This window comes from Haliotis cracherodii, unplaced genomic scaffold (assembly GCF_022045235.1).
Source record: "Haliotis cracherodii isolate W230 unplaced genomic scaffold, xgHalCrac1.p SCAF_17, whole genome shotgun sequence".
Lineage (NCBI taxonomy): Eukaryota > Metazoa > Mollusca > Gastropoda > Lepetellida > Haliotidae > Haliotis > Haliotis cracherodii.
Window position 1 is genome coordinate 20351909 of NW_027266272.1, and position 72089 is coordinate 20423997.

At 40.9% G+C, this 72089-nt stretch overlaps 2 protein-coding genes and 1 pseudogene across 2 annotated transcripts; 2 read left to right on the forward strand and 1 right to left on the reverse strand.

Annotated features, from left to right (window-relative positions):
* Positions 1-16296, forward strand: part of LOC139464516 (uncharacterized) — a 19796-nt pseudogene extending 3500 nt beyond the window's left edge.
* LOC139465078 (putative nuclease HARBI1) lies at positions 4351-9397 on the forward strand. The gene is made up of 5 exons (XM_071246775.1): positions 4351-4365; positions 5310-5547; positions 5804-6179; positions 6791-6952; positions 9286-9397. Exons 1-5 carry the CDS (start codon positions 4351-4353, stop codon positions 9395-9397), a joined length of 903 nt encoding a protein of 300 aa, XP_071102876.1.
* A 5841-nt stretch (positions 16297-22137) lies between the features above and the next one.
* On the reverse strand, positions 22138-48092 carry LOC139464511 (retinal homeobox protein Rx1-like). Its single transcript, XM_071246038.1, has 6 exons — positions 47846-48092; positions 39813-39929; positions 31869-32026; positions 31259-31334; positions 29538-29759; positions 22138-22292 (listed from the first exon to the last, which is right to left on the reverse strand). Exons 1-6 carry the CDS (start codon positions 48090-48092, stop codon positions 22138-22140), a joined length of 975 nt encoding a protein of 324 aa, XP_071102139.1.
* Between the last annotated feature and the right edge of the window lie 23997 nt (positions 48093-72089).

The window sequence follows — 72089 nt, forward strand, 5'->3', positions numbered from 1 at the left end:
TTAGTCGCCTTTTACGACAAGCAAAGTCGCCTTTAACGGCAAGCATGGGTTGCTGAAGACCTATTCTACCCCGGAATCTTCACGGGTCAGGAGGGCCTTGAAAGATGTAACCTTGATCAAACAACTTCTGAACAACAGTTGATGACTCGATTTGAGTGAATGTGTGAGGTGGGTCTATCATTCCAGTTATATCACGGGGTGTCAGCTTAATGTGGTAGGAAATCCCGAAGTTATGCAGGTCTTTGACGTTCACCACTTCGGCGAAACCCACGAGCACGGGTATGAGTGAGTGAGTAAGTGAGTTGGGTTTAACGCCGCTTTTAACAGTATTCCAGTGATATCGCGGCATGTCAGCTTAATGTAGGAGGAAAGCCCGAAGTGATACAGGTCTCAGACGTTTACCACTTTGGTGAAACCCACGAGCACGGGTATGGTGCTGACAAACCTAGAAACATAATTTGGGCGGACCGGGATTCGAATCCAGCAATCATAGGTGTCTGGCGTGCCCAAGGGACGCAACTCTGCACAGCGAATTGCGGCGCCTTAGACGACTGGGTCATCCGTGCCATCCGAAAGAGCATGCTCGGTTGCTTGAGAAGTACTGAATTAGTTCGTTGAAAATTGATGTTTCTTAGACCGGAGTCTAATTATTGTTAAGTCTTATTATCATAAAGATCATTATGAATATTAGTGTTTTTATCATCTTGTTAAACGATTCTAACAAGACTTATGTATATATACCCTTGTTTTTCAAATTGCAGATGGAACTCGGATCCCTGCTCCGTCTGCGCAACCTACAGAACTCTGGATAGATTCCGTCACGGAATTTTCATCTGAGTATGATGTTGCGTAAGTGTATCTTCTGATATAATAAGTTCCCTTTATCCAAGGCGAAGGCAACACGTACTCCACCAAATTTCAATAACAATATTATTGAATAATTCCCCCCATTTACATTACATGTCACAAAAAGATATCAACCAACAGTACGCTTAGTTTGTGACTACCTATTTTGAAAACAGGATTTCAATTCCTTTACTTGATAGATAAAAGGTCATAGCACAGGAAGAATATAGCTGTTGAATTCCATAATTGGGATATGTGACTGATACTACAGCTTCTTATTGACACTTATTATACATTATCACCACGTGATTAAACTTTCCCTCTTCATAAGTTTAACATCTATGCCATCCTAAAATAATGAAGATTGTTCGTTTGTTTGTTGTTTAACGCCGCACTCAGCAATATTCCAGTCAATATGACGGCGGTCTGTTAATAATCGAATCTGGACCAGAATATCCAGTGATTGACAGCATGAACATCGATCCTCGCAATTGGGATCGATGACATGTATCAACCAAGTCACCGAGCCTAACCACCCGATCCCGTTAGTCGCCCTTTACGACAAGCATAGTCACCTTTTACGGTAAGCATGGGTTGCTGCAGACCTATTCTACCCCGGATTCACGGGTTCGTAAGTTTTAAGTTTTTGTTCCCAATTTGTTTGGCAAGGTCACTTAGTTTGTATCCATGGTCACACTTCCAGGCCAGTTCATTTTCTAGGATACTGACTGATTGTCATCCATAATGTCATAAAGTTGTTTTAAAATTTGGCGAAGTCATATCAAAAGTTAAAAGAAAACACATGAAAATGTCCTGTAGCCAGCAATATCACTGTGAAGTAAATATGAAGCTCATTCTCAACATAATCGTAATCAAATCGTGAACAATATATACCTATAATTAACATCCTCAAACAATACCAGCTCTTTTCAATTATCAAATAGTGACAATCTCCTCAAATCATGGTAAAGAATTTCATTTTGGGTTAAATACAATAATCAATATTCATCACAGTTATGTATGAAATGTATTTAGTATATATTTTGTATCGGAATTGATCAGGCACTCTTGATTATGCCTGATCAGGGTGTGACAAAGATATATTGCCTTTGTTTGGTAATCACCTTCAACACTATCTTTTTAAAAGATATATTATTTAAAAAGCAATAATATCATGTCCTATAGAAAGAGCCAACAAGTTTTATACCAGATCGGACCCGTGAAGATTACGGGGTAGAATAGGTCTTCAGCAACGCATGCTGCCGTAAAAGGCGACTATGCTTGTCGTAAGGGGCGACTAACGGGATCGGGTGGTCAGGCTCGCTGACTTGGTTGATGCATGTCATCGATCCCAAATGCGTGGATCGATGCTCATGATGTAAATCACTGGATTGTCTGGTCCAGACTCGATTATTTCTTGACCGCCGTCATATAGCTGGAATATTAATTGCTGAGTGTGGAGTTACACAACAAACAAACAAAACAATTATACCAGGTGGATGTTGTACCATGATTCATTTAGTGTTTGTTGTTAGTCCTGCAATTAAATCATGTTATTCTGACTTTGATACGGGATCAACTAAATAATTGGTTGGAATAATTATTTATCAGTTGATTAGATTATAATGTATATCATTACTTAACCCTGTTTCTCTTGAGTTCATAAAAATCTTGCTAGCATTTCCAGTAAATTAATTAAAATGACATAATCGTTTTTAACAGTTGTATTTTTTCACTAAAATGCATATCAGTAAGTTTCCACTACCAGGGAATAATTTGTGTTTTCAACAATTCTAAACCAATAATTTTCTGATATTAACTAAGATCTTTTTATTTCAATCTGTCAAAATATTTAAGTAATTCACTTCCTTCTCTCGAAATTTTCCTCTTCTTTCTAGCCTTGAACGGAGGATTCCATTTCACAAGAATAGGATTCATTACTGCATGGGTCCTCCCGCTTCATTGAAATGCTGAAATATTTAAAGCATAATTTAATGGGAATTTATATGAATTAAAATGAAAGGTTTAGCGGGAACGAAAACCATTGACAATGATTATATTTCTCTGTTTAAAGAATCATTACTGAAAGAGTAATTTGCAATGTTAATAAATAGGCTTATTGCAAAATTTGTGATTTTGAAACTAAAATCATCTAAAAAATCTGTAACAAAATAAATAATATCTAAGAGAGAGGACTACAGTTTCCACCAGATTGTACTTCAATGTAAATAATCGTAGATTTCGATCCCTGTCAAATTTGTTTACAGCGTGTGACGGCACTATGACCTGCTAATCAATGCCCGATGTTGCCAAAATACATAATTCAAAAAATGATTTTGAAGTTACAAGCATTATCCCTGTTTATAGCATACGTAAAATCTTTACTTGCTACGTGTTGTCATTTCCTCGTATTGATCTATGCATATGTGCAAAAGTGCGGAAATTCGTTCTCACCCATGTAGCACGTAGCTTCCCGGGCAACGTTTGACCCCGTCTGACAAATCCGCAAAGCGCACCCGGCCTCAAACTCACGCATGCGCTAGTTTTGATTGACAGACAGGATCGATCTTTTGAAACGTAAAGATTAAGGTGAGGCAAAATAGGATTCAATGTCGCGAACCCAGAAAAAAGATACGTACAAAACTTATTGAATAATCAAATAGTGACACATTTGAACACATCGTTCCACGTTCACAATAAAGAATGATAAAATATTGATCAAATAAGTAGCAGCGGCCACACAGTATACTGACTCCGAGCCGACCAGTCCTTGTTTTAGCCCCTTAATGCCGAGCGCCAGACAGGGTAACAACAAGTACCATCTTTTAACGTCTTTTGGTATGACGCGGTTGGGGATCGAACCCCGGACCTGTCTGGCGCAACAACAAGTACCATTTATTCACGTCTTTTGGTATGTCGCGCCTGGGGATCGAACCCCGGACCTTCCGCTCTCCGGGCGGACGCTCTACCATTAGACCACGGAGGCGGTCTCAGAATAGTGTTGGACGCAGGCAGGAATTCGGTGTTTCCATATAGGTGTCCCCACTTGACAAGTAAAATAGAAACAAATCAGGTCAAAAAAAGGGCCTCCCAAAAAACCCTTGTCGCTCAAATATAAGAACAGCCAATCTTCCGGAAACTGTCTCATCCAGAAACGTCTCGACCCGTGAAGATCCGGGGTAGGTTTTCAGCAACCCATGCTTGCCGTGGAAGACGACTATGCTTGTCGTAAGAGACGACTAACGGGATCGGGTGGTCAGGCTCGCTGACTTGGTTGATGCATGTCGTCGTATCCAAATGTGTGGATCGATGCTCATAATGTCAATCACTGGATTGTCTGGTCCAGACAATCTGGTCCAGTTATTTACACAGACCGCCGTCATATATAGCTGGATTATTTCTAAGCGCGGTGTTGAGCAACAAACAAAAGAAACAGAAACTTCTCGCACGATCAACGTATAGTCAACAAAGTCATCTACATCCCCCGCCCATTTTCAACACGTTATGGTCCCAAACCAGGTAACTGACCCAACATATTTCTCTTAGCCCATGTCGAAATAGCTGCAATGGTTGGTTGGTTGTTTGGTTGGTTTGTTGTTTAACGCCGCACTCAGCAATATTCAAGCTATATGAAGGCGGTCTGTAAATAATCGAGTCTGGACCAGACAATCCAGTGATTGATATCATGAGCATCGATCCACGCAATTGGGATCGATGACATGCATCAAACAAGTCAGCGAGCCTGACCACCCGGTCCCGTTAGTCGCCTTTTACGGCAAGCATGGGTTGCTGAAGACCTATTCTATCCCGGAATCTTCACGGGTCAGCTGGAATGGAAATTCTAAAAAAAACATTTCTAAAACTGAATATCATATGGCACCAGTTCAGTATGTGCTTTATATATAGACATGCAATGTTTGGCAAGGAAATATTTAAGTTTATTTGTTATACTCCATAAGTGAACTCACCCTATATTAAAACTTAAATCCAATTTGTTGCCATGGAAACGTAAAAAATAAACATTTCTAAAATTCCTAAATAGCAAAAGGCACCAGTTCAGCATGAGTCTGATAGACAAGTTTGGTAAGAAAGTATTTAACGGTTTTTGAGTTACGTTCCGGAAACGAACACCACCCTTATAGAGCGTAAGTCCAACTTGTTACCATGGAAACATAAAAAATTATAAAATTCCTAAATAGCAAAAGGCACAACTTTACCACTTCAGTGATATAAATGCAAAGTTTGATGATTTTGAACAAACATCACTCACAGAGTTACCCCATGTCCAGCATGCTTTCATGAAAATTGGAAAATAAAAAAAATTGGAAAAAATTCCAGCATCAGCTGATAAATTGTAGGGTAAGGGAAAAACCTTTTCAATGTGTATTCAGGCACGGAGCTTATCCAGCGGTTTCGTCCTGACTGCAGGCATATTTTTTGTCACGAATATGTAATAGGGATAGGCTTACCTCCCCTCAAAAAGAAACAATGCTATCACCCCGGAGATGGAAATAGCCGTCATGCTGCGTTACCATGCAACTGGGAAAATGCATCTATGTAATGCCGATGCTCTTGGAATAAGTCTACCATCCATTAGCCGTATTGTCAGTGAAACTATTGATGCATTGTCAACACTGGCTATTGTCCGACAATTTGTCAAAATACCTGTACTACGAACAGACACCCATGAAGATATCCGGAGTAGGACAGGTCTTCAGCAACCCATGCTTGCTGTAAAAGGCGATTATGCTTGTCGTAAAAGGCGACTAATGGGATCGGGTGGTCAGGCTCGCTGACTTGGTTGATGCATGTCATCGATCCCAATTGCGTGGATCGATGCTCATGATATCAATCACTGGATTGTCTGGTCCAGACTCGATTATTTACAGACGCCGTCATATAGCTGGAATATTGCTGCGTGCGGCGTTAAACAACAAACCAGCCAACCAACGAACAGACATTCAACGTAATCAAGCAGCGTTCATGGCAACTGCTGGCTTTCCTGGCGTATTTGGTGTAATTGACGGCACCCATGTCCGCATAATTGCTCCAAGTGTCGATGAGCCGGAGTACGTTTGCAGGAAACATTTCCACAGCATTAATGCGCAGATAGTATTTGACGCTCACTACAACATACTTGACATGGTTGCCAAGTGGCCAAGATCTACGCACGATGCAAGAGTTATAAACGAGAGCGGTGTCCGAGCAGCATTCGAACAACATTTCATCCCTCATGGCTGCCATTTGCTCGGAGACAGCGGCTATCCGTGTCGAAGATGGCTGTTGACACCTTACCTGAGACCCCAACCCGGTCCACAAACTAGATATAACAGGTACGTGAAGTTGTTAACCCCACCGACGAATTACTGTCATTGCTAATAACAATAATATCAAAAGATTCTACTTTATAATCATTCGTTGCATTAAGTTGTTTACAAATCTGTCACTCGTGCACTTGGTATCAGTGTGACTTCCCCGTGATATCAATACGGGAATATTGTGGGGAAAAGAATGAAATGTTAAGATTGTGTTTTTTGGATGAATAATTTATATGTATGCTGACATGTAAAGTATCTAATAAATGAAAATTTAAGAGTTGAATATCGCATTTTTGTATTGTTTAAAAATCTGTAAAAATATCATTAATTATTATTATTAATAATTATTGTAAAAAGTAACACTCATTTAGATCTAGACAGTTTATTATTATGAAATATTAAAAAAAATATGAAAACATTACAAAAAATATTTTTACAATTATGTTTATAAGTCAAGCTAATGAAGGAATTTTGAAAATGAAATATTAAAATAAAAATACAATTATTTAAAAAGTAAATGTAATGTTGTTATAGTATCAATATAATATTGAATGAAAAACAAAATGTATGTTTGTTGTTACCAATACATAATCTGATTCTAAAAATGATGTAATTTGTATTTCTAGAGCTCACAAACGCACCAGGTGTGAGGTAGAAAGGGGAATAGGACAACTTAAAAGAAGGTTTCATATCCTGCACGGCCAGGTCAGACTGAAACCAGTGAAGGTTTTCATGGTGATAATTGTGTGTGCCATCTTACACAATATATATGCCCGTGAAGATCCGGGGTAGAAAAGGTCTTCAGCAACCCATGCTTGCTGTAATAGACGACTAACTGACTTGGTTGAAGCATGTCATCGTATCCCAATTGCGTGGATCGATGCTCATGATGTAAATCACTGGATTGTCTGGTCCAGACTCGATCATATACAGACCGCCGTCATACAGCTGGAATTTTGGCGAATGCGGCGTGAAACAACAAACCCAAAACACAATATATGCAAACAGAGAAACATCCTTTTGCCAGATGGTGCTGGTGATGATGACAGCAACAGTGATGATGATAACAATCCTCCCAACCACTTGCCACAGGCTATGGGAGATGGTTGTTTGTTCAGTGAGAACTTTGCTAACATTTACTATCAAAGTATGTATGCATAATATATTTAGTTTTGTTATATACATCATATATGTAGGATTCATTCTTATTATTCAGAACCAAGTTATTTGCCATTTTTTCAGCTTATGAACTTGATATGAACATGTCAATTGTTAATGCCAAATTATGCAAGCTTAATCATACTTCATTTTGCTTTTGTAACATTTAAAACAAACTGTGGGAAAACAAATGTGTCGTTGCTCTTACATACTTTTAAACCAAATTGTAGAAAAAAAAGAAAACATATATCTGATCTTAAGCTTTCTCCCAAAACAACAATGTTTTACATACATTAAAAAAAAAATAGTAAACATATCATCGTCTGAAACCGAATGGTCTCGGTGCATATCTCAATCGTGTAATTAAAGACATTTCTCCACATTGTACAGGGTGTAGACAGATCTCAACATTGACCTGTCATTGGCTGGACTTTTATGTTCTTGGAATATCGTTCGCCATGAAGTTCAGAAAAGTCATTCTTGCTTATGTTGAAGCTAGTCACAGTTTTAGTACTTTATGAAATATCGATTTTCTCAGAAAACCTTTGTTATGGGCAAGGTGTAAATGGGCCTAGTTGCCCGAACACCTATAACACACTTAATGATCAAACAATCAATAAATAAACATATCCCTTAATCTTGTTGCACTATTTTGCCAAATGACAGATATTCGCACATCTTTAGCCAAGCCAAAAATGGGCACGGTCCTCAAGATGCCCTTTAAATTTTGATGGTTAGAGTAATTTCCCTTTTTCCCGGTTTCTACTAAAATCATGCAGGACATTCCTCGAAATAAAATCCAATATCATTAGTGTGTAAGGTTAACGTAAAATAAAAACAACAATTGGAATGATGATGATGATATTGGTTATTTGATAAGAAAATATTACCTACTAAATGTGCAAGATTATAATTGATTTTGGGTCGAAAACAAAAACTTTGAATTGTATTTGCTCTGACACATGTGTCATATTATATATGAAAAGAAATTCTCAAAATAATCACACGGGTCATGCCAAAAGACAACATACATGTGCTACATTCAAACATAATTTCAGTGTAGTATGAGATCTATATTATTAACTTGCAAGTCAATAAAATTACCATATTATGATGCAAAAGTTTGATTTAGGTTAACTAACATTAAAATCTGTTTTAACTTGATATATTTACATGAAAGATATAGAAATTGTTCATGTTAATACCGTTGTTGAAATTTTTGTTGCCAATCCTTTTACTCATATTTCCTGCTATTACGTAAAAGGCGACTAACAGGATCGGGTGGTCAGGCTCGCTGACTTGGTTGATGCTGGTTTGGATAGTATACATGATGGCAAATAGCCCATATGATAACATTCTAAAACTTGTGAGCAACCAAACATGATCTATAATTTCTTTCTGTAGAACTCTTCAAAGCACAGACACATAAGAATATACTCATGTTGAAATGTTCCATAGCCCAAAGAAATAGTTGGTTGGTTTACGACAAACATAGTCACCTCTTACGGCAAGCATGGGTTGCTGAAGACCTATTCTACCACGGAATCTTCACGGGTTCTCAAAGAAATATAGCCAGGAATAGGTTCTTACATTTTTTAACAGAAATTGATAAAAATATGTGAACTAAATGTGCAATAGTTTTCTTATGAATTAACATCCAAATTATTTTCTAACCTCTAATTATAGACTTTTTGTGAAATAACTGAAATGACAGAACATTGCTAAACAAAACTTGATTATGCGAATTTAAATGAAATATAATTTAAATTCCTGTAAAGGCAGCTGATTTCTTGAATTAATTTAGCACAGAATGTGACTTACCATTCAATTATAAGATTGATCTTTTCTCATCTTGTCTAATTTTAGGGTTAACATTTCTTTCTGAAGTTCAAGGACATCAATCTCTAAAAATGTCCTTTTTCTTAGAAGCTGTTTGTCATCTAAGTCTTCTTTTCTTGTGCAGGGGACAGCTGAGGCTGAAGTACAGGTTGCTTGAGGTTGGGCTTGTACTCCATGTGGCAAAGCGCCACAAGCTTCAGATTCAAAGCCAAGGATTGCTGCTTCCTGACAACTGAAACGAAATTGTTTAATGTTTGAGCGATTAAGAATAACATAAATATCATAAAGGTTTTGTATCACTAAAAGAAAAAAATGTTTACCTGTTTAATATGTCCATGTCCGGGAATAGGGTTTAATCAAAGCTCCCTCAATTCCACTGATGCTCACATTTGTTTGTCCAAGCGCATCATATACTGCCTCTGACACAGGTTTTTGGTTTGGTTTGGTTTGGTTTGGTTTGTTGTTTAACGCAGCACTCAGCAATATTCCAGCTATATGACGGCGGTCTGTAAATAATCGAGTCTGGACAAGACAATCCAGTGATTAACATCATGAGCATCGATCCACGAAACTGGGATACAATGACATGCATCAACCAAGTCAACGAGCCTGACCACCCGATCCAGTTGGTCGCTTTTTACGACAAGCATAGTCGCCTATAACGGCAAGCATGGGTTGCTGAAGACCTATTCTACCACGGAATCGTCGTAAGAAGGCGGAGAAATACTTCCGTAAACATCCTACTGTCCATAACTTGAAAATCGTCAAAATTTCAAATGCTAAGGCGAGACGTCTATTCAAACAAAATAAACGTCAATCCTGGCAGAATTATGTCTCAAAACTTAACTCTCGTACCCCTATGTCCAAGGTATAGAACATGATCAAAAAGATCAAAGGCAAGGGATAAAATTCTACAGTAAACCATCTAAAGGATGGCGATACTTTGCTAACGAATAAATCTGATATTGCCAATAGACTTGGGAAAACGTTATCTCAACATTCGTCTTCATCAAATTACGTTCCTGAATTTCAAAAACATCAGCTCCAAAAGGAAAAGAAAAAAGTTAATTTTACATCTGATAATGGTGAAGATTACTATGAGGTATTTTCACTACATGAGCTATATACTGCCTTAGGGCAAGCTCATGATACAGCAGCAGGCGCTGATAATATTCATTATCAGCTACTGAAAGACTTGCCCGAATCATGCCTTGAAACTTTGTTGACTATGTTCGATGACATTTGGACATCAGGGACGTTTCCACCTTCATGGCATAATGCCATTGTTATACCAATACCCAAACCTGGGCGGGATCATTCTGATCCATCAAATTACCGACCTATCTCTTTAACTAGCTGTGTTTGTAAAACGATGGAACGCATGGTAAATGTTCGATTAGTGTGGTACTTGGAAACAAATAATCTTCTTACCAATATACAATGTGGTTTCCGGAAAAACAGAAGTACTATCGATCATTTAGTGCGTTTAGAATCGTTCATTAAAAATTCCATTGTAAATAGACAACATGCTGTATCGATCTTTTTCGATTTAGAAAAAGCTTACGATACAACATGGAAACATGGTATTTTAAAAGATCTTCATGATTTTGGATTAAGAGGCCGTCTGCCTCATTTTATATCCCAGTTTTTAACAGACAGGCAATTTCAAGTCCGAGTGGGTACAACCCTGTCTGATCATTATTATCAGGATCAGGGTTTCCCCACAAGGCAGTATTTTGTCTGTCACTTTATTCAGTATAAAAATTAACAGTTTGTCAAAAGTTTTAAATGATTCAGTTGATGGATCACTTTTTGTGGATGATTTTAATCTATCTTGTCGGGGTAAAAATATGCACACAATTGAAAGGCAATTACAATTATGTCTAAATAAAATTATCAAGTGGTGTCTAGAAAACGGGTTTAAACTTTCCAAATCAAAAACTAATTGTATACATTTCTGCCGAAAATATAAACCGCATAAGGACCCTGAACTATTTCTGAATGGCAGCCCTATCAAAGTTGTTAAGGAGGCCAAGTTTCCTGCGGACTTATTTTTGATAACCATTTAACTTTCCTCCCACATATTAAATACCTTAAAGCTAAATGCCTGAAGGCACTCGATCTATTGAAAGTTGTTTCTAATTCAGTCCAATCCAGCTTTTAATTGTGTCTTTAATCCTCTTTACCATGATATTTACAATAAAAAGTCATCTCTTGTTCCACCACTCGGAATCAGAATCCAGTCTGCCATGTTTGCTTCCAATATTAAACTGAAAGATATAGCTCCCACTCAACCAGGGGTTGAAAAATTATTAAAAATGTTACTTGACCAAGGGCAAGTATGACCAACATTCTCACTTGCCCTATTTTAAAATGTACTAGCCCCAAATCAAGCTAATAAATTCAGTAAAATGTTACTGCTGCAGGACTGAGAATAAAATTCTGAAATTTGAACATCCATCAATAAAAGTTCTCTTACGATTGCAAGCGTGTATGTTTGGGTACTTGGAACAAATGGTGCACTTCATGACTTTCGCTGTGTCATCATACGCAACCCAAGGAAACTGGTCTTTCCACCCAGCGATGAATGTTCGTTTTCGTTTACATTCGTCATACTTCTTATTCTTTGCCTATATACAACTTTCGGAATTTCCCTCTGCCTTCCTTTAAAGTTCGTCCCCACCGCCAAAGAAACTTAAAATAGACCGCTGAGACATGATCGGCCATGTGCGGTACTGGCAACATAAATTGTTATTGCAGATACCCCTCTTGGTGCTAATGAGGCAAATAGAGGCTACTCTGTCCTTTACTAGCTTACTCATTTGAAACAACAGATTTACTACAGTGATCCCTCGCTATTGCACTCTTCAATATAGCGCTAACTCGGTTATTGTGTTCGGTAACACGTGGTTCTCCAAACTTATATACACTTTTAGTAAACTCAAGTCACTGACACGATGTCATTTCCCCATCGCAAAAACATTACCACCTGCACGCAACACCGGAAATACCAATCAACAAATTCCGCAATTAAATCCTATTATTACTATCTGGTTATAAAAAAAACACGTTTGTACCTTGACATATGTTTGTAGCATATTTTATTAATTTTATTTAAAATTTCATTCAATACAGTTTAGATCAATTTTGCCGAAATCGTGCGTAAACGGGTCGATAGATCGCACAACTCGCCGTTATTTACAGCAACCACGGTCAGCGCCTCGAATAAACTTTAGTTGACAACGAAAAGAAACACATATCAAATAAATGCAATACTTTCACTCGTTAAAAGTCCCGTATGTTGTAGTTCGACAAAAGTATATTTCATCAAAGCTAGGCCTAACGAAGCATCTAAAGTCGGAAAATGTTTCAACCTCGCGTTACAATTTCCTAGAAATTCCATTTCCAAGAAACATGTGCCATATATGGAAGTGTTACTACGATTTAACAATGAAACGAGCCTTGTTCTCGTTGTTGACCTGCCTGACATCGAAATGTATTAATCCCATTGGTTGACTGGCGTAGCTGTATGCAAATTACATTGTCAGTCTGGGACACTAACAAAATATTAGCCAATCAAATACCGTAACATGATCACATGATTACATTCGCGTGAAACTTGACCCAGTTCATTTTGTGTGCTCTACTTGTCCACGGGCATGCTAGAAAACGTATATTACACGCCCGACATCTAAACCTTACTTGGCACGGGCGTCGGGCAATGGTATTTTTCAAGCCCTGTCAACTGTTTTCAACACCTCCTTGGCAAATGGTACGGCCAGAGGTAGACCTTACATTAACAAAATTAAGGAAATCTGATACTAACCAATTAATCTACCAACAAGAATACCATCAACTAAGAAACAATTATGACACTTATAAATCTATATTTACAGATGGATCCAAGGATGGTGGCGCAGTTGCTAGTGTCACTGTCATTGGATCCAGAACAATCTCTTCACGTTTACCTGATAACAGTTCAATATTCACTGCAGAAGCAAACGCCATTTTTACAGCACTTAAATATATCAGTAATCAATCTAAACATAAACAATTCATACTGTTTTCAGATTCTCTTTCATGTCTTCAGGCAATTAAAAATATGTCATCAAAACATCCACTTTTAATCCAAATTCTTGAGTTATTTAATTATCTTGCTACTGGCCAATATGACATCGTCTTTTGTTGGTTACCAAGCCATGTTGGTATCAAAGGTAACACAATGGCCGATGCTGCTGCTAAAGCAGCGCTCAACAAATCTGTGACACCACTTCTGATCCCATACACTGATTTTAAACCCATGATTCGATCTTACATCCGAGATCTTATGCAACAGAAGTGGGACGCCCAAGTAGGTATCAATAAATTACATGAAATTAAACCAAATATCGGATATACCTTCTTGGGCTGTCAGTCCAGATTTGAAGGGGTCATTATGCGACGATGTCGTATTGGCCACAGCAGATATGCTCATGAATATTTAATAAAAGGTGAGGATCCTCCGTTTTGTATCCCCTGTGATGAAAGAATCACAGTCAAGCATGTCCTGCTTGACTGTGTTGATTTATCCATCACAAGGGATAAATATTTCAATGTAAAAACAATTAAGGACCTTTTTGATGATGTTAATCCTCGTTTAATATTATGTTTTTTTAAAGGAAATAGAACTTTTTCATAAATTTTGATGTGTTCAATGTATTGTTTTAAAAATTGGTAGTGCGAAATTCATAACTTAGATTGTTAGTGGCTGTACCCTTGATATGTATCATAAATGTATCATAAATGTATCATAAATGTAACTTCTCGTCACGATATGGCTGAAATATTGCCCATGTGACGTTAAATAATAACTCACTCACTCACACTGCCACGGAATCTTCACGGGTCCATAGCTGGAAGATTGCTGAGTGCGGCGTTAAACAACAAACAAACATATCCTTGTAAATACTCATACAAAAATAATAATTCTTTCAGCCATGGCGCAGCTAGAATAACAGGAGCGCCGGACGTGTACCCCAATTATGGTGATTTGGCGGGAAATTGGGCATCGAAAAACTGGAGCAAGGGTGATGAGTGGATCAAGGTGAAAATATGATACTATTTCGGGTTGTTGTTCAAAACCGCAGCAACAATATTGAAGCTATATGGCCGCGGCCTGTCAATAATAAATAAAATCTCGAAAATACACTCGATGAATGATATTATGGGCAATGATCCATCAGTGTACGATTACATCAATCTTGACAGAGTCTGACCACCAATTTATTTTGTCTCTTACGACACGCATAGTTTGCTGTCGACCAATAGGGACTATTCAGTTATGACACCTTAGTGGGTTACATTATGAACGCCGCTCTCAGCAATATTCCAGCTATATGACGGCGATCTGTAAATTATCGAGTCTGGTCTAGACAATCCAGAGATTGACTTCATGAGCATCGATCTACGCAATTGGGATACGATGACATACATCAACCAAGTCAGCAAGCCTCACCACCCGATCCCGTTAGTCGGCACTTTCCACAAGCATAATCGCCTTTTACCCGTGAAGATCCAGGGTGCCGTAAAAGGCAACTTTGCTTGTCGTAAAAGGCGACTAACGGGATTGGGTGGTCAGGTTCGCTGACTTGGTTGATGCATGTCATCGATCCCAATTGCGTGCATCGATGCTCATGATATTAATCATGGATTGTCTGGTCCAGACTCGATTATTTACAGTCCGCCGTCGTATAGCTGGAATATATGCTTAGTGCGGCGTTAAACAACAAACCAACCAACCAATTCTACGGCAAAGTTGGGTTGCTGAAGACCCACTCTACCCCAGATCCTCAGGGGTCAATTCCAAATAAAGATACCCTAAATGTTCATCTTGTATTCTCCTGTGCACTTCCAGGTAAAGATTGCCCAACTGATGTTCATCCTCCAGATTGACGTTTATGAGACGTATAATGCAGGAGGTATAAAGGAGATTTCAGCGAAGAGACACACCGGAACCTGGGGTGTTATATGGACCACGCCTCAGTTGATTAAGATCACAACAAGCAGGATTAACTCGATAACGCCACAGGTATATATGTTTCCCTAACTTGATTTACATGAAGATCCGGGGTTAGCAACCCATGCTTGCCGTAAAAGGCGACTATGCTTGTCGTAGGAGGCGACTAACGGGATCGGGTGGTCAGGCTCGCTGACTTGGTTTGAAGCATGTCATCGATCCCAATTGCGTGGATTTATGCTCATGATATCAATCACTGGACTGTCTGGTCCAGACTCGATTATTTACAGACCGCCTTCATATAGCTGGAATATTGCTGAGTACTGCGTAAAACAACAAACCAACCAACCAATGATGTACATGCCATGTGCCTGTGCCATACCCAAAATGTTAGGATACTCGTTAACGCCCCAGAAGAATAAAGGAACGTGTGCTTTGAACAGTATTTCATCACTGTTTTTGAGGAATGCCCGAAGTGGTACAGATTCCAGACATTTACTATTTGGATAAAACCTACATGCACGGATATATGTGTGAATATAATCCAGGCGAAACTTGGAGGATTTTAACATACATTGTCATATGCATATGTGTCTTGCACGGTAAGGAACTCAATTGTGCACAACGAATTGTGGCGTTTGTCAATGAAGCCAAACAATGTGGATTTCAAATTCTTTTATGTAATATATTCCTTTCAATGAACTTATTACATAAATGAATTTGAAATCCACATTTTCTGGCTTCATTGCAATGAACTTGACCAGTAACTATCCGGGGTAGAATAGGTCTTCAGCAACCCATGCTTGTCGTAAGAGGTGATCGACTAACGGGATCGGGTGGTCAGACTCGCTTACTTGGTTGATGCATGTCATCGTATCATAATTGCGTGGATCGATGGTGATTAAGTCAATCACTTGATTGTCTGGTCCGGACTGGATTATTTACAGACTGCCATCATATACAGCTGGAATGTTATTGAGTGCGGCGTTAAACAATAAACAAACAATCTAAAAATGATTAATTTTATTGTCTTTACAGATTAATTTTGCGACAGACCAGTTATGGATAACTACTAGTGGTACAGCTGCGCAGTACTGGGTCGAACTGGATGCGGTCAAGGTCATCGGGTGGCCCGCCTAAGACAATTTACCGTGTTAGAAAAGGTGTTCTGTTCTAATAAGCCGCAGAACCCGTGCATTTCATTACTTTATACACTGCAGACGTTATCGTTTTTATTGGTTTCCACAGAGTCATTGGATTCACCATTGTGTCACAGGCTTTTCAACCCGTAAAGATCCGACGTAGAATAGGTCTTCAGCAGCCCATGCTTACCGTAAAAGGCGACTATGCTTGTCGTAAGAGGCGACTGACGTAATCAGGTGGTCTGGATCGCTGACATGGTTGATGCATGTCATCGTATCCCAATTGCGTGGATTGCATGTAATCGTATCCCAATTACGTGGATCGATGCTCATGATGTCAATCACTGGATTGTCTGGTCCACACTCGATTATTTACAGAACGCCGCCATTTTTGCTGAAATATTTGCTAAGTGCGGCGTTAAACAACAACCCAACCAACAAACCAAATTTTTCAACTAATTTTACATAAACTCTGTGATATTCTAGTTATTGTACTGTCCTTTGATGACATGTTATTATAAAGTCTACATATATGTGTTATTAATGTATAACGTCTCGTCACGATATGGCTGAAATATTGCCGATGTGGCGTTAAATTTTAATTCACTCACTCATCAACCAAATTGCGTGGATCGATGCTCATGATGTCAATCACTTGATTGTCTGGTCCAGACTCGATTATTTCAGACCGCCGTCATATTGCTGGAATATTGCGGCGTTAAACAAACATACACTTGCTTTTCTGGTTCCTCGATCACGTGATTTTCTCGTTGATTCACAGACCGTCGTCACATGGCGGTGTATTGCTGTGCTGCGTCATGAAATACATACTTTTTATGCTAATTGTGTGAAGGGCGGGGGCTACCGCTAGGGCAGAGCATGCCTACCCTTTTCGCGAACACCTGGTGTTCCAACTATCCCCTACTTTTGGGGCACAGTGTATATTACAACAAGTAAAATGAAGTATATAAAATAGTCATATCTGCTTTGCTTTGACTTTATAAAGCTATGTATATACATCTTAATAATGTGTTCCTCTATTTGAATCATGTTATAATATCATAACGCATATATTAATAAAACCATCGTCAAAAGATCTGGGTTAGAATTGGTCTTCAGCAGCCCATGTTTATCGTAAGAGGCTTCTTACGGGACTAGGTAGTCAGACTCGCTAACTTGGTTTATACATGCACTCGTATCCCAGTTGCATAGATCGATGTCCATGATGTCAGTCACTGGATAGACTATATTGCTATTGCTGAGGGCGGCCTAAAACAACACATCAATAAACCAATCATTTTTGTTTCCCTTGCCGTGATGATATTGCTGGAATATTGCTGAAAGTGGCATAAAATTATACTGACGCATAATAAGAAAACACTTGTGGAAGATTGGAGCAGTTTACTGGGAACAATCTGCTGTAAACTGTCCATCGTTTAACTTAGTTAACACACAGGTCTAGGCTGGGGAGGTAACAGATTCAGCGCCATCAGTCGACATAGAGGTATGGCTATTCTCCATGCTGTAAATATAAAGCGTCAACGCCAGTGAATAACCATCGATTATCCACCGAAACAGATTCCATAGGGCGTGGAAAGAATAGAGGTGAAAAATATTATGAATGGATCACTGAAAATCAGTGATTACATCAGGGGTTCGTGAAAAAGGTAAGCGCGTCTTACCCTACCCATAGCAACCACCACTCACACAATTTGATCAAAAGTTTTTTTGTTTTTTTAAAAAAAAATTAATATGTTTATTGTTCCCAGAGTTGGAGATTAATACTGTATTCCGTCAAAAACATATTTCGGATAGCATAGAATTTTATCAAAAGTACAGCAGAACCCCCATCCAGACGACTGCGGCCTGTAAACAAGCGAATCTTGACCAGACAATCAAGTGACGAACCTGACAATCTAGCGACACGATAAGGCACCCACTGACCCCGCCGAAACCAGAAACGACATGTAATTTTGAACTACGTCCGTCGTGCACAGGCCCAGTGACTTCCACTGCCTACAAGCAAAGAGAAACACTCAAGATACATGATTGCAGAAGGGGCAGTTCCAACGTCCCGGGAAGTTAACGTCGCATAGACGCTGTCTCAATCACGTAACGAAAAGTTTGAAATAAACTCAGGTTCATATAAAGCGAAACAGAATGAATGAAACACATACGGTCTGCATTAAACACTTGAAACAAAACAATCAGCGTACATTCCTTAGATGACTTTATTAGGTCAGTTTACAATAATGCGTTTACTATGCAATATGACAGAACATTCACAAGGTCCCACTATGATCACACAAATATATCACTTTCACATAAACTGTTTTATTCATACGAAGGTTTGATATAATTTTCTTGGACACGATAATACAGTTATGTTAATATTCTTATTATGATATTTTTTGCTTATTAGCTAGGTAAAGTATTGTGGTAGAAGTCGTTCAAATTGTTCCATTATTCTCCAGCTTCTCAAGTGCTCTTTTGAATTAAAAAAATATCCATTTTATTAGCCATAAACATCATCACTGAGTTTCGATCATGTGGTTACAATCCGTGTAAGGGGTTAATTTTGCATCTCCAATTAGGCCAATAACGCTTTAAATACCACATGTGCATGTAATTTCTACTTTCAAGTCGTGCTGGTAATGAACTTATACTGATAAACCAAAAAATATTACACACGCTAATCTTGGAATCGAACCCATGATCATAGGATTCTGGCTCGACTAAGGGGCGCAACTCATCGAAGCATATTGAGATGCCTTATACAACTAGGTGACCATTGTCTCTCGACTAGATAAGGCTCCCTGGGCTCGTCAGGTAAACGTGCACTCCTTTCATAAATATATTGCCACTTTTGCCTATTGTATTTTAGGTATCTTCCTATCTCGGTATAACATCTTGGGAGGTTTTACGTTTTCCTAGTAAGACCTAGAATGAGATTTACTTTTTCATAGTAAGACGTGATGAGTTGAGAAGTAGATGAAATTTGTACTCGTTTCCAAACGTGTTTCAAACGCCCAATGTTCTAAAATCGAAGACAAGAAATGAAGGTTTTAATAATGGATGACGGGGATCGAACCTGCACATATCGTGTTTAGTTTCGTAACCCACTGTTTCCCACCGAGCCACCGGAGCAAATAATGAAATGTTGTTAAATTTTACTTGTCATGACTTCAGTTTATGCTGCATGCTGCACGTGGTCTTTCTATCGCAGGTATTGATCGAATTCCCTTTACATCGCGACACACTGTATTGTTTCACTAAACGGTATCCCGAAGTTTTATAATATTCTGGTATTTCTTGAGTATATTTCTTTAGACGGTTAACACTAGGGAGTCGGGAAATCGTGTTTACATTTTCAACTTAAACCTCAGAGGCGTGTTTTTTCCTATACATTAGGCTGTAGTTCTTACACACATCACACACTGATAAATAAATTCATAATCAGATTATTGGTGTAGGCCCTGACCCATTTTAATAGATAAATTTCCAGCATCTGCTGCAAAATGTCTATGTTTCTACTTTTCTTGGCTCATTGTGTTTAGTGAGCATGATTGCTTCATGCTTGAAATAACGCAACACGATCAGGTTATAAATCAAACTAGTTTCGACCAAAACAAAATCTTTCCGTTAACATGAACCTGACACCTTGTCAGTTGGAACTTTTTTTTATACTTGTTGAACACATCTTTGCTTAGTGTGATGAAGATTGTTTATACAATAATGAAGACACAGCTATCATAACAACTGAAGAGATCGGCACAGCACCCGAATATTTTACTTCACATTTACGCGTTTTGTTTTTAAAATCGTGTTTTTTCAACACATGTGGACTACATAATCTTTGAGAAGTTTCTCTTTTTCATAGTTCTCAGTATGTATGTCAGTCATAAAATCTTTACACAAAATTTAAAGTAGACCAAAAGACCCTCAAACCATTTCCAATAAAACATGTTTCTTCCATTTTTGTATTGATTTCTTTCACCCGACCGACACTTCTTTTGCTTCTGACATGTTAACAGGAATAAGCTGGATTCAGGACAGATACTTAAAGAAGTGACAGATTAGCTATAGTAATAACTATAGTGTTCTTTAACTTCTTTTGAGTAGTATATATTGGTCACATATATCAGTGGATCATCACTTACACAGTTCAACTTGTATACACAATAAAACCGATACTACATATGCTGTTTAACTACAAGCACGAGATCACGATTCAGAGAATTAGGTTGTGATGATTTGCAATGAAGGGGTTGGGAGGATGTGATTTTTTATATATACTGACTTTATCAACTGTTGTATATATTTCAACGCGCATCACCGTGCATTTTGCACCTGTTTATAAATTGTATCATCAATCGGTCTAAATGGGACATAGCAACGGTCGATTGTTTATCTCTGTCCGTTCGTATTTCACGCGAATGCATTATTGTTTCTGTTTAACCAGTCGTGAAGATGTGGGTAATGCGCCTTAAAATATGCTAGAAAAATCTCTAGAATATTATGTGTTTGTTTAATGGACGGATAAAAGGGGTTGTTGTTTTTGGAATGATTTTATTTTGATTAATTCTTGTATTCATCTTCAGATACATGTTGGTATGTAAAGAATGTCTTTGTTGATGATTTGCCGTATAAAAAAATGCGTGAAGACCTAATTAAATAAACCGGCATGATAATAGGAGGTAGTTTATAAGTCAACCATGCCTGTTTCTTAAAGCCATCAGTTAGCCTTTATTAGTACATGTTTCATCACGAGACTCAGTATGTGAAAACTATCGACTGACGTTCATTTGTATAGTCTAGTTGTAACAAACTGAAAGAAACATGTGAGTATATTTTTTAATATATCATCAATCCTCAATGAGAGTTTCAAAGGTTTGCTTAACAAAAAACCGAATGCATATGCGCCAATTACAAATGCTTATCGATGTCAGTATAATCATAATTCTAAACAGTTTTACCAATCCTCATGGCCGACTTGCACAAAGCGAGTTTAGCACTACAACGTAAAATTACGTTACAGTATGATAGTATATATTTGTCTCAGTGCAAGAATAACTTCGTGTAGGTGGTTTCTGTATAATTGTATTCATGTTATCAAGATATATCGTATGCCGAATCGCCATAAGTGATCAAATCCAGATAACAGTAAAATGTTACATTCATTTAGGTGAGTACTTACTCATTAATACACTGCCTGTTACATGATTTTGTTCATTTTCTATCTCCAGGGGTATATGTGATTATTCGCGAAATATCTATCGCACTAAGAAGGAAATGTGACATATATGAATTTAAAGATGAACTAAGGTAAACATGCTGTTGTTCATTGTTTGTCTCAATCGTGACATTGTGGTTAGTAAAGTGTCTCTGTATAGCTTGGCTAGGCATCAACTGCTATATTGATGAACATCATGAAATTGAACCAGCAGTCAAACTTGAATCAAATGTACTGGGGCTGCTAGTTTACTCTAGCCTAGTCCCGCATTTAGCATATATCACATCACTTACTACACGTGGGTAAATGTGGCATGCACGTTTCAGATTATGAATGGAGTAAAGCTAAATATGTGAGGTATCATGCTGAAAGAAAATACGTAAATAAAAGCGACAAAACCCTTCCCATTAGCAAATTAAATCCTTTGTACGATTCCGACCACATCTTAAGCATGTGTTTATGAGTAACTATCGCGTCGGTGTCACAAGTTGACAAGTTAGAGACAACTGGTAGAGCTAATATATGGCCATATAGCAAAGTATTTTATATAGATTTATAGACAACCCATGTACACAGAGAACGGTACAGGGTGCTTTGACGGAATCTTCACTGGGCAATAGCAAGAGCCTGGGAATGTTCCTTGGCCTTTAGGCGAAGCTGTTCGATGCTTGAGGACCTTGGATTGGCCTCGCCCATACACTTGCCACTGTCCAGATGCACTCCATTGTGGTTTAGTGTGTCGTGGCCAGTAAACTCCCGTCCTTCAATAAAACATAGGGCAGATGTAAATGTACTTCAGACGCTAAGTGGACAACCAATCAATACCAGACCCATTAACACCGACAACGCCACAGAAAAATCTGTCTCGAATATCTGCCGAAACAGATTCCTTAAGGCGTAAACGTCCAAATAGTGATTTAAGTTTTATGAATGGATCACTGAAAATCAGTGATGACACCCGGGTACGCTAGAGTGCAAGCACCATTCACACTTATTGACAAAGTAAGTGCTTGTGAGTAAGAAGGTGTGAAAACTCCATGTAAAAGGTTATAGCATGGGACTGCATCATGTTGACAAGCGACGTCTCACATTTTAGTGTTCATGGCCGGGCGAACACGCCTCAGCACCAAGTATCGACAAAACTGAATGGGATCAGGTTCAGCGATCTTGACGGATGTATACAATGTAGGTCTGATGGCGTGGGTCATTGTTCATGTTTTCAGCCAATAGTCTGCATGTGCAAGATTCTATATATTAATAAGCTTCAAGGATATAACTGGAATATTGCTGAGTGCGGCGTTAAGCAACACTGGGGCATTTGTAAGGACATTTACCATCGGATTGCACGGGTCTACCAGGGCACTTGTAAGGAAACATACAATCTGATTACACGGGTCTACTAGGGCACTTATCAGGACACTTACCATCTGATTGCACGGGTCTACTGGGGCACTTGTCAGGACACTTACCATCTGATTGCACGGGTCTACCGGGGCACTTGTCAGGACACTTACCATCTGATTGCACGGATCTACCGGGGCACTTGTCAGGACACTTACCATCCAGTTGCACGGGTCTACCGGGGCACTTGCAGGGAAATAGATCATTTGATTGCACGGGTTTAGTGGAACACTTGCAGGGAAACATATCATCTGATTGCACGGGTCTACTGGGGCACTTGTCAGCACACTTGCCATCTGATTGCACGGGTCTACCGGGACACTTGCAGGGAAACATATCATCCGATTGCACGGGTCTATCTGGGAACTTGTAAGGACACTTACCATCTGATTGCACGGGTCTACCGGGGCAGTTGTAAGGACACTTACCATCTGATTGCACGGGTCTACCGGGGCACTTATCAGGACACTTACCATCTGATTGCATGGGTCTACTGGGGCACTTGTCAGGACACTTACCATCCGATTGCACAGGTTAACCTGGGCACTTGTCAGGACACTTACCATCTGATTGCATGGGTTAACAAAGGCACTTGTCAGGACACTTACCATCTGATTGCACGGTTTAACCGGGGCACTTGCAGGGAAATATATCATCTGATTGCACGGGTTAACCGGGGCACTTCTCAGGACACTTACCATCTGATTGCACGGGTCTACCGGGGAACTTGTAAGGACACTTACCATCCAATTGCACGGGTCTACCAGGACACTTGTCAGGACACTTACCATCTGATTGCACGGGTTAACCAGGGCACTTGCAGGGAAATATATCATCTGATTGCACGGGTTAACCGGGGCACTTCTCAGGACACTTACCATCTGATTGCACGGGTCTACCGGGGCACTTGTCAGAACACTTACCATCCAATTGCACGGGTCTACCGGGGCACTTGCAGGGAAATATATGATCTGATTGCACGGGTTAACCGGAACACTTGTCAGGACACTTACCATCTGATTGCATGGGTTAACCGAGTCACTTGTCAGGACACTTACCATCTGATTGCACGGGTCTACTAGGGCACTTGTCAGGACACTTACCATCTGATTGCACGGGTTAACCGAGTCACTTATCAGGACACTTACCATCTGATTGCACGGGTCTACCGGGGCACTTATCAGGACACTTACCATCTGATTGCACGGGTCTACCCGGGCACTTATCAGGACACTTACCATCTGATTGCACGGGTCTACCGGGGCACTTGTCAGGACACTTACCATCTGATTGCACAGGTCTACCGGGGCACTTGTCAGGACACTAACCATCTGATTGCACGGGTCTACCGGGGCACTTGTCAGGACACTTACCATCTGATTGCATGGGTCTACCGGGGCACTTGTCAGGACACTTACCATCTGATTGCATGGGTCTACCGGGGCACTTGTCAGGACACTTACCTTCTGATTGCACGGGTCTACCGGGGCACTTGTCAGGACACTTACCATCTGATTGCACGGGTCTACCGGGGCACTTGTCAGGACACTTACCATCTGATTGCACGGGTCTACCGGGGCACTTATCAGGACACTTACCATCTGATTGCACGGGTTTACCGGGGCACTTGTCAGGACACTTACCATCTGATTGCACGGGTTAACCTGGGCACTTATCTGGACACTTACAATCCGATTGCACGGGTCTACCGGGGCAGTTGTAAGGACACTTACCATCTGATTGCATGGGTCTACCGGGGCACTTGTCAGGACACTTACCATCCGATTGCACAGGTTAACCTGGGCACTTGTCAGGACACTTACCATCTGATTGCATGGGTTAACCGAGGCACTTGTCAGGACACTTACCATCTGATTGCACGGTTTAACCGGGGCACTTGCAGGGAAATATATCATCTGATTGCACGGGTTAACTGGGGCACTTCTCAGGACACTTACCATCTGATTGCACGGGTCTACCGGGGAGCTTGTAAGGACACTTACCATCCAATTGCACGGGTCTACCGGGACACTTGTCAGGACACTTACCATCTGATTGCACGGGTTAACCGGGGCACTTGCAGGGAAATATATCATCTGATTGCACGGGTTAACCGGGGCACTTCTCAGGACACTTACCATCTGATTGCACGGGTCTACCGGGGAACTTGTCAGAACACTTACCATCCAATTGCACGGGTCTACCGGGGCACTTGCAGGGAAATATATCATCTGATTGCACGGGTTAACCGAGTCACTTATCAGGACACTTACCATCTGATTGCACGGGTCTACCGGGGCACTTGTCAGGACACTTACCATCTGATTGCACGGGTCTACCGGGGCACTTATCTGGACACTTACCATCAGATTGCACGGGTCTACCGGGGCAGTTGTTAGGACATTTACCATCTGATTGCACGGGTCTACCGGGGCCCTTATCAGGACACTTACCATCTGATTGCACGGGTCTACCGGGGCACTTGTCAGGACACTTACCATCTGATTGCACAGGTTAACCTGGGCACTTGTCAGGACACTTACCATCTGATTGCATGGGTTAACCGAGGCACTTGTCAGGACACTTACCATCTGATTGCACGGGTTAACCGGGGCACTTACAGGGAAATATATCATCTGATTGCACGGGTTAACCGGGGCACTTATCAGGACACTTACCATCTGATTGCACGGGTCTACCGGGGCACTTATCAGGACACTTACCATCTGATTGCACGGGTTTACCGGGGCACTTGTCAGGACACTTACCATCTGATTGCACGGGTTAACCTGGGCACTTATCTGGACACTTACCATCCGATTGCACGGGTCTACCGGGGCAGTTGTAAGGACACTTACCATCTGATTGCATGGGTCTACCGGGGCACTTGTCAGGACACTTACCATCCGATTGCACAGGTTAACCTGGGCACTTGTCAGGACACTTACCATCTGATTGCATGGGTTAACCGAGGCACTTGTCGGGACACTTACCATCTGATTGCACGGTTTAACCGGGGCACTTGCAGGGAAATATATCATCTGATTGCACGGGTTAACTGGGGCACTTCTCAGGACACTTACCATCTGATTGCACGGGTCTACCGGGGAGCTTGTAAGGACACTTACCATCCAATTGCACGGGTCTACCGGGACACTTGTCAGGACACTTACCATCTGATTGCACGGGTTAACCGGGGCACTTGCAGGGAAATATATCATCTGATTGCACGGGTTAACCGGGGCACTTCTCAGGACACTTACCATCTGATTGCACGGGTCTACCGGGGCACTTGTCAGAACACTTACCATCCAATTGCACGGGTCTACCGGGGCACTTGCAGGGAAATATATCATCTGATTGCACGGGTTAACCGAGTCACTTATCAGGACACTTACCATCTGATTGCACGGGTCTACCGGGGCACTTGTCAGGACACTTACCATCTGATTGCACGGGTCTACCGGGGCACTTATCTGGACACTTACCATCAGATTGCACGGGTCTACCGGGGCAGTTGTAAGGACATTTACCATCTGATTGCACGGGTCTACCGGGGCCCTTATCAGGACACTTACCATCTGATTGCACGGGTCTACCGGGGCACTTGTCAGGACACTTACCATCTGATTGCACAGGTTAACCTGGGCACTTGTCAGGACACTTACCATCTGATTGCATGGGTTAACCGAGGCACTTGTCAGGACACTTACCATCTGATTGCAAGGGTTAACCGGGGCACTTACAGGGAAATATATCATCTGATTGCACGGGTTAACCGGGGCACTTATCAGGACACTTACCATCTGATTGCACGGGTCTACCGGGGCACTTGTCAGAACACTTACCATCCAATTGCACGGGTCTACCGGGGCACTTGCAGGGAAATATATCATCTGATTGCACGGGTTAACCGGGACACTTGTCAGGACACTTACCATCTGATTGCATGGGTTAACAGAGTCACTTGTCAGGACACTTCCCATCTGATTGCACGGGTCAACCGGGGCACTTGTCAGGACACTTACCATCTGATTGCACGGGTTAACCGGGGCACTTGTCAGGACACTTACCATCTCATTGCATGGGTCTACCGGGGCACTTGCAGGGAAATATATCATTTGATTGCACGTGTTTAGTGGGACACTTGCAGGGAAACATATCATATGCATCCGATTGCACGGGTCTAGTGGGACACTTGCAGGGGAACATATGATCTGATTGCATGGGTCTAGTGGGACACTTGCAGGGAAACATATCATCTGATTGCACGGGTCTAGTGGGACACTTGCAGGGAAACATATCATCCGATTGCACGGCTCTACCGGGGAACTTATCAGGACACTTACCATCTGATTGCACGGGTCTACCGGGGCACTTGTCAGGACACTTACCATCTGATTGCACAGGTCTACCGGGGCACTTGTCAGGACACTTACCATCTGATTGCACGGGTCTACCGGGGCACTTGTCAGGACACTTACCATCTGATTGCATGGGTCTACCGGGGCACTTGTCAGGACACTTACCATCTGATTGCATGGGTCTACCGGGGCACTTGTCAGGACACTTACCTTCTGATTGCACGGGTCTACCGGGGCACTTGTCAGGACACTTACCATCTGATTGCACGGGTCTACCGGGGCACTTGTCAGGACACTTACCATCTGATTGCACGGGTCTACCGGGGCACTTATCAGGACACTTACCATCTGATTGCACGGGTTTACCGGGGCACTTGTCAGGACACTTACCATCTGATTGCACGGGTTAACCTGGGCACTTATCTGGACACTTACAATCCGATTGCACGGGTCTACCGGGGCAGTTGTAAGGACACTTACCATCTGATTGCATGGGTCTACCGGGGCACTTGTCAGGACACTTACCATCCGATTGCACAGGTTAACCTGGGCACTTGTCAGGACACTTACCATCTGATTGCATGGGTTAACCGAGGCACTTGTCAGGACACTTACCATCTGATTGCACGGTTTAACCGGGGCACTTGCAGGGAAATATATCATCTGATTGCACGGGTTAACTGGGGCACTTCTCAGGACACTTACCATCTGATTGCACGGGTCTACCGGGGAGCTTGTAAGGCCACTTACCATCCAATTGCACGGGTCTACCGGGACACTTGTCAGGACACTTACCATCTGATTGCACGGGTTAACCGGGGCACTTGCAGGGAAATATATCATCTGATTGCACGGGTTAACCGGGGCACTTCTCAGGACACTTACCATCTGATTGCACGGGTCTACCGGGGCACTTGTCAGAACACTTACCATCCAATTGCACGGGTCTACCGGGGCACTTGCAGGGAAATATATCATCTGATTGCACGGGTTAACCGAGTCACTTATCAGGACACTTACCATCTGATTGCACGGGTCTACCGGGGCACTTGTCAGGACACTTACCATCTGATTGCACGGGTCTACCGGGGCACTTATCTGGACACTTACCATCAGATTGCACGGGTCTACCGGGGCAGTTGTAAGGACATTTACCATCTGATTGCACGGGTCTACCGGGGCCCTTATCAGGACACTTACCATCTGATTGCACGGGTCTACCGGGGCACTTGTCAGGACACTTACCATCTGATTGCACAGGTTAACCTGGGCACTTGTCAGGACACTTACCATCTGATTGCATGGGTTAACCGAGGCACTTGTCAGGACACTTACCATCTGATTGCAAGGGTTAACCGGGGCACTTACAGGGAAATATATCATCTGATTGCACGGGTTAACCGGGGCACTTATCAGGACACTTACCATCTGATTGCACGGGTCTACCGGGGCACTTATCAGGACACTTACCATCTGATTGCACGGGTTTACCGGGGCACTTGTCAGGACACTTACCATCTGATTGCACGGGTTAACTGGGGCACTTCTCAGGACACTTACCATCTGATTGCATGGGTTAACCGAGGCACTTGTCAGGACACTTACCATCTGATTGCAAGGGTTAACCGGGGCACTTACAGGGAAATATATCATCTGATTGCACGGGTTAACCGGGGCACTTATCAGGACACTTACCATCTGATTGCACGGGTCTACCGGGGCACTTGTCAGAACACTTACCATCCAATTGCACGGGTCTACCGGGGCACTTGCAGGGAAATATATCATCTGATTGCACGGGTTAACCGGGACACTTGTCAGGACACTTACCATCTGATTGCATGGGTTAACAGAGTCACTTGTCAGGACACTTCCCATCTGATTGCACGGGTCAACCGGGGCACTTGTCAGGACACTTACCATCTGATTGCACGGGTTAACCGGGGCACTTGTCAGGACACTTACCATCTCATTGCATGGGTCTACCGGGGCACTTGCAGGGAAATATATCATTTGATTGCACGTGTTTAGTGGGACACTTGCAGGGAAACATATCATATGCATCCGATTGCACGGGTCTAGTGGGACACTTGCAGGGGAACATATGATCTGATTGCACGGGTCTAGTGGGACACTTGCAGGGAAACATATCATCTGATTGCACGGGTCTAGTGGGACACTTGCAGGGAAACATATCATCCGATTGCACGGCTCTACCGGGGAACTTATAAGGACACTTACCATCCGATTGCACGGGTCTACTGGGGCACTTTCCGGCGTTGGCGAAGAAAGATGACAATGATGTTTGGCTGACTGATGTACTGAAGGGGGGAGTCCAATCAACACTCAGGTTGCCATGGAAATACATGCTGGGAAGAGGAACTCCAGTGATTGGGGGGACGCTGGTGTTTTGGAGGCCATTGGACGGACAGTTCCGGTGGATCTTGGAATTTGGTGGAAGCACTGTGAAAACAATCACTTGTGATGGACATGTCGCCAAGTAAACAGTCTTTACAACACTAGAATAACCTTTATCGTCCTTGTGTTAAAGATGAATATTGCCGTTATATTAGTATACGTATTCATCAACACTTTTTTTATCGGTTTGATCCCGCGGAGTTATAAAGTTGGGGAATACATGGTACGAAGTTCAAAAGGATTCGGGGGCACGGGTGGCCCAGTCGTCTAAAGTGCCGCGATTCGCTGTGCAGAATTGCGTCCCTTGGGGACGCCAGAAACCTATGCATGATTGTGGGTTCAAATCCCGGTTTGCCCCGATAATGTTTCTAGGTTTGTCAGCACCATACCCGTGCTCGTGGGTTTCACCGAAGTGGTAAACGTCTTAGACCTGCATCACTTCGTGCTTTCCTCCCACATTAAGCTGACACGCCGCGATATAACTGGAATACTGTTAAAAGCGGCGTTAAACCCAACTCACTCACTCAAAAGGATTCATGTCTCATACGCTGAGTACTTTGGTGGCCCCACGGGCATTGATATGGTGCTGACAGACCGAGGGTGAGGAGAGGTTAAATTGGATTTAACGTCAAGATTATTGGACTTATACAGCGACGTGGATGCACATGTGGCTGCTTGTAATAGTCCGGACGTTTACCGTGCTAGCCCACAGTATACTTTCTCTGAGCCGAGAAGTTCTTGTGTTAGTCCCTTAATGCCGAGCGCCAGACAGGGTAAAACAATCTTTTAACGTCCTTTTGTATGACGCGGCCAGGGATAGAACCCACGACCTTCCTCCGCCCTGGTGGACGCTCTACCAATAGACCACGGAGGCGGTTTCTTAACGCTACGACCTCCTAACCGGTACGACACGGTTTCCGACCCTCTTAAGCATCTTCTTACGACCGTTTCAATAAAGCATCCTAATAAAACAACGTCCTTAAGTTGATCTGAAACTCTTAAACCAGGATGTCGCAAAACGGTACAACATCGCATTTTACATCGCAACGGGTCCCGGAAGTGAAAGGGCACCTGTAAATTTGATCGGTTGTACGTTTGTACACTGAGACAGTTCTCGTTCCAGAGATTTAAAAGGTTATCATGGGCTGAAAGCACTATTCGGTTATTTGTCGCTAATCATATATATTTCCAAAATAAACGATCAATATTTGGGAGATTATTTCAGGAACAATTCACGTGTAATCTATTTAACTCTTCTTCTTTGGTAATTAAAATGAAACAAGATTTAACCCAAACACTAACCCTAACCCTGAGCCTGATTTGTTTGGTAAATCAGATTTCAATCTCGTCCAGCGAGAAAGTTTAACATATTGTGGACGCATCAATCAAAAGCAAAAAGCGGAATAGAAATTTTGGACTTGGCGATAAGAGGCTTTGTGAAACGGCCTTAAACGTTATGACGTAGTTTGCGACGTGGTATAGGCAATCTTAGCGCTAAGAGACGTTCGTGAAACGGCATCCAGGAAGCAAAGCGGCATTCCTACCTTGTGATGACTCAGGCTCCTTGCCCTGCTGTTTCTGCTGTTTCCGCCATTTAGCTCGTCTGTTCTGGAACCACACCTATTGGGGGGAGTTGGTTGTACCCAAAACAGAAATACATCCCGGTCAAGATAACATGTCAATGAAAGTTACATTATCGACACATTGTAATTAAGTATGACTAAATGCACGTCCTTAGATATAACTGTTACAAAACAGCATTAAGGTAATACCAGATCGAGTGAGTGAATATGGTTTTACACCGCTTTTAGCAATATAAAGGCAATGCCACGGCGGGGGAAATTGGCTTCACACATTGTACCCATGTCGGGAATCGAACCCGGGTCTTCGGCGTGACGAGCGAACGCTTTAACCAGGCCGGCCGTATCAACCTTAAATATCACAGTAGCAAAATTCAGGGTACTTTTTAAATCCTAACTTCATTTGTCATAAGCGTTTAATGTCGTTTGATGGTATGCGAATAAGAAACAGTTCTACTTGTACTTACAGACCGCCGTCATATAGCTTGAATATTGCTGAGTGCGGCGTTAAACAACCAACCAACCAACCAACCAACAAACCCTTCAGTTGTGTTTAACTTCTGCAAAAACGCACCTGAACACGTGCTTCTGTCAGGTCTATTTTCAGTGCTAGCTCTTCGCGGAAGAATACATCCGGGTAATGTGTCCTCTGGAAAGCCTTTTCAAGTTCCTCAAGTTGGAAACTGGTGAAAGTAGTGCGATAGCGTCGTTGTTTGCGTCTAGCTTGTCCATCTAGAAAAATACAAATACATGCAGTGTTAAAAATTCAGATAATTACAGGTAGAATTCGGACTGGCGTGTCTAAGAGATTACCTGTCCAGTTAAAAAATGCCATCTCACACAAATGTCTATACAGGATTCCAACTGACGCAACACAATATACAGTAGCACACCGTGGCATACCCTTTTCAACTGACACAACGTGGCATACCCTGTTCAACTGACGCAACACAATGTACAATAACAAAACGTGGCATATCATGTTCAACTGATGAGTTCAATAGCCAAACCGTAACCCCCTGTTCATAAAATGGACTTGTCCGACATAGCCGAATTCGGGTTGTATTCAAGGACTCATCATTATTCAAAAACGGTTTAACATTTTTAAAGCTTGTACATTTAACATCCTTTAAGAGGATGTACAAAATGTTAATATCTCACATAAGAAATATACGACTCGTGGTCGTTGTTTATCGAATAATAAAACCCCACAGGGTGAATTAATCCTAATGGTTTATTCTCTCTGCATCGTTCTATTGTACGGCAAACAACTCCCAATCGTGGTTTATTTCTTAAATGTATGACTTCGTATAGACGATGTATCAATATATAACATACAACGTGAGCACCAGTGGATAATCAGACTCCAATGTCTGCCGAAACAGGTCCCACGGGGCGGAAAAGGCAAAACAGTGTTGAACATCATATGACTGGATAACTGAAACTCAGATGACGAGGTGTTCCCACGTCCTAAACCTCACATCAAACAATACTCTTTTTAAAGATCAAGTATCATCTTAAAGTTAGGTCCGTGCGATTTACAAGGGATTACAAAAGTCGTTTTGGCAAATATTTTGGATATTACGTGCGCTTCAAATCAATCACTTGCATCGACACAGGGCATCACCTTCTGTGACTGGGGACTGTGCTCTCTCCCAGTCTATTACAAACAGTCAATGACACATAAGCTTGTGTGTCGTATCTGTGCTTTTGATGTCATTTCTTCTATAAATTCATTCGTTAAACATATTTAGACAGCCGTATCACACAAAGGGGATAATTTGTGCCGAGACTTTCAGACTGGCATAATCTCTATCTAAATTACGTTACCAAATTCAATTACAAACCACTGACTGTCAGCTGGGGGAAATTCATTACAAAACTCATTAACTGAGGTCATACGTCGTACTAATTACACAACATTCGTCGCCACTCGACCATTTCCGTAGCCTCGACATCGTCCCTCTCATTCGTCACTACTCGCCCCTTTCCGTAACCTGCAAGAAGCTTGTCCCGGAATAACACGAGTTGGTCACGAATGCGTCCCTCTCTGCACACAAGCCAATCAGAATGCGCGCATGAATATGAATGAGTACAAGTGTCGAAGAACCATCCGAAATAAGTTTGTTGATATTAATAACTAAAGTATATTTTGGATCCAATGTGGAGGATGAAAAAGATTGAGCCTACATGCTTACGCTTTTCGCGAACACTTGGTGTCATCACTGATTTCAGTGATCCATTTATAATCTTTTTACTGTTGTTTGCTGTTTCTGTAAGAAGGAGTAATATAACTGGCGTAATCGTCACAATAAGCTAATGGCCCGTGAAGATCCGGGATAGAATAGGTCTTCAGCAACCCATGCTTGCCGTTAAAGGCATGTCGGTCGGTTAACATGAATTAACGGATCGGTTAACGTGTGGAGAATCTGTGAGAAAATCCGGAATATGTATGTGAATGAATTTATTTAACAAAACGATCAATGAATCCAAAATACAGCCGAGCCTCTTTATCTCGAACTTGTAACTTTGAGATATCCGGACATTCGAGATAACGAGGCATGTACATCCAGATATCATCCATAGCAATACGATTGCATACAAATCAAGAACTTATCATGACAAATTGAAATGTATTTCACCGGAAATGATCAATAACAATTGTGACAGACCCGTGAAGATGCGGGGTAGAAAAGGTCTTCAGCAACCCATGCTTGCCGTAAAAGGCGACTGTGCTTGACGTAAGAGGCGACTAACGGGATCGGGTGGTCAGGATCGCTGACATGGTTGATGCATATCATCAATCCCAATTGCGTGGATCGATGCTCATGATGTCAGTCACTGGATTGTCTTGTCCAGACTCGATTATTAACAGACCGCCGTCATATTGCTGAGTTGAGTGGTAAACAACAAACAAACAAACAAAGTATACGCAACTCGTGAGCTTTAACGAATAAGGCTTCAAGAGTTAGCTCCCTTCGAAGAAAACTAAAACTCCATTACGACGGATTCAATACGCTGTATAACTCACTACAGTTAAGTTTAAGTCTTAAGTCTTCTTAAGTCTAAAATGGATAAACAAGTAAATGCCGTCAATAAGATCAATTGATATAAGTACAATTACCAATAACACAGTAATTTTTAATTATGTTATGAACAAATGCCCCCATTAGCCATATATTAGGTTAAAGTTAAATATGACAGACTAGTATTTATCAATTGATATTAAACGAGTACTGTAAATCTTGAAAAAGATGCGAGCGTGAATTAAATGCGAAAAATGCGAGTGGTCTATGTTCGCATAATTGAACTTGGCATTTATGAAGTATATACTGCTTTGTACAACAAAATAGGCGTCGAAATGATATAGTTTAAATTTACATTCGAGTGATATATTGAACGTTTTTACAATCATATCAGTCTCAAACATCTTTATCCGATTACTTCGCGTGGATACACTGTAAAACACATGCAAGACATATTTAGATCTAAACATCTTTTGGAATGTGTTAAAATCCTAAACGGAATACACATTGTTCTATCTAAACACGTTAAGGGTATATGAGCACATGAAATGAGCTATCGTCTCACAGCCTATACAGCACCTGAACACAACATCCCCACAATCTAAACATGTTTAGAATGAAAAAATGTTTAGGGATTAAACATGTTAAGAATTTAAACATGTTTACGCAAAATGCATATAATTGTGTATGATCCTAATAATCTAAACATGTTCAGATCAAGTCCATATCATTGGGCATCAAGTCAAATATGGATAAGATGTAAAATATACTTCACACCTCAAGACCCAAATCACGTTTAGCTCCTAAACATGGTCAGATTCTAAACATGTTTAGACCTAAACGCGTCAAAACTATGGGACAATGAACATGTTTAGGTTTGTGTTTGGGAACTAAGCACATGTTCTACAGTGTACTAATACACAATTTCACACCAGTATCGTACACAACTGACGGAATAATACATGTATATATTTCAGCACAGTGAGCAGCGTCAAGGAGAACGCCATTATATGGAACTCATGTACAGAAATTCAAGCCTCCAGTTATATCAGGCGTGTCAGCTAAACGTGGGAGGAAAGCCAGAAGAGATGCAGGTCTCAGACGTTTACCCCTTCGGTGAAACCCACGAGCACGGGTTTGGTGCTGAAAAACCTAGAAACATGATCGGGGCGAACTGGGATTCGAACCCACAATCATAGGTTTCTGGCGTGCCCAAGGGACGCCACTCTGCACAACAAATCGCGACGCCTGGGCCACCCCGTGCCCCCTAATCAGAAAGAAATGTATTTTACATAAATAATTCTTTGGGAATTTTTTACGCTTTTTCGGTCCTAGTTGAAAGCTACAAAAACCATTTCCACAAAAAGTTACCATATGTTCGCGAAAAGGTCAGAATTATGAAAAGGGTATGAGAATAACTAAACGTAGACATACAACTACAGAATTATGAAAAGTATTCAGACAGCCTCGAGAATTGGAACAGGCGATTCGCTGTGCAGAGTTGCGTCCCTTGGGCACGCCAGAAACCTATGATTGTGGGTTCAAATCCCGGTTCGCCCCGATTATGTTTCTAGGTTTGTCAGCACCATACCCGTGCTCGTGGGTTTCATCGAAGTGGTAAACGTCTGAGACCTGCATCACTTCGGGCTTTCCTCCCACATTAAGCTGACACGCCGCGATATAACTGGAATACTGTTAAAAGCGGCGTTAAACCCAACTCACTCACTCACTCACTCACTCACTCACTCACCAGGGGACTGGATTGATGAGTCAGGAGATGTCGCAACAGACAAGAGCAACACAAGGTATGAGACATCGAAAATAGGATTAAAGAAGGTGTGATGAGGAAGTAAAGGAAAACAGACAGTCGGAGATTTGTTTGCCATATCAAAACACCACCATTGCCGGGTAAAATCAAGTTATAATTTCCATTTACTTCGAGGGTAAAACTGATTTGTTTGTTATGTTTCCCGACCGGCTGTGCAGCCACTGTCGTAATTTCAGTAACGTTGTTTATAACAAAATAAATTGACTGGAGGTGTTATATTTCTTCTCATTTCGCAAACTTAATTAAACTAACAATATTTGTCAAATTACCACTGCAGCGTTCATTGGATATAATCAGAGTTTACGCAAGTACGGATTCTCCTACATTTGTTGTTCGCGCTGTCTCTTGTAGGCCTTCAGTCAGCGAAATTGTCTCCCAGCACCGGAACTCACACGGCCGGGGGTCACGTGATTGTAGAACGCGCTGTGAGGCATGATGGCGCAAGGATGAAGCCAAACAAATTCTCTCCTCAGACAGAAGTTGTCGGCCTTTGTATGTTATTTTATAAAGCTACAAACAGAGAACGGAGTTCCACATCGCCTGCGCTATTTTGAGCAAATAATTAAAACTTTTGATCAGAACATGGCTGTTTTTTTACACATATAAAATATCCTAAAGCTTTCACATAACCTTAGAGTTCTTAATTCCCTATTTCGACACGTTGAAGTAACGGTAAAATATCTTTTAGAAAACTTTAATGGCCATTTCGGACATAGATACCGTATGCCATTATTTAATTTTGTGTAAATGTCAATTAGATCTTTGCATTAAGCCATTCATTCATCGTGGATCTATGTCTACTTATCGTAGCAATTTTATCAAATGATTCAATCGTTTTATGTGACACATCGTTGTGTTTGTCAAGTGAACAGACTATAGCTAAATAACTCGTGCCACTCATTCAGCTGTTGGTAATTTCTGTTTGATGCCATGTCGTATAAGGTACTTGTACATGTTTTGTCAAACTTACATCTACTACTTAATTTGTCACAATTGTTTGTTTGTTGTTTAACGCCGCACTCCAGCTATATGACGGCGGTCTGTATATAATCGAGTGTGGAACAGACAATCCAGTGACTGATATCATGAGCATCGATCCACGTTATTGGGATAGATGACATGCATCAACCAAGTCAGCGAGTCTGACTACCCGATTCCGTTCGTCGCCTCTTACGTCAAGCACAGTCGCCTTTTACGGCAAGTAGGGTTGCTGAAGACCTATTCTACCCCGGATCTTCACGGGTCTGTCACAATTGTTATTGATCATTTCCGGTGAAATACATTTCAATTTGACATGATGAGTTCTTAATTTGTATGCAATCGTATTGCTATGGATGATATCTGGATGTACATGCCTCGTTATCTCGAATGACCGGATATCTCAAAGTTACAAGTTCGAGATAAAGAGGCTCGGCTGTATTTTGGATTCATTGATCGTTCTGTTAATTCATTCACATACATATTCCGGATTTTCTCACAGATTCTCCACACGTTAACCGATACGTTAATTCATGTTAACCGACCGACATGTTAATATATTTATCTGTACATGGCATGGATTCCGATGCAGGGGCATCAATAACATTAAATACCACTTACAGGCATCGTAATTGTACGATGATTGGAAAATGACAACACTACGACGATTGAGAGCTCTCAAGATCACATCCCTTTATTTGACTTCGCTCAAATGCCACACTGAACGTACGCAGCGCGTGTGGGATAATTGTGACCAAACATGTCTTTATCTCAAGGGGACATCTGATCCTAGTCCCGCTAGCGTTGAAACCTAACAGTATCACACAGCACGACACTAAGCCGCTGTAACCAGGCTTTGTCATGCCGAGGAGCTCGCTCCAGCGCAATCGATATTCTTTGAAGAAAAAGCTCAGGCTTGGCTTTGTTCTTTCGCGCCGCTTACCATCTTTGGGAAGGTTTGATACGTATCTTGAGTGTGTAATGTTTATAACGTGTCATCCATTTTGGTGATTTGTTAATCCTTAAAATATATGATTTGTTTGTTTGTTTGTTTGTTGTTTAACGCCGCACTCAGCAATATTGCAGCTCTATGACGGCGGTCTGTAAATAATCGAGTCTGGATAAGACAATCCAGTGATTGACATCATGAGCATCGATCCGCGCAATTGGGATCGATGACATGCATCAACTAAGTCAGCGAGCTTGACCACCCGATCCCGTTAGACGCGTATTATATAAATACCAACTATGGGAATTAAACGCGTATTACATAAATAGCAACAATGGGAATTATATGCGTATTATATAAATTCCAACTATGGGAATTATACGCGTATTACATAAATACCAACTATGGGAATTATACGCGTATTACATAAATACCAACTATGGGAATTATACGCGTATTACATAAATACCAACAATGGGAATTATACGCGTATCATTTAAATACCAACAATGGGAATTTTAATAATAGCATGTGTTCTCATTTTAAGGTCATAATTTCTTTTGGGGCGGTCGAGTACCCTAGTGGTTAAAGCGTTCGCTCGTCACGCCGAAGACCCGCGTTCGATTCCCGACATGGGTACAATGTGTGAAGCCCATTTCTGGTACTTATCTTGAGTGTGTAATGTTTATAATGTGTCATCCATTTTGGTGATTTGTTAATCCTTAAAACATATGATTTGTTTGTTTGTTTGTTTGTTGTTTAACGCCGCACTCAGCAATATTGCAGCTTTATGACGGTGGTATGTAAATAATCGAGTCTGGACCAGACAATCCAGTGATTGACATCATGAGCATCGATCCGCGCAATTGGGATCGATGACATGCATCAACTAAGTAAGCGACATGCAGCGTCCGAGCTTTCATACGGGGTAGGACATGCAGCGTCCGAGCTTTCATACAGGACATGCAGCGTCCGGGCTTTCATACAGGACAGGACATGCAGCGTCCGGGCTTTCATACAGGACAGGACATGCAGCGTCCGAGCTTTCATACAGGACATGCAGCGTCCGGGCTTTCATACAGGACATGCAGCGTCCGGGCTTTCATACAGGACAGGACATGCAGCGTCCGGGCTTTCATACAGGACAGGACATGCAGCGTCCGAGCTTTCATACAGGACATGCAGCGTCCGGGCTTTCATACAGGACATGCAGCGTCCGGGCTTTCATACAGGACATGCAGCGTCCGGGCTTTCATACAGGACAGGACATGCAGCGTCCGGGCTTTCATACAGGACAGGACATGCAGCGTCCGGGCTTTCATACAGGACATGCAGCGTCCGGGCTTTCATACAGGACATGCAGCGTCCGGGCTTTCATACAGGACATGCAGCGTCCGGGCTTTCATACAGGACATGCAGCGTCCGGGCTTTCATACAGGACATGCAGCGTCCGGGCTTTCATACAGGACATGCAGCGTCCGGGCTTTCATACAGGACATGCAGCGTCCGGGCTTTCATACAGGACAGGACATACTTTTCATGACTATTTTGCATTTTACGACCATAGGAATCTGTTTTGGCAAACAATTGGGACTGATTGCTCTCTGGCGTTAGAGTTACAATATTTCTTCCTACATGAGGTTGTCACATCGTGGTATACATGTAACTGAAACGGCGTTTAAAACGGCGTCAGTCCAGTCCGTCCGCTATGAGGTATTATGTATAATGAATACTTACGAACTGTGCTCGCATCAAAATTGACTTTAGATTCTGGGTTGAATATATCGAAGTTATTAAGCCTTGGTTCGTTGTCTTCTTTGGCCGAGGAGGAGGAACTTGAGTTTGGAGTGAAACCTAGAAACAAATATGAACGTTTAAAAAGCCACACTGCTATAAATGTAGTTTATTGGTCAATGCACCGAACACATTTCGTAATACATTTTGAATTTATATCAATTATCGTAACACATTTTTATGTATATCAACGGATTGTAAATTGACGGATCAATGAACATGCAGGATTTTATACAGAACACATAGGGTCTCAAAATATTATCGGACAATTAAACATTTCTATACATATACCTAGAAAACATGTAGCCGTTCCTTTCGGAACTACGAGAAACTATTTTACATAAAATACCATGAAAATAAAATTAACTTAGACTAAACTATAGAAACAAAGTTACAGTTAGGTGAATATTAGACAAGTATATACAAATTGACATTACGCTGTGTAAAAAATATTTAAGCAGGTTTTGGCACTTTCTCGACATCATCTAGAGACATGAAACCTTATAGAACTTGGATGCATTTGTTAAAAAGACGGTGTGTGTAAAAGAATAAACTATGATTAAACAATACATTATATTATTGGTTTCCTCCGCACGGATGTGTTCCAAATCCATTTCAGTTTATTGTTTTAAACCTGTTTGAAAAAACTTTCCCATATCATTTTTTGGTTGTATTTTAGTTATTATGCTGAATGTATTTAAGTCATTATGTTGGTTGTATGGTCATTATGGTGGTTTTACTTTGGTTATGACGTTGGTTATATTTTAGTTATTATGTTTGTTTCTTTTGTATCTTTTGTCGGTTGTATTTATGTGATTATTTTGGCAGTATTTTGAATTATATGGTGGTTTTATTTGAGTTATGATGTTGGTTGCCTTTTGGAAATTATGTTGGTTGTATTTAAGTCAAGTTATATTAAGTATTTAATTGTGGCTGTATTGTTGATGCTGTGATGGTTATATTATAGTTATGATATTGGTGGTATTGTTCCTATGTCAGTTTTCGTTTGGCGAGTATTGTGGCTGCATTTAAGTTATTATCTTTGTTGTATTTAGATATTATTTTCGTTGTATTTCCGTTATGACGTTTGTTGTACTTATGTTATTTCGTTAGTTGTAATTTGAATATTGCCAGTTGTAGTATTGATATTATTGTGGTAGTATTATAATAATAATAATGTTGCTTGTTTGTTGGTTATTATGTTGGTTGTATTTCCTTATTATTTTCGTCGTATATCCGTTATGACGTTTGTTGTATTTTGGTTATGTTTTTATTTGTATTTTAGTTGTTATGTTGGGTCTGTACATGTACGCTTTGATGTTGGTTATAGTTTAACTCAATGTCGGGTGTATGTTCTGAGGTTATGTCTGACATACATTACATTATACAACTTACCGGACTACAGTTACTGTTTATATGTATATGTTGGTCATAAATGTCGTTAACGGCGACTACGCTCGCCGTAAGAGGCGACTAAGTATATGGGGTGGATAAGCTCGCTGACTTGGTCATCGTATCCCAAGCTAGTGGATCGATTCTCATGATATCAATCATCGGATTGTCTGGTCCAGACTCGATTATTTACAGACCACTGTCATATAGCTGGAATATTGCTGAGTGCGGCGTTAAACAACAACAACATATGAATGTGGACGGTTTCCATGTTAACGGTGCCGTCCGGATTTGACAGCTGTAACTATAACACTCTCATAGAGGAGAATACATTATCACGTTCCAGTTCACGAGAATCCAGAATGTTAAACAATTGCTGTCCTGTGAGTTCATAACACAACAACTTCTGTTCACGGATATGTGTGCCATGCTTATCGAGCACCATTGCATAAGTAATCTTTCTAAATCACGAAACCTACACGAATACAAGGAACCATCTGTTTCAACACAATCTGAATGTGTAAATTGTCTTGATAATGTCTATTCATTTTGAGATCCAATTATATCACAAAACAATTGTTATACAGTTTATCCTATATTCCAAAGTAGTAAATTAAGGTTGCACGAGATGACCTTATTGTTTGAATTTTCTTTGCCTTGCAGAATTTTTTCCCGTTCTTAAAACAAGATTGCCTATTCTGAATAAGCATCAGTGTAAGAAAACAGTTTCACCAAGCCCTAGACTGAAACCTTCCAATCTTTCCATGTCCATTAGCATTAAGTCAAGTCTACAGGACATGAATATCACGGATAACATAGTCCTACAAATTAACATATATGGTTTCATTTGTCCACTGACCACATGGTTAGCGTTGGCAGTGCGCGACAGTCGACGGAAGAATCCCGTGAAGTTTGTCCGAGAAGCATGTTGTCTTTCCAACTTGTGACGTCTAATACACGTGAGGATTCTTTAAAAGACACGCGTTCATTTGAGCACATGGTTGCTGTTCTTGGGTTGTTGTTTAACGCCGCACTCAACAATATTCAAGCTATATGACGGCGGTCTGTTAAATAATCGAGTCTGGACCAGACAACCCAGTGATTGACATCATGAGCATCGATCCACGCAATTGGGATCGATGACGTGCATCAACTAAGTCAGCGAGGCTGTCCACCCGATCCCGTTAGTCGCCTCTTACGACAAGCATAGTCACCTTTTACAGCAAGCAAGAGTTGCTGAAGACCTATTATACCCCGGATCTTCACAGGTCTGAGCACATGGACGGAGTGATGGCTATTACTTTAAGAATGGCTGTACGTTAATCTACTCACAAAATCAGGTGGGTTTATGAGCAAGTACGATGTTGGCTAAGAGTTCAGGTATCAGGTATCACGAGTACAAAACTGTTGTTGTATAACAGGCTGAGCATGGATACCAAGTCTGTAAATGCAATTATTGTTTAAGTTCAGAAGAATATCAGAAAATATTGGACCCGTTAAGAGATCGGCGCAGAATAGGTCTTCAGCAACCAATGCTTGCCGTAAAAGACGACTAACGGGATCGGGTAGTTAGGATCGCTTACTTGGTTGATGCATGTCATCGATCCCAATTGCGTGGATCGATGCTTATGATATTAATCACTGGATTGTCTGGTACAGACTCGATTATTTAACAGACGGCCGTCATATAGCTTGAATATTGTTAAACAACAAACCAACTAACCAGAAAATATTGCCTTAAAGGAATACGAATTTATGCTAAATCATCGTGATCATAACTGTAAAATTCTCATTTTAAGGAAACGTTTTCAACACACACATCAATACACTTGTGTAATTGCCATGACACAAAACAGTTTTATTAACACTTCTCCTTCAATACAAGTGCATGGTGGTGTCCCAATTTCAGACTGTCGTCGAGACAGATCTTTTGTGTTCTCTCATTGCTCTGTCGAATTAACAGAACATTCGAAATGATTTCGAGTGTCAGCGAAACCCAGCGAAACTATCGAAAGAAAACTATTTTGAACTCCAAAGTTTGCAGCTACCCTCTGTTACAATTCTATCACCGTAGTCAATTTTCTCAACGACACTGAGTCTCGATATATGGTATGATTGCAATCAAGATGGTCCCGCTCACCCTTTTACTGTATTTCAGCTGTCGAAACAATTTTGGCTTCACGGTATTAAGTTAGGAGGATATTTGGCTGATCGCTGATTATACGTCAAGCTTGCTGACAATGAAGCCATTGCCAGCTTCTTGAGACAGAGCGGCGGTGTGTTCGGCGAGATACAAACTTTTGTACATGTCTCCCGGAAGATTGTATTTTGGTCTGGTCTCCGAATTTCATTAGCACGCCTGTTATGATTATGGCTTCAGCATAATCCCCCCGAATCTCAATCTCAGTTAACACCACGAGGTGATCCTCACATCGACGTAACACGAAATATAATTATGTTAGGAACAATTTAGTCATGCTTGCATACCTATTGGAGACGATATTGTTATTAATGCCTTTTTTTTGTTTTAATTTTAACTGACCCGTGAAGATCCGGGGTAGAATAGGTCTTCAGCAACCGATGCTAGCTGTAAAAGGCAACTGTGCTTGTCAGACTCGCTGACTTTGTTGATGCATGTAATCGTATCCCAATTGCGAGGACCGATGCTCTTGATGCTGGATTGTCTGGTCCAGACTCGATTATTTACATATCGCCGTCATATAGCTGGAATATTGCTGAGTGCGGCGTTAAACAACAAAGAAACAAACTCTATTTTAGCTAATTTATATAATTGTTTATTATTGCTAGAATTTAATAACATAATTACAGATAATTTCTAACAACGTGTTTCTGCCACGGGACATTTTATTTCTACAGTATTAGACACATAAGCGCCATCATGTTATGTCAGCGAGTGAGTTAAATTGTATCAGGCACATCGCAACATTTCAGCCAGAGCATGTCAAATTATTAATAACATTATTAAAACCTGTCGACGATGGACAGTTCAATAATTTGATTTAATTTAACACTAGTATTATAGTTATGTTAGTTGTTTATTAGTATCTGTGTCAATCAAGAATGGTTATTCTCTTGCACTGACATTTAATATTATATTTGTTTGCTGTTTAACGTTGCATATAGCAATGTTCCAGCTATATGACGGTAGTTAAAATGTTCTAACTATTATTTGACAGTGCACTATAAAACCGGGTTATAGATCGCCAGCAATCAAAGGAAGACCACAATAATAAAGAGTGAGTGAGTTTGGCTTAACGCCGCTTTTAACAGTATTCCAGTTATATCGTGGCGTGTCAGCTTAATGTGGGAGGAAAGCCCGAAGTGATTCAGGACTCAGACGTTTACCACTTCGGTGAAACCCACGAGCACGGGCATGGTGCTGACAAACCTAGAAACATAATCGGGGCGAACCGGGATTCAAACCCACAATCATAGGTTTCTGGCGTACCCAAGGGACGCAAGTCTGCACAGCGAATCGCGGCGCCTGAGACGACTGGGCAACCCGTGCCCCCAACAATAATAAAGACAATCGGGACTTTGGGTGCCTCTGATACCTATAATAGTATGTCGCTGATATTATCAGGTTCTTAATCCTCTTAATATCACTGCAAGCAGCTTGATTAAATATGACTTGGTCTCAGCACACTAATGGAATATCATTGGCACGAAATATCTGTATGAGAGTTGAATGACCATAGTTAAGATCGCTTTGTACAAAGTGGACGAATATTTGGCGATATAAAAAGAGGTTGACATTATGATTAGGTGAGTGAGTATTGTTTTACGCCGCTTATATCAATATTCCAGCAATATCACGGCGGGGGACACCAGAAATGGGCTTCACACATTGTACCCATGTCGGGAATCGAACCCGGGTCTTCGGCTTGACGAGCGAACGCTTTAACCACTAGGCTACCCGACCGCCCCTTATGATTAGGTGAAAACATCTGCCTCATCCTAACTGTGAAATAACACGTTTATCTTCCATTGAATGTGACCTAACTTTGGCTGCTGGCAATCTATAACCCATTTTATCTTGTGTTGTGTTCCCTCTTTTAAATGTTCCTTAAATGGTTTAAAAACATCAATATGATATATTGCAAGTTATTGTAGTGTCCATCGCTGAAAGATTTCAGTAAATTGGTATTAATGAATAACATGACTGAAATACTGTCGATGTGATCACACATTTCTCTACCGACCCGTGAAGATCCGGGTAAAATGGATCTTCAACAACCCATAAAAGGCGACTATGCTTGTCGTAAGAGGCGACTAACGGGATCGGGTCAGGCTCGCTGACTTGGTTAATGCATGTCATCGTATTCCAATTGCGTGGATCGATGCTAATGTCAATCACTGGATTGTCTGGTCCAGATTCGATTATTTACAGACTGCCGTCATAAAGTTGGAATATTGCATAGTGCGGTGTTAAACAACAAATAAACAAAGAAACACACAATTGCACCATAGACAAATTAGAAAAAAACGTGAAAGACCTAACACTAACGGGATAATCAATGATGAATGTGTGAGTGAAATAGGAATCTTTCTTCACGAGCATCAGAATGTGTAAAACTATTCTTGACAGAGAGTTAAATATCACAGCATCCCCGAAATAACTATAAAAGTACGACATCCGAAATATTGAGATACGCACATATCACAACATTGCATTGCGTTTTTCTGAAGCATTTTTCTTTCCTGAGAAAGGTAGGAACAGATTCAGGTCTGTGCGTGAGTGAGATGAACAGATTCAGTCCTGTGTGTGAGTGAGATGAACAGATTCAGGTCTGTGTGTGAGTGAGATGAACAGATTCAGTCCTTTGTGTGAGTGAAATGAACAGATTCAGGTCTGTGTGTGAGTGAGATGAACAGATTCAGGTCAGTGCGTGAGTGAGAGGAACAGATTCAGTCCTGTGTGTGAGTGAGATGAACAGATTCAGTCCTGTGTGTGAGTGAGATGAACAGATTCAGGTCTGTGTTTGAGTGAGATGAACAGATTCAGGTCTGTGCGTGAGTGAGATGAACAGATTCATGTCTGTGTGTGAGTGATAGGAACAGATTCAGGTCTGTGCGTGAGTGAGAGGAACAGATTCAGGTCTGTGTTTGAGTGAGATGAACATATTCAGGTCTGTGTGTGAGTGAGAGGAACAGATTTATGTCTGTGTGTGAGTGAGATGAACATATTCAGGTCTGTGTGTGAGTGAGAGGAACATATTCAGGTCTGTGTGTGAGTGAGATGAACATATTCAGGTCTGTGTGTGAGTAAGAGGAACATATTCAGGTCTGTGTGAGAGTGAGATGAACATATTCAGGTCTGTGAGTGAGTGAGATGAACATATTCAGGTCTGTGAGTGAGTGAGAGGAACAGATTCATGTCTGTGTGTGAGTGAGATGAACATATTCATGTCTGTGTGTGAGTGAGAGGAACAGATTCAGTCCTGTGTGTGAGTGAGGGGAACAGATTCATGTCTGTGTGTGAGCAGGCATTAGCAATATTCAAGTATTACGGACGACGCCAAAAAATTGGTTTTACCCATGTGAGAAATGGAACACAGACTCTGAGGTGACAAGCGAACACCTTTACCGCCAGGCTACTCCATCGGCCCTCAAGTGGTATTGAGGTATTCTTCATTTTGTAATTAGATGCACTTACACATTCATGGTTAGCTTTTAATGACGCGTTAAAATAGTATGGCTTGACAAATTGTTTGATCAGGGTTACACCATCTCAAAGCTCTCAAAACGTGGAGGACATCTCCAAGTTTGACGCATCAGCAAGCATTAGTGATCCAGTGTTTAGTCAGGTGACTTGCCTTTACGTGTGTTTGTGACGGGTGACACCGTTGGACAGGCTCCGCGCAACTTTTCGTGAACACCTGGGGTCATCACTATGTGATAGTGATACATAAACACATGCTTATGACGTAGTCGGAATCGTCAATGGACTGTACATTCAGAAGAAATTCCATATGATTATGGAAATGGTTTTGGCGCTTTATATGCGTGACAACAAAAACTGCACAGAGGAAAGTGATTGAAAGATATTGTTTCATACATCCCGACATCACGGATGTTGCAAAGAATCCTCAATTGTTGTTGGACGCTGGGGCTTTTATAAAAAAATAAAAACTAACGTGAGCTGTAATTTTTAGCAGATTACACAAACTGGATATGATAACTAATTCGTCCGCCTTAGGTTTGTGAGTGATTTTTGTTTTACGCCCGTTAAGCACTTTTACAACCTTTTAAGTCTTGAGCGCCAGGATTGGCCATCGCACATTGTACCTACGCGGGGCAAGGAACTTGTGCAATCAAAATTTTATACAACAGGCTATCCCAGTGCCACTCTCTTCCGCGGTATAAACTGGATACTATGTATATGTATCGTAGATTCTGCGAGAATCTTACCGCAATAATACCACATCAATGTTCACATATGCATCATTTTAGCAACAGAAAAACATGCATTTTAATTTGATGTCTAAAAGCGTTCCTGACATCAATGTTATGTACAGAAAAAAAAAGAATTTTAAGAAAGCGATCAAGCCCAAAAGACTTACCTAAGTATCTATCGTCGAAACCATTAGTCGGATGGCTTGGATGGATGGTGTTTTCCCTGGGTGGAGTGTTGGGGTGGTGATTGTTGGTAGGCTGTGACGGGGCAAGGAGACCATTGACAGAATAGGGCCCAGGGGTTGGGCGCACGCCGAAGTCCGTCATGGACGTCCCCAGGTGGTAGTAGCGTCGGTCAGGTCCGAGGGTGGGGTCCTCATCGTCTACGAGTCGAGACTGGAAATAGCTATCCATCTGTGTAAGCTGGTGGTTTTAAGAACGTTCTAAATGTAATTTACAACGGTCGGCTCATTGTGTTGATCGGATCGCGAGAACTTGATTTAATATTCCCCATTACGAAACTTTTGCGGCTTCAAGGCGTTAGTTTCTGAAATTTATCCAATCAAATTTGATTAGAACCTCGCTGCGCGCATGCAGGCTTCTTACCATTCGACGCGAGCCTGCCTTGGTGTCAGTCAAAGAAGCGTCGAATAATTAAGTCTGTTTTATTCTTTGACATGAAAATCTTGTGCGGAGATACCGAACGTGTATATATGGCATTGTGTCGTTAGATGTTGGTCAATTGGAGAATAATGTACTAATAGTTATGATAAATTCAAAAACATAAATTCTTTTGATCTGTATTTCACGTTTTGACGCGCTGAAGCTCAGGGGATCAACGATTGAGAGACTTAGCGTTCTTGCTGATATCTCTTACGACGGATGCAGGGTTGAGAGGTCGTTTAACATTTGATAATGTGAGAGACTCACAGGAATACGGGTAGCAGGGGTGAACGGAAGTAATCTGTTTTGGGTGTAAAGGGAAGGCAATCATACCAACGAGAATCCCGCTAACAACAGAGGGTCACCGAATGTAAAACCTCTTCAGCAAATGTAATTACGTTTCCAAATTGATATCCTAATGTTTTCTGTACAAGAGCTATATTTACGGAACTGTGATAAACGATACACATTTAATTACGTTTGTAGGGGTTCTTCAGCAAATGAAAAGTTTGAGAAACTCAATTAAACACTGATTTGATCAGCTTCATGTTTAACAAGAATGTCTGCGTTGTTTGCAATGCTAAGAAATTCAGCAGCGGGGCTGCTTGGGTACAAGCTGCATTGAAACGCGAATATCTATTTCTTGAGCGAACGTAATTAAGGGTTGTTTGTGCGCATTGGAATTTCGGGGTAGTTTAATGTAGGACTCACATTGGCAACTTTGGTAAACTCTTTGTAAAACATCTCTTTGCTATTTCGTCTATGGCTGACGGGGACAGCTGGCACACAACTGCATAACTGACCATGTGCCATGCTGCTCTCTTATCATAAGTTGTATTGTAAATATTTTCTTGTTTAACTTATAACCTATATGCATGTGGCTGTTGCACAATTCTTACAAGTCAGGATTTCCTTGAAAATGCAAATTGAATGCATAATGTTGCCTGTCATCGACCTCTTTTAAATCATTACGTTTGGCAGTTCTCCTAACCAGTGTACAACCATATCAATTCAAGATGAACAAATATACATTGACTTGTGCATTATAAAAGCTACAAGAAGAAGAAGAAGAAGAAGAAGAAGAAGAAGAAGAATATTTATTGTACAAAACATGAACATGACTAAATAAAACATTGACATACAGAACAGAATACAAATATTGCAATGATTATATTTTTAGGGAGGAGATGCAGTTTTTCTTTGCCTGAACATTTGGTGAATGAAATTAGATAATTATAATTTTTGCAAAGGGTTCTGGTGGAGTTAATAGTATTTTTAGCGATAGTAGGTGCATAGCAAAGCCGGGGGATGAATTTAGTTCCCCTCTCAGATCTTTGTAGAGAGGGCATCGCAATAGGAAGTGATACTCATCTTCAATTACACGTGGTGCGACGACGGTCCTTCTTTTAAGCTTTGACTGTTGTTATTGATTAAAGGGCCGATTTGGAGTTTCTTGAGATTTACAGACCACTGCATTTGAAAAAAGTATAATAAAGAAAATAAATTTAAACATTTAACCATGATTATTTTTCAACATATATCTATTTTTTAGGGATGGAATTACTAAGGTAACTGTGTAGGTGCTAATACCTGTACGCACATCAGTTTGAAGAAGGGATTTGACAGTGGAGCTGCTGATCGATTTACGTGTATATGAAGCGGATACTTATCGCATGGCTGTCAATTGCTGGTCCGTTTTGAATTCACAGCTGACTCCTTGGTTGTCTTTGAGAGGTGTGTTGGTGATGTACGCATTGTGTCTCGACATTCTATGCTGCAGTTAGAGGATGTTTTTGAGCATGATGATTCGATTAACAATGTGTGTCCTAATGAAAACAGAAGTTAATTCAGAACACTATCAAGGCAAGCCCACACTAACGCAACGTAATTTCTACGTGCGATTTTCCTTTTTGCGCTTTGGTTGGTTGGTTGGTTGGTTGGTTTATTGTTTAACGCCACACTCAGCAATATTACAGCTATATGACGGCGATCTGTAAATAATCAAGTCTAGACCGGAGAACCCAGTGATTGACATCATGAGCATCGATCCACGCAATTCGGATATGATGACATGCATTAACAAGTCAGCGAGTCTGACCACCCGATCCCGTTTGTCGCCTCTTACGACAAGCATAGTCGTCTTTTCGGCAAGTATGGGTTGCTGAAGACCTATTATTAAAATTCCCGGATTTTCACCTGTCAGATTTATGAGTGTCATATTTACTTCTTCAACCCTAGTATGGTGATCTGCCTTCAGTGGCTGGCGATCTATAGCTCATTTTAATCTTGTATTGTTGCGTATGTTGTTATATTTTTATGGTTATCTGCTAGTTTTACATGAAATCTGTGATAAATCTAGTTTTTTTACTGTCCTTCGACGACAGGTTTTTATAGTCTAAGTATATCTAATTTGAATATAGTACTTTTTCTCGTCACGATATGGCTGAAATATTGCCGATGTGACGGTAAATTTTAACTCACTCACTCACTCACTCACTTAATTCATACAATTCTTGTTGACATCAACTTTCATGGAGAAGACAAAAACTGGGTCGGGGCTTCAGCGACAAGATTTTTTTAGCATAGGAAATAGGCAGTATTCTCATACCTGGAGGTTGAATACGATACGATTTAGTTTTTAAAAGGTTCCATAATCATGAAGTCAATACGCAGTCAAATGTTGGATTAAATTGGTTTGAATATAATTTTCTGAGAGACTGTAAGGTACATTTTAGGCCCTTTCCAATTTAAAAACAGATGTGCTGAATGTTCCAACGCAAAACCTTTGGCATTGATGATGAATGGAATCAAGTTTTTTTTCTGTATAAAGTATTGTCAACTTGTTGCCCATGCGTTTCGTGGTTTTGCAAGCGCTGCTGGTCAATGAAATGGGTAAAAAATTTGAGCCCAGACAGGAATATGTTCCCTTTGCAGTGTGAAGATACGTGTTAGAACAACCATTAAAATGTATAAATCCTTATTTACATTAAATAAGTGGGTTTTGTCCATTCAAATCATCCATGGTATGTGTCTTAAGGAGCTGGCCACAACAACGTGCTTGAAGTTCAGACAGTTCGAAGAGACTATGGTAATGGTATAGACAAAGAACCATCTTCCCGAGGCAAGGGAGTTAACTGACTGTAAAAGTCCAACTTCCACCCTTGCCGAACTAGGCTGGAATGTTTTAGTTATATTCAATTTTGCTGAACTAATGAGTCTATGCATGGTCCAGTCCAAAGCGCGTAACGAAATCGACATCCGGTTCGTAAACTGCCGTGCAGATTTCGGTCGAATGCCAAATTTGCAGGTAACAGAAGTATCGTAAGTCCCCACGGTCCCTAGTATGGTGGCCTAACTTTGGATGCAGGTGATATATAGCCCGTTTTTATAATGTAGTGTTGATTCATAGATTATTCTTTTAATTGTTCGCAACTAGTTATTATACTGTCCGTCCACGACAGGTTTTTTTTATTCGTCTAAGTTTATGTATTATTAACGTTCTCGACACGATATGGCTGAAATATTGCCGATGTGACGTTAAATCACTCACTCACTCACTCAAAATTTGCAAAGCATTTATTTTCCAAATCTTTTCGTGATTTTCAGTGCAGACTGGCATCAACGCTATAAATATATCACAAAACTATATTCAGTTAATCTAATCCTGTATATTGCTGTTTTTTCCTTGTACGGTAACGTGACAACTTATTTCGCCACTTAGTATACCAGTACGTATAAAACCTGCAAATATTAATCTGACAAAAATATAATATATTCCCTACTCAGAATATGTCTTCTCCTCGGTGTTGGTTGGTTGGTTGGTTGTTTAACGCCGCACTCAGCGATATTCCAGCTATATGACGGCGGTCTGTAAATAATCGCGTCTGGACCAGACAATCCAGTGATTGATATCATGAGCATCGGTCCACGCAATTGGGTTGGTTGGTGGGTTGGTTGGTGGGTTGGTTGGTTTGTTGTTTAACGCCGCACTCAGCAATATTCCAGCTATATGACGGCAGTCTGTAAATAATCGAGTCTGGACCAGACACTCTGGTGATTGATACCACGAGCATCGATCCACGCAATTGGGATCGATGACATGTATCAACCACGTCAACGAGCCTGACCACCCGATCCCGTTAGTCGCCTTTTACGACAAGCATAGTCACCTTTTTACGGCAAGCATGGGTTGCCGAAGACCTAATCTATTCCGGAATCTTCACGGGGAGGGGACCCTCGGTGTTAATGTGTAAAACTACAGGTAGATATGACGTTACCCAAACTAATTAAATAAATTAGCTACAAATCATGATCAGTTAACGTACCAGCAAGAATATTGTATATATTCAGTTAAGCAGAACTTATAATACTTACACATTTCCGGACTGACCCAAAGACGGCGGCGCGATTGCTGTCGTTGAATCACCAGGTATATTTTCCTTCTTTTGAACCGTATCAAAGGCCATTTTAGAATATCTCAATAAAGTCTCAAGATCAGCATTTACTACTGATTCCCGTTCTTGTTGGTTATCCAGTCATGCTGGCATTATTTGTAATCGGATGACCGATGCCGCGGAAAAGGTTGCATTCCACAAATCTGTGACATCACTTATCCCATTCATTGTTTATAAGCCTGTTATATCCGAGTTCGAATGCAAAAGAAGTGGAACATCATAGTAGGTATAAATCAATGACATACCATTATAACAACTCTTTTGTTTGTTTGTTGTTTAACGCCGCACTCAGCAATATTCCAGCTATATGACGGCGGTCTGTAAAATAATTCAGTCTGGACCAAACAATCCAGTGATTGACATCATGAGCATTGATCCACGCAATTGGGATCGATGACATGTATCAACCAAGTCAGCGAACCTGACCACCCGATCCCGTTAGTCGCCTTTTACGACAAGCATAGTCGCCTTTTATGGCAAGTATGGGTTGCCGAAGACCTATTCTACCCCGGAATCTTCACGGGTCAAAACAACTCTATATTGTAGTGAGTGAATGATATGGTAATAAGTCGCTTTTAACAATATTCCAGCAATATCACACCAGAAATGGGCTTCACACATTGTACCCATGTCGGGAATCGAACCCGGGTCTTCGGCGTGAGGAACGAACGCTTTAACCACTAGGCTACCCGACCGCCCCCTACATTGTAGGTTGTTATGCGACGACGTATTGGTCGTAGCAGATATACACATAACAGGCATAAACATAAGGATCCTCCTTTTGTGATGGAAATATCATAGACAAGCATGTCCTGTCATTCAAACAATTGTTAAGTCTACCATTGTTCCAATCGTAGATGTTTGTTTATTTTAACATTCGACCACCTCCGTGTTCTAGTGGTAGAACGTCTGCCCGGAAAGCGGAAGAACGGGGGTTCGATCCCCGGCAGCGTAATACCAAAAGACGTTAAACGATGGTACTTGTTGTTACCCTGGCTGGCGCTCAGCATTAGGGGCTTAAACAAGGACTGGTCGGCTCGGAGTCAGTATACTGAGTATCTGAGTAGGATATTATGTTAAATTGCGGCATGGTTTCTCAGTGAGCCAGCACTATTAAATCGGCAATGGTCCAGGCAGGCACAAGCACATGCACAAACACACACACAAACATACACACGCACACACACGCACGCATGCATGCACGTCGCTAAAAATGTGTAATAATCTTGAACGCGACGTTAAAAAATACCGCAGAAATGCCACGCCTCACACCCGAACAACAACGCCCTGTGTACTGTACCGATGGGAATCACCCAAGCCCTCATTGCTAGAACGTTTGGCTGCTCCCGTGGTCTGTAACAAACCTGATGCAAAGTTACAGACTGGCCTGCCAGACATCAGACTGGCCACGAACAGGCAGATCCAGGGTAACTACGCCGAATGAAGACCGGTACTTGCGTACTTTACATCTCCGGAATCGATTCCTGACCGTGACGTCATCAGCAACGAATGCCTTCGGGCATATGGTTAGTCGACTGACAGTGACCATATGACTCAGGGCTCAATGAATTTGTGCTTACAGACTTTAGAGGACAGTCATTGACAGCGCATCATCGTCGTCAGAGATTGAGATGGGTCCAGACGTTGGCAGAAGATCGTCTTCTCTGATGAAAGCCGGTTCTGTCTGTGGTTTTTAAATTTAAAACTTTAAGTTTCATTTCGCCCCCAGTTTAAAACGTGTTCTGGTCACACTATATTTTACTCACTCACACTCACTCTTTACTTAATAAACCGGCCTGGGGTCAAATGTATCGCCAGCACCTCCTTTGCCAGTGCTATGAAACTGGGAACACATGGGGATTCCGGGTAAATAAGGTCCCCAGCAACTTATTCTTGCCGTCAGAGGCGCTTAAATGGATCCATTGTCAGGCTCGGTGACCCATGAACCCGTGAACATCCGGGTAAGGACAGGTCTTCAGCAACCCATGCTTGTCGTAAGAGGGGACTTTGCTTGTCGTAAGAGGCGACTTACGGGATTGGGTTGTCAGGCTCGCCGACTAAGGTGATGCATGTCATTGTATTCCAATTGCGTAGATCGATGATCATGATGTCAATCCTTGGATTTTCTGGTCCACACTTGATTATTTACAGACCGTCGTTATATAGCTGGAATATTAAACAACAAACAAACAAACAAACAGTGTACCCCGAAGGCGTGGATCTTCGTTCATGATATCAATCACTGGTTTGTGTATACCAGAATTTATTTATTACTTTCAAGGCGCCTTCAACTAGCAGGAATATTGCTGAGTGCGCTGTAAAACAAAACACACGGTCATTTTATAGTGTCATGCAACTCCCAAAGCAGTGGGCGGAGAGGCACTTATATCGTTACCATTACGGGGCTGGGTTCTGTCTGTTCATGTCCGACTGACTTAACCTATCATTACCCTCTCAATAAATAGCACGCCCGCCACACCTGTGGGCAGCTTATTAATTCCAACATAAACAGGTGCTCAGTTACTTCAGTAAAAAACTGTATTCTTTAGATACGTGTCTGCAAGAATAGGGCACATTATTATGTGTTTCAATGCCAGTCATATGCATTTCTTTCGTTAAAACAGGGGCTATATTATTCCCGTACCCCCGTCTGAAAATCAAATGGTTGCTTTTTATGTAAAAACACGTCAACAACAAGGCGAACCTCCTGACTATGAACAGCTAGGGAACAAGCACATTCACATCGTCCATGAAAAACGTGGGAAATGTGTTTCAAATTGCGACCATCTAACTTTTGCTTACCCGTGAAGGTCCGGGGTAGACTAGGTCTTCAGCAACCCATTCTTGCCGTAAAAGGCGACTAACGGGATCGGTTGGTCAGGCTCGCTGACTTGGTTGATGCATGTCATCGTATCCCAATTGCGTGGATCGATGCTCATGATATTAACCACTGGATTGTCTTGTCCAGACTCGATTATTTACAGACCGCCGTCATATAGCTGGAATATTGCTGAGTGCGGCCTTAAACAACAAACCACCACCACCAAACCACCAGCACTGCCCATCTCCACGACATCCGTGTGTTAAGAAATCCGTAACATCATATAGTTTATGTTGAAATTTTCAGCTTGGAGAGTATATAATTATTATCATATATAAAATCATATTTCATACGTGTTTACCTAAAAGGTAAACTTTATACAGCCATGTGCCGACAAGAAGTAGTATTTGAACAACGCAGTACATGTTCTTACATCAGTGAAGTTAGGTGGGCCTCACTTAGACTGCCTCCTAGTCTCAAGGAAGAAATAGAACGCACACATGATTATCAGTACTCATTATGTGGAACCGGACCACCAAGGCAGAGCATGCACAGGAAGCCATTATTGACGAACGACCTTGATCTGAATCGACCGCCCTGTTTCGGAATACGTGCGAGCAACTGACGACTGTATGTAATTGACTGCAGGGAAAAGTTCTATCTGAGTTTTAGATATGTGGGTCACTGGAACAATGTGACATTTATAATATTACATTAAACTAGTTTTTTTGTCACACTGCCATCCCGTGCAAAATGGTTTAAACGTCTGTGGCTTGCATCACGTTGAATCCACATTAAGCTGACACGCTTCTGTTCATAGTATGCTTCAGTTCAATTTTCCATCAATCACCAATGTCTCTTTTTTCAATCGTGAATACACCTTTCTGGATAAAGTGGGGGAGGAGATTTTTTCTTCACGGACAAAATCTATGTTGTATTTCTTCATGAACGATAAACATTTGTATTATTACAGTTGTCATTTCATTAACTTTAAAGTTCGATGCCGGATAAGATTCCGGGATAGAATTGGTCTTCAGCAACCCATGCTTAAGCTTGCTGTAAAAGGCGACTCTGTTTGTCGTAAGAGGCGACTACCGGGATCGGGTGGTCAGGCTGGCTGACTTGGTTGAGGCATGTCATCGATCCCAATTGCGTGGACCGATGCTCATGATGCCAATCACAGGATTGTCTGGTCCAGACTCGATTATTTACATACCGCCGTCATATAGCTGGAATATTGCTGTGTGCGGCGTTAAACAACAAAGACAATTTGGTCGCTTCTTCCGACATCCATAAGTTCCTGGAGACCTTTTTTTAACCAGGACCCGCCAAAGTCTAAGGCATCCCAAACCTGTTGTAGATGCAGGGCAGTAGCTCTCCTGATCCACCGACTGACTCCAGGGTTAAGTGTGTAGAGATGAAACGTATCTAGTCTGGGTCTTCTTCCAGATAGCCTTTGTATAATGGAAGTAACAATCACGCACGTCACAGTTTGGAGAGGATGACTATGACAGACACCTCAGTATTCAGTCTCTTAAACAAGCGCACAAAGTTCTACCGTCGTCGTTTTGGGAGAACACAGAAAGACAACTGCTTTATTTTGGTCCCAGTAACTCCAGGGAACAGACAGAGCTGGCCCCATTATTGGGCAAAGGAGAGAATGCATCATCCATGTAAACTTCATCCATTTTATAAAGGTACCCGGGTGGTCAGGCTACCTGACTTGATGTTGATGTATGTCATCTTTTCCCAGTAACGAAGATGGATGGGCGTGATGTCAGTCACTGGATTGTCTGGTCCAGACTCGATTAATTATTTACAGACCACCGTCATATAGCTGGAATATTGCTGAATTATTATTCTGAAATATAAACGGATTGTTGTCAATGATAGCGAAAAGTGTATATATTATTTACAAGTTTGATGTTGCAGGGCTTGCGAAACATGGCCCATTAACTGTGATCTCTCTGTGTTTTTTACTGATTATGTATATTTTAGTGCTGGTGCTGATAGAACTGCGACACACGACAGACTCTCAGTGGATTTTTATCTCTTAGTTAGAAAACCAGTTATGCATTATGCGAAGTTTTCTCAAATAAGCTCCAATTGTGTATTTGTGTTATTTGATAAACATTTCGTGATACAAATACGGATGTACTTTTAGGAACTGTTTATATAAGTCCAGAAAATTAATCCTGGTGAAAGGATAAAAATATTCATTGTGGAATACGAAGTTTTCAAGGCTCCCCAGCTGAAATGTTACAGCAATATGGAATTATTGTTGTACTGATTGGAGGAGACTTCAATGCACGTACCGGAACGGATTTTGATTTTGTAGACGATGATGTAAAGTCAGCACTGAATATAGATTATTGTGATTTTATGAGCGATTCTCTGAATATGACACGTTTTTCCTGTGATAAAACAGATGTGGCAAGAAGTTGATAGATTTAGGTCCATCTTTTAATCTCAATATGTGTAATGACCGATGTGCACGGCAAGTGTTATGCTTGTATAATAGGAACAAGTGATTTGTGTACACTTTATACATGTTTCAGACCCGTGAAGATCCGGGGTAGAATAGTAGGTCTTCAGCAACCCATGCTTGCTGTAAAAGGCGACTATGCTTGTCGTGAGAGGCGGCTAACGGGATCGGGGGGTTAGGCACGCTGACTTAGTTGAAGCATGTCATCAATCCCAATTGCGTGGATCGATGCGCATGATGTCAATCACTGGATTGTCTGGTCCAGACTCGATTATTTACAGACCGCCGTCATATAGCTGGATTGCGGCGTAACCCAAAATCCAATCATGTTAGGGCGACTACGCTGGTCGTAATTATGAGGTACAGCGGCTTGACCTCATGTCTAATGATATAATTTATTCTCTTGATAGATTATTGAAACAGACATCGAGAACTCGCTGTCAAATCCAATTTGAGATCACTGTCAGCAGAACCGAACTACGTTGAAACACATGTTAATTGTGTTTTATATGTAGGGAATGTCCTAAATGAGCTGTCGCTATTCTGTTGCTAACGTGTATATATCTCATCCTGAGATGACGAAAATATGATTTCTGCACCCAGGTATGGTTTCCCCAGTAAAGTTTTTACACAGTTTTAGGGTAGACATGTGGAGGATATTTCCTATTTTTGACACATCAGTGACAAACATGATGTCCGATGCAATTCCCTACTTTGACTTGTACCATATGGTCCCGTGTTTGTTCAGGTAAACTTGCCTTTGCATGTGTGACGAGTGTCACCGGTGGGGCAGGACACTCTCACTTTCTCGCAAACGCCTTGTGTCATCACGATTTGACATGATATATAAATAAAAGTGTGCCAAGGTAACTCCATAGGGACAGAGGCAGGCTGTTGGGTTTGTTCTCACTTTGCCGCAGGCAGGGAAGATTAAAACTAACGATCCGGTATATTCAAAGGTATGATCTGTTTCACACTTGATGGAGGGATTAATTTCACTCAGGGTGAGTGGTGGGGTCCAAGCCTCGTAAATTACCAGTAACTGAACTGGATTCATCTGTCAACTATTGCATCCTGAAGGGATGTCAGTAATCTATGTATTCCATCAAATAAACAAATAAAGTGAGTACGATAATGCATATGCAATCTTATATAATTACGTCCTCTCCAGTGTTATTGCAAAATGACAAATGCACAGGCCAACGTTAGTCGTGGTGGACAGAGTGTATGGATCCATTGTCAGGCTCGGTGACCCATGAACCCTTGAACATCCGGGTGAGGATAGGTCTTCAGCAACCCATACTTTCCGTAAAAAGGCGACTTGGTTGTCGTAAGAAGCGACTGACGGGATTGGGTGGTCAGGCTCGCCGACTAAGGTGATGCAGGTCATTGTATTCCAATAGCTTAGATCGATGATCATGATGTCAATCCTTGGATTTTCTGGTCCACACTTGATTATTTACAGACCGTCGTTATATAGCTGGAATATTAAACAACAAACAAACAAACAAACAGTGTACCCCGAAGGCGTGGATCTTCGTTCATGATATCAATCACTGGTTTGTGTATACCAGAATTTATTTATTACTTTCAAGGCGCTTTCAACTAGCAGGAATATTGCTGAGTGCGCTGTAAAACAAAACACAAATTCATGTTATAGTGTCATGCAACTCCCAAAGCAGTGGGCGGAGAGGCACTTATATCGTTACCATTACGGGGCTGGGTTCTGTCTGTTCATGTCCGACTGACTTAACCTATCATTACCCTCTCAATAAATAGCACGCCCGCCACACCTGTGGGCAGCTTATTAATTCCAACATAAACAGGTGCTCAGTTACTTCAGTGGACAGAGTGTAGTGTACATTGGGCATAAGTTCAGGGTTACGTCAAGTTTTATTCATTATTCATTGTTTTTTTTGCGCCAATTCCATTTTGTGACACAATTAAAATTGTGCTCATTATATTTTCATTTTATACCTTATTTATTCATATATATCTATGTTATTTATGTCTGGACAATGACGCTCCCTTTGCCGGCATGCTGGGTGATTTATCGCTCCCAACAATACCTGCCGGCAAAGTGACAACACGGTTTAGCCGATTTAACAATATGCCAGCACGATGGAGCACCAAGAATGGGCTTCACATGGTATTCCCGTATAGACACTGGATCTCGTATCGTCGGCATGGCCAGGGAACTCTGAAAGACCTTCACCCCTCCACGCCCCCGTTAGAACAGAGTTATACAGTTTAATACTTCACGGCATATTTATCATTATATAAAGTACCTTATGTTAACGAACCCGTGAAGATCCGGGAAAGCTCTGGTAGCTGAATCACAGGTCCATTGATTCTCGCAACCTCCTAATTATAAAGGAGCTGGCTTATCGTCAGATCTTTGGATTCTTAATTCTCCCACATTTCAAAGCACACCCGTGCAGATCCAGGTTAGAATAGGTCTTCAGGCATCCATGCTTGTCATAAGAGGCGACCAACGGGGTCGGGTGTTCTGGCTCTCTGTAGGGTTAATGCATGTCATCGTATCCCAATTGCGAAGATCGATCCTTATGATGTCAATCACTGGATTGTCTGGTCCAGAGTAGACTATTTAGAGAGAGCCGTCACACGGCTGGAATAATGTTGAGTGCGACGTTAAACAACAACAAACAAAACATTGTTTTCAAATAATGTATGTTCTTAATGAAAGATTCTATTTTAAAGACGGACTTTAGACGGAATGCAAATAGAAGGATCATGTCTCAGCGTTTACGGGGCGGTCGGATAGCCTAGTGGTTAAAGCGTTCACTCGTCACGCCGAAAACACGGGTTGGTTTCCAGACATGGGTACAATGTGTGAAGCCCATTTCTGGTGTCCCCCGCCGTGATATTGCTGGAATATTGCTAAAAGCTGCGTAGAGCCATACTCACTCACTCACTCACTGACATACAACACATACAACTGACCACAGTTAATCACAGAGATGGTAATGTATATGTTAGTATATGCATAAGAATCTTTACCATCAGGGTCAAAGACTTATTCTGTCACCTATCTATGCCATACACCAAAGGAAAAAATACCCGTGAGGATCCGGGGTAGAATAGATCTTCAGCAACCCATGCTTGCCGTAAAAGGCGACTATGCTTGTCGTAAAAGGCGACTAACGGGATCGGGTGGTCAGGCTCGCTGACTTGGTTGATGCATGTCATCGATCCCAATTGCTTGGATCGATGCGCATGATATTAATCACTGGATTGTCTGGTCCAGACTCGATTATTTACAGACCGCCGTTATATAGCTGGAATATTGCTGAGTGCGGCGTTAAACAACCAACCAACCAACCAACCAACCAAAGGAAAAAAGGGAACTGTGCTTCATGTAGGACGGAAATACATGATCCTTTATGAAGACATGGTTTATGACTTATGACTTAACGGTTGCTTATTATGTGTGTGTATGTGAGTGAGTGAGTGAGTGAGTGCGGAAAGAATGGAAACAAATAAGTTCTCCTCCTTTCACAAAAGAAATTGCGTACTGTTTGATTTGCATTCTAGAAGTTGAAAAATAAGTAAGAAAAACGTATTACTTCATGGATAACAACATCTGGTTTATTGCATATAGCGACGTTTCGATGTAGATTCTTACACCGTTATATGCAATAAACCAGAATTTGTTATCCATGAAGTTGTACGTTTTTCTTACTTAAACAGTACGCAATTTCTTTTGTGAAAGGAGGAGAACTTATTTGTTTCCATATTTTCCACATTCACTCACTCACTCACATACACACATACACACATACACACACATAATAAGCAACCATTAAATATTCTTTGGATGACACTATTTCAGTTACAATATCTACATGCAAGTATATATGATCAATTACCCTTTCCGCAACCATATCGAACATAAATTAATGTGAAGACGTAATGAACAATTCACATCACTACAACTTTTAACACAAGTTGTGAGCAAAACATGTCAAACGTTATGAACGGGTTATGTCAAGGTAGTAGAATTTCACAGAAATATCTCTGATGCTGATTTCGGCATCCAGTATCGTCAAACGTCAGATCCGATTCGATCTCTAAGCATTCTGAGCGTCCTTCCTTGTTGAATCCTTCCACCAGGGAGTTGTCCGACACCCACCTCCACTCCCCGTCTTTATCCGCATCCATGCCGCCTAGGAAGTACTCTCTGGTACCATCTGTGAACACATGTACACGGTATTTACATACCATGATCCAACAGCAGACGCAACAGCAACAGCAGCAGCAACAACAACAGCAGCTGCAGCAGCAACAACAACAAAAAACTGCAGCAGTTGCTACAACAGCAACACCAACACCTGCAGCAACACCAACAACAGCAACAACAATACTAATAATCCATTTATATTGTGCATTTCCATGCTGGATTTCAAGCTTAAAACGCATTATTATTACTGCAGATCATTTCATTCACAGCTCCCTGGGGAGTATACAACAAAGCTGCGATCTCATACATTCACGTTTGAGTAAATAGAATCATTTTTCGAACAACATATCTTCTGATCATGCACTTTGATCATAAACCGTAGTCATGCATTCTTCACTAATACAGACAAGTAAGTTATTATATAGCATATTAATCATATTCATTGATCACGACACAGATGGCAAATAATATACATCAACATCAAGCATTCACATATGTATACGCCACGATCATACACATTATCCCATCTATAAATACTGAGATACACTGATCACACGTGTACACACCGATCATTCACATTGATCACACGTGTACACACCGATCATGCACGTTGATCACACCTGTACACACAGATCATGCACGTTGATCACACCTGTACACACAGATCATGCACGTTGATCACACCTGTACACACAGATCATGTACGTTGACCCCATCTGTACACACAGATCATGCACGTTGATCACACCTGTACACACCGATCATGCACGTTGATCACACCTGTACACACCGATCATGCACGTTGATCACACCTGTACACACCGATCATGCACGTTGATCACACCTGCGGACACCGATCATGCACGTTGATCACATCTTTATACACCGATCATACACATTGACCACACCTGTAGACACTGATCATGGACATTGATCACACCTGTAGACACCGATCATACACATTGATCACACCTGTAGACACTGATCATACACATTGATCACACCTGTAGACACCGATCATACACAATGATCACTCCTTTGTACACCGCTCATGCATATTGATCACACCTATACACACCGATCGTATACATTGATCACACCTGTACACACCGATCATACACATTGATCACACCTGCAGACAGTGATCATGGACATTGATCACAGCCAGAAGCATGACGAGACGCCTCACGAATGTCATCCGTGAGAGTGAATGTGTGAGTTAAACTTTAAAGTCACTTCGGCAATATTTCAGCCATGTTGCGACTAAAATGTTATACATGACTAAGTTGTTAACAATTATGGAAAAGATTTCTGAGACTTTTGTAAAACGTTTGGTTTATATTTACTAAATGACAGGTTTTCTGATGAAGGAAGGGGGTTATACCTATGTTGGAGCAACAGGTGTTAGCTCACCAGATTATATTTGTGTGTCAGCATCTATTTACAAGTATGTAAAGGCCTTTTAAGTTGCACTACTCAGTCAGACCATCTCTCCCTTATTTGCCTCTTTCTCATCATAGTTTAATGCAGTAGACACCCTAGAACATGATTACAGCCTAGGTGAGGACAGGGGTAGATATATACGGAACACAGATAAGTGTGAAGACTATATGAATAATTTTGAAAGTGAATTAGTGCAAGAAATGAGACATGAATTCATTAACTGTGTGAAAGTTGATATTGGTAACGCCACCGAGACGTTACAGCATATAATAAAATAATGTGGAAGGAATATGAAAGTAAAGACGTCCAAATATATAGGCTTTAAGAAACAACCAGCGAAAAGTATAACCTCTTGAATACATTCAGAAAGGTGTCTTCTCCGGAAAACTATAACTCATACAAAAACACTCGAAATAAATGTAATTTTTTATGTAAACAAAAACATTACAAAAGCATCCCAAAAGCATCAGTAAATGCTGCGAATGATAGTTATTGTACAACATTTTGGAGACTTGTTAAACGGTGTATCACCTCACGCTCGCAGGACTCTAGCATCGTACCTGCAACTTGGGTAGATTATTAGGAATTGTTTAATCCAGTGTCAGTTGGGGATAAGGATTTCTCAAATGAAATCAGTGGGTTTCTTCAACAGCATCATGATAGCTTATGACCAGACTGACAAAATCAAGATGATATTTTATTGTTTGATTTTATGGAACAAGATGTTGTAAACGCTCTTCACCATTTAGGTGTGGAAAATCATCTGGTGGTGATGGATTCCAGAATTTTACAAATCTGTTGAAAATGTTTTAACTCAATATCTCGTCATTTTGTTTAATGCAGTGTTGTCCAGGGGACATTATCCAAAATTATGATCAACGGGATGAATAATGCCACTTCATAAAAAAGGTAGTAAAAGTGATCCTAATAACTTTCGTGGTATTTCATTACTCAATGTAATTGGTAAAATGTTTTCTTATGTACTAAATTAAAGACTAGAATGTTTCTTAGACAACCAAGACATAATTGGTGAATATCAAGAGGGGTTAAAGAAAGATCATTCCACTATTGATAACATTTTCGTGTCACAAGCTATTATACAAAGTAACGTATATCACTCGCAAAAAAAGTATATTGCGCTTTTGTTGATTTTCGAAAAGCATTTGATATGGTTAATAGGTTAAATTTTAATGTATATTTATTGCAAAATGGTATTCACGGCAAGTTTTTTTTCTCCATTATCCAGATTATGTATAATGGTGTTAAAGCAACTGTAACATGTGATTATGGTAAGAAATGACCGAGTATTTTGATAATTCATGTGGGGTAAGACAAGGTCGTACTCTTGGTCCAGTACTGTTTATCTTTGTTTATCAAGGAATTTGTTAATCTATAAATAAACTCGATGATTATATAAGAAGAAATGTTAAATATAATTGTCCTATTGTTTGCCCACGATTTAATACGTATTGCAGACAGTGTATTGGCATTACAAAAACGTCTTGATGAATTATATTTATACTCTTGTAAATGGGGTATGGATATTGATACTGAGAAGAAAGAGTAAAAGTATTGAGTTTAAAATGGGAGGCCCCTTTTAACAAATGAGAAATATTATGATTATGGTGAGCGTATGAAAACAGTTAATGCCTATAAATATTTGGGACTTACTTTTACTCCCAAATTAATTTGGACTAAGGCCTGCAAAACGTTATGTGAGCAAGCAAGCAAAGCACTTTGGTCAGTTAAATCGTTAATAAGACGTAATGATATTTCGGTTACGGAGCATTTTTTTATATTTGATAAAAAAAAATGTTCTGATACATTTGTATGGTGCTGAGATTTGAGGATACCAAAATGGAATAGTATTGAAATTGTTCATCGCAAATGTTGTAAATATTTATTTCACACATGCTACAAAACTGCATATGCAGTGGCCTATGGTGAATATGGCAGGTATATACTTCATACTATTTATAATGTGAAATGCATTTAAATATTGTATAGGGTAGCCTAGTGGTTAAAGCGTTCGCTCGTCATGCCGAAGACCCGGGTTCGATTCCCGACATGGGTACAATGTGTGAAGCCCATTTTTGGTGTCCCCCGCCGTGATATTGCTGGAATATTGCTAAAAGCGGCGTAAAATCAAACTCACTCACTCACTCACACTTACACTCCATGGTGGGTGGGGAGCAGGGAAGTTGAACACATTTCCTTTCACCATCGTGCTCTCTCCGACAGCCTGATATTCAGGCTCTATATGACCAACTCCCCAAGCCCTGTGTTATCATGGGAGATTTGAATGATCATAACCAACTTTGGGGTAGTAGTGACACCAATTCTAAAGGAAAACTACTTGAGGATTCCTTAAATAACGATTCATGCATTTTTAATGATAGTTCTCCCACGTATCTACATCCTGCAACTGGCACCTACTCTTGTCTGGACTTGTCAGTTGCAGATTCTAATACAGTTTATGAATTTGAATGGTCAGTCCAGAATAACCTCAGTGGTAATGACCATTTTCCTACCATTTAACAATCTGTGACACCATCGGATGATTCTCCATCATCTAGATGGAATTTTGCCCAGGCAAAATGGGCTTTATATGAAGTTCTCTACACTAATCACCTAAAACCTGATGTTTTTCTTGATGTTCCCGACCCTATAAAAACTTTTTCCGATAAACTTAATAAAATAGCTGATGAATGTATTCCGAAGTCCTCTTCAAATACTCACATACGTAAGCCATGGTTCAACATGATTGCAAACTAGCTTGGAAGGCAAGGCAAAATAGACGTCTATCTTGGCAAAATTATGTCTCCAAGATAACTTCACGAACGCCGATACCTAAGGTACGGAACATGATTCAGAAAATTAAAGTTTCTAAATCTAGTATCCACCACCTTCAAAATGGGAATGAATTATTAACCAATACTTCAGATATTGCTAATAAACTTGGTGAAACTCTTGCTCAACATTCTTCCTCCTCGAATTAGGTCCCTAAATTCCAAAAATATCAAAAGCAGCAAGAAAAGAAACCTTGGGCAAGCTCATGATGCAGCTACAGGGTCTGATATTATACATTAATTTAGTCAGCTCTTAAAACATTTACCACAATCATGCTTTGAAACCCTTTTGACAATAATTGATGAGCTTTGGACGTCAGGAGGATTTCATGACGAGAAGCTTTGATTGTTACAAAACCAAAACCTGGACGTGATTACACTGGTCCTTCAAATTATCGACCTATTTCATTGACGAGCTGTGTTTGCAAACCATGGAACGCATGGTCAATAATAGATTGACATGGTACTCGGAATCAAATGATTTAAAAACCAATATTCAATATGGTTTTCGTAAAACTCGCAGTACCACTGACCGTTTAGTTCGATTGGAGTCATTCGCTAAGAATGCCATTATAAACAAACATCATGCAGTGTCTATCTTTTCCCGATTTAGAAAAAAAGCATATCACACTACATGGAAGCACGGTATTTTAAAAGACTTACTTGACTTTGGGTTGTGAGGCCGTTTGCCTAAATTTATATCGAAATTTTTATCAGTCAGACAATCTCAGGTTCGCGGGGTTCAACCCTGTCTGATCATTATAATCAGGATCAGGGTGTCCCACAGGGCAGTATTTATCTGTTAAATTCCCCAGCATAAAAATATATAGTCTTTCCAACGTTTTAAACGATTCATTTGATGGATCACATTTCGTGGATGATTTTAACATATCAAGTCGTGTTAAAAACATGCCTACTACTGAAAGGCAATTACAACTGTGTGTTAATAAGATAAATAAATGGTCGTTAGAAAATAGTTTTAAATTTTCAAAATCCAAAACAAATTGCATACATTTTCGTACGAAATACAACCTGATTTAGTTTAGGATTACACTCCGATTTGTAAAAGAGGCCAAGTTTTTGGGAATTACTTTTGATCATCATTTAACCTTCTTACCACACATAAAATATTTGAAAAATGAATGCCTGAAGTCCAATGACCTTCTGAATGTCGTTCAAATTCAAAGTGGGGAGGGGATAAGAAAACCTTCCTCCAAATGTACAGGGCACTTTTTCGCTCTGAACTGTCCTCAGGCTATTAAAGATATATCCTGTAAGCATCCACTTTTAACTGAAATTATTGAATAATATAATAATATAGACTGGATTATATACTGGTCGTCGTCATAAAGCTGAACTATTGCTGAGTGAGGTTACCACAATGTACAGGGGTCAATCATTGAATTATATTATTATAACAAATTGAAAGAGCTATTTAAATAGCATGTATGGCTTATTCAACGACATTGTATTGTACATCCTGTAATACAGCCACAGGGTACCAGTTGGTGTGTATTCGGATGAAATGTTCATGTGCAAATACAAACATGTATGCACTCGTGAGAGGTGTGATAACCCTAAAACATACACGTTACAATTAACACGAAACGTATCACCCTTCATTGATTTATCGACACCTACGTGTCATAAGGCCAACGGGTGTGTTGTCCTGTCCTGACATATTGACGTACTAGAAATATATCACTAACACTCCTTCTGACCATGTGGTCCAATCGATAGGGACTGTCCGCACCTCAGCACCACAGTCAATAAAACTGCAAGGACTTCATATTGTGACAGCATCTGAAGGAGACTCTCGAAGAGTTTGTATTTTCAGTGTGTTAAGCGACGTTCTCTTAATGGTACTTTCGTGACCTTATGGGTGAAAATCACATTTTGACTTTTCATTATATTTTAAAACTAAATCATCTTCGGAACATACAAATACACTTCACAAGCTTCAAGTCATATTTTTAACAGAGATACATGGCATTACACATGGCGATCTTGACGGAATTAAGTTGATGTCAAACTTCTTTATGACATCATAGCACAACGGTATCTAAGCACCCATAAGGTCACTTTTCTCTTGGTGGGTCAGGGGGCACGGGTGGCCCAGTCGTCTAAGGCGCCGCGGGGCGGTCGGGTAGCCTAGTGGTTAAAGCGTTAGCTCGTCACGCCGAAGACCCGGGTTCGATTCCCGACATGGGTAAAATGTGTGAAGCCCATTTCTGGTGTCCCCCGCCGTGATATTGCTGGAATATTGCTAAAAGCGGCGTAAAACCATATGCACTCACTCACTCACTCTAAGGCGCCGCGATTCGCTGCGCAGGGTTCCGTCTCTTGGATACGACAGAAACCTATGATTGTGGGTTCGAATCCCGGTTCGCCCCGATTATGTTTCTAGGTTTGTCAGCACCATACCCGTGCTCGTGGGTTTCACCGAAGTGGTAAACGTCTGAGAACTGCATCACTTCGGGCTTTCCTCCCACAATAAGCTGACACGCCGTCCCTGTTAAAAGCGGCGTTAAACCCAACTCACTCACTATTCGTTTTCGAATGCATTGAACACAACAAACGTCTAATAGGTTTCTAAATTATGAGTGGCAATGATGTAAAATCTTGGTCCCATTTGTTCCAAACTACTTAAAGCACGAGAATAGGAGTATCAGCAAAGACAGTTATTTAAACATTGCAAAAGAACTTAACATCAGAAAGTCGTATGAGTGAAGACATCATTGACTTCAAGTTCTATGTTCCTTCAATGAGACGTTTTGGTACAAGCGCCAGGTCTTTGTCAAGACACGTTAGCTGATCTACAGTGTTGCAGAACTTAAGACCCGCTTACACATATGAAGTCATCTTCAAAAAAGCCTGATGGTGTATTTCAGAAAAAAAAAATTCGTTTGAGCACTACTTTAAAGTACAAAATTAAGTACACAATGTATGCGGTGCGTCTTGCCTTCTGCCACAATGCGGTTGACGATATTCCGTTTCGCAGTTGTGTCCACCTTGGCTAGCTCTCCCCCCTCGCTGTGGCACACATCGCGTGCCTCCTCCCACAGCACTCTGGTGGTGTGGACCTTGTAACAGAAATACGCCTCGTTGTCGTAAGTGTAGCCTGATGTCGCCGAGCACGCTGCAACAAAGAACATGCGAGATTTAAAAATCAACAACATATGACGGATGTGACAAATATAAAAAGAATCTGAAAAACGCTATTTGTGTTATTCGGTCGAATACAGACTTATGTGTTCACTTCAACAAATGCAACACATTTAAGGGGTCGCGACCTTGTGAGTGACTTTGGAATGACCCCTTAAATTGACAATTTTTATTCTTGTATCTACTTCATTGATTGAGCGTTACGGGACACGAACGATTGCCTCTATTTCCTGGCGCTCGGCATTGAGACAATAAATTGTGGTCGGCTTGGAGAAAGTTTTGTTTGTTGGTTTATTTGTTGTTTAAGCCACACTCAGCGATATTCAAGCAATATGATCGGCGGTCTGTAGATTTTCGAGTCTGGACCAGACAATAAGGTGATTGACGTCCTTAGGATACGATGACATGCATCAACCAAGTCAGCGAGCCTGACCACCCCATCCCGTTACCACCCCATTGCCTACTACGACAAGTATTGTCGCCTTTTACGACAAGCATGGGTTGCTGAAGACTTGTCCTACCCCGGAACTTCATGGGTCGCTTGGGGAAAGTACACATGAGTTCATCAAATAGGGTAAACAGGTAAACCGATTTGTGAAATAATACCAATAGTCCACTCCATACGGATGTAAGAGGACTATAAAATGATTCATAAATATGCACACATATGAAAGGTCAGTAAAACTATATTACATGCATAGACATTAAAACATATCCAGACATTTGACAACTTCATATGTAGGCCTACTCATGACGTAATTTGGAGGCTCCTCAGAAAGCGCAAGTTCCAACTGTTGTACATGTACGTTGTTCGGCAGGTTTGTTCGTTGTCTTATCCATCACCAAGCATTATCCCAGAGATCGTCAATCGGTGAGAGGTCATGTGAGCTTGACGGCCAGGGCAACACGCAGACCTCATAGATGTTGAGAAAGTTCTGGATTATTCGAGCCGTGTTGGGCTTGGCATTGTCTTGCTAAAACAGTATCTCTTGTAACCGTCGTCTGATAAAGGGAAGAATGACATCCTGGTAACGTTGGGCATCCAAATGACCACGTTTGATGACAAGTCTGTATTCCTTTCACCCCAAATCCCGCCCACATCGTGACCCCAAAAGGTTTAGACCGTCTCCGTGGTCTGGTGGTAGAGCGTCAGCCCGGAAAGCGAAAGGTCCGGGTTCGATCCCCGGCCGCGTCATACCAAAATGCGTTTAAAGATGGTACTTGTTGTTACCCTGTCTGGCGCTCGGCATTAAGGGGCTTAAACAAGGACTGGTCGGCTCGGACTCAGTATACTGTGTCTGAGTAGGGTATTTATGTTAAACTGTGGCATGGTATCACAGTGAACTGGCACTATAAATCGGCATCAGTCCCGACTAGTACAAGTAGCCACGCACGCACGCACACACACGCACGTCACTATATAAGTCCAATAATCTTGGACGCGACGTTAAGCCCAATTTCACCTCACCTCACCTCTAGACAAGACAAAACAATAAGTTTATTGTATGAAAGGCCTCCGGCCTATATACAAACACATACAATGTATACATACTTTCAACATATGTGCATTCTAGGAGACATTTGTACTTTGTACATTTGTACAAGTTCTTGACGAATATTGAGTGCTTGATGGAGAAATTGAGCTATGCTGTAGATTACATCAGAAGATTGATTAGACATAAGTGATATAAGGGATGTGGTACATTGCTGTTTAAGGTATTGAGCGGGTATAAAACGTTTTCGGATATCTTGGTAAAACTCACAGATAAAAAGTACATGAAATTCGTCCTCAACACCCATATCACATAATGGACACAAACGCATAGATTTTAACGTATTTTGTCTTCTTCCGTTATTGACTCTAATATCACTCAGTCCCATACGAAAACGCGTGAATGTTGAACTAAATTTAAATTACAAAGAACACTTAATTATATTTCAGGCTCCAGTAAGGATTAGAATGATCTATAAAAATCATATCTGCTTCTTGCATTTAAATTAGACATCCATGTTTGATAAAAGGTATTTACAATTCTTTCTTTGAACATATTTACAAACATACCGGTGTTACCAACTCCTTGATAAATCCAAGCATAGCCAAAGCCATTTGAGAACAAAAGTACCCGAATATTTGATGCCCAAGTGTTGTAACCCAGATTATCATAGTTGTATAACATATTGTAAGCTTTCCTTGGCAGTCGCTGTTTGTGCATAGTAAGTATTTTTAGCCAATATCTGATACAACGAATATATGAATTAACGTACAAAGGATATCTACCGCACTCTCCTCAAACAATATTATTAGGGGAGTTGACACCAATCATTAACAT

Excerpts from the sequence above, each read along its gene's own strand:
- LOC139465078 (XM_071246775.1), top strand. Across the intron at positions 5,548-5,803 it reads CACCCATGAAGATATCCGGA|ACATTCAACGTAATCAAGCA; the intron begins GTAGGACAGGTC and ends ACCAACGAACAG. Across the intron at positions 6,180-6,790 it reads CCACAAACTAGATATAACAG|AGCTCACAAACGCACCAGGT; the intron begins GTACGTGAAGTT and ends TTGTATTTCTAG.
- LOC139464511 (XM_071246038.1), bottom strand. The coding sequence starts at position 48,092 with ATGGATAGCTATTTCCAGTCTCGACTCGTAGACGATGAGGACCCCACC. Across the intron at positions 39,930-47,845 it reads TTTCGACGATAGATACTTAG|GTTTCACTCCAAACTCAAGT; the intron begins GTAAGTCTTTTG and ends ATTTGTTTCTAG. Across the intron at positions 22,293-29,537 it reads TAGACCCGTGCAATCGGATG|GACGGGAGTTTACTGGCCAC; the intron begins GTAAGTGTCCTT and ends GTTTTATTGAAG.